This window comes from Engystomops pustulosus, chromosome 3, assembly GCF_040894005.1.
Source record: "Engystomops pustulosus chromosome 3, aEngPut4.maternal, whole genome shotgun sequence".
NCBI classification, from domain to species: Eukaryota; Metazoa; Chordata; class Amphibia; order Anura; family Leptodactylidae; genus Engystomops; species Engystomops pustulosus.
The window spans coordinates 214,295,048-214,367,136 of record NC_092413.1 but is presented as its reverse complement, the minus strand read 5'-3'; the positions used below and the strand labels follow the sequence as shown (position 1 = coordinate 214,367,136).

At 44.3% G+C, this 72,089-nt stretch overlaps 1 protein-coding gene across 1 annotated transcript; it reads left to right on the top strand.

Moving 5' to 3' along the window:
- Positions 1-13,009: 13,009 nt before the first annotated feature.
- LOC140120716 (cysteine-rich venom protein ophanin-like) lies at positions 13,010-35,204 on the top strand. Its single transcript, XM_072139669.1, has 7 exons — positions 13,010-13,086; positions 15,017-15,151; positions 18,872-18,962; positions 21,012-21,154; positions 27,530-27,627; positions 29,124-29,215; positions 34,647-35,204. The coding sequence occupies exons 2-7, from the start codon at positions 15,140-15,142 to the stop codon at positions 34,808-34,810; spliced, it is 600 nt and encodes a 199-aa protein (XP_071995770.1). The 5' UTR covers positions 13,010-13,086; positions 15,017-15,139; the 3' UTR covers positions 34,811-35,204.
- The last annotated feature ends 36,885 nt before the right edge of the window (positions 35,205-72,089 follow it).

Genomic DNA, 72,089 nt, shown 5'->3' with positions numbered 1-72,089 from the left:
TACAATGACCGCTATATAGATAATGTATAGGAAAGGCGAACAGGGAGAAACCAAAAAGCGCTCATAGAGTAGTAGTTTGTACAACAATGGACAAATTCAGATGGGGGAGGGAAGAATGAGGCTCACCAGATAGGGTTGTGCAAGTACCAGGCACAACACTAGTGGAAGGCTTGAGCTGAGTACCACTCAGGTGCTGCCTGTTGACGGGATCATCAGAGCGCAGTAGCCACACCGGTCTGGATCAAATGCATGGGATGATGGGGTGATTGTCACTATGGCGCACACTGGTAGTCAAAAGTGATTCGGAGAGTACTTCATAACAAAACTGTTTATTGGTGTCTCGGTAACACTCTATATAGATAACACTCACCCATCATTACATCACTACTGATAATAGATGATGTCACAGCTTATCTCCTCCTCCTTCCTGTACAATGACCTCTATATAGATAACACTGACCCATCATTACATCACTACTGATAATAGATGATGTCACAGCTTATCCCCTCCCCCTCCCTGTACAATGAACTCTATATAGATAACACTGACCCGTCATTACATCACTACTGACAATAGATGATGTCACAGCTTATCTCCTCCTCCCTGTACAATGACTTCTATATAGATAACAATGACCCATCATTACATCACTACTGATAATAGATGATGTTACAGCTTATCTCCTCCCTCTTCCTGTACAATGACCTCTATATAGATAACACTGACCCATCATTACATCACTACTGACAATAGATGATGTCACAGCTTATCTCCTCCCCCTCCCTGTACAATGACCTCTATATTGATAACACTGACCCATCATTACATCACTACTGATAATAGATGATGTCACAGCTTATCTCCTCCCTCTTCCTGTACAATGACCTCTATATAGATAACACTGACCCATCATTACATCACTACTGACAATAGATAATGTCACAGCTTATCTCCTCCCCCTCCCTGTACAATGACCTCTATATAGATAACACTGACCCATCATTACATCACTACTGACAATAGATGATGTCACAGCTTATCTCCTCCCCCTCCCTGTACAATGACCTCTATATAGATAACACTGACCCATCATTACATCACTACTGATAATAGATGATGTCACAGCTTATCTCCTCCCCCTCCCTGTACAATGACCTCTATATAGATAACACTGACCCATCATTACATCACTACTGACAATAGATGATGTCACAGCTTATCTCCCCCCTTCCTGTACAATGACCTCTATATAGATAACACTGACCCATCATGACATCACTACTGATAATAGATGATGTCACAGCTTATCTCCCCCTCCCTGTACAATGACCTCTATATAGATAACACTGACCCATCATTACATCACTACTGACAATAGATGATGTCACAGCTTATCTCCTCCCTCTTCCTGTACAATACCTCTATTTAGATAACACTGACCCATCATTACATCACTACTGACAATAGATGATGTCACAGCTTATCTCCTCCCCCTCCCTGTACAATGACCTCTATATTGATAACACTGACCCATCATTACATCACTACTGACAATAGATGATGTCACAGCTTATCTCCTCCCCCTCCCTGTACAATGACCTCTATATAGATAACACTGACCCATCATTACATCACTACTGATAATAGATGAAGTCACAGCTTATCTCCTCCCCCTCTCTGTACAATGACCGCTATATAGATAATGTATAGGAAAGGCGAACAGGGAGAAACCAAAAAGCGCTCATAGAGTAGTAGTTTGTACAACAATGGACAAATTCAGATGGGGGAGGGAAGAATGAGGCTCACCAGATAGGGTTGTGCAAGTACCAGGCACAACACTAGTGGAAGGCTTGAGCTGAGTACCACTCAGGTGCTGCCTGTTGACGGGATCATCAGAGCGCAGTAGCCACACCGGTCTGGATCAAATGCATGGGATGATGGGGTGATTGTCACTATGGCGCACACTGGTAGTCAAAAGTGATTCGGAGAGTACTTCATAACAAAACTGTTTATTGGTGTCTCGGTAACACTCTATATAGATAACACTCACCCATCATTACATCACTACTGATAATAGATGATGTCACAGCTTATCTCCTCCTCCTTCCTGTACAATGACCTCTATATAGATAACACTGACCCATCATTACATCACTACTGATAATAGATGATGTCACAGCTTATCCCCTCCCCCTCCCTGTACAATGAACTCTATATAGATAACACTGACCCGTCATTACATCACTACTGACAATAGATGATGTCACAGCTTATCTCCTCCTCCCTGTACAATGACTTCTATATAGATAACAATGACCCATCATTACATCACTACTGATAATAGATGATGTTACAGCTTATCTCCTCCCTCTTCCTGTACAATGACCTCTATATAGATAACACTGACCCATCATTACATCACTACTGACAATAGATGATGTCACAGCTTATCTCCTCCCCCTCCCTGTACAATGACCTCTATATAGATAACACTGACCCATCATTACATCACTACTGACAATAGATGATGTCACAGCTTATCTCCTCCCTCTTCCTGTACAATGACCTCTATATAGATAACACTGACCCCTCATTACATCACTACTGACAATAGATGATGTCACAGCTTATCTCCTCCCCCTCCCTGTACAATGACCTCTATATAGATAACTCTGACCCATCATTACATCACTACTGACAATAGATGATGTCACAGCTTATCTCCTCCCCCTCCCTGCACAATGACCTCTATATAGATAACACTGACCCATCATTACATCACTACTGACAATAGATGACATCACAGCTTATCTCCTCCCCCCTCCCTGTACAATGTCCTCTATATAGATAACACCGACCCATCATTACATCACTACTGACTACAGATGATGTCACAGCTTATCTCCTCCCCCCTCCCTGTACAATGACCTCTATATAGATAACACTGACCCATCATTACATCACTACTGACAATAGATGATGTCACAGCTTATCTCCTCCCCTCCCTGTACAATGACCTCTATATAGATAATACTGACCCATCATTACATGACTACTGACAATAGATGATGTCACAGCTTATCTCCTCCCCCTCCTTGTACAATGGCCACTATATAGATAACACTGACCCATCATTACATCACTACTGACAATAGATGATGTCACAGCTTATCTCCTCCCCCTTCCTGTACAATGACCTCTATATAGATAACACTGAGCCATCATTACATCACTACTGACAATAGATGATGTCACAGTTTATCTCCCCCTCAGTGTACACGGTCAGAGCTTTCATAATGCCTATGCTGAAATTTCTTGGTGAGAAATTTCTGCTTCCCGGCTATTACATCTATGAGTCCAAGAAAGTACCATTTGGAGAGAGAAATATCTGGACTTCACATCCACACATTATACAATGATCTATTGTCTGTAGCTTAATCCAATTTAGTTCTAGTTATGTGACAACATTTAAATGGAAAGGGCAATGGCTTATGAAGTAATTGTTTGTCTAATATATTAACATGATGTCCTCAAAGGGCGTTCAAATCATTAAAAAAAAAAGTTAGCAAAAATCTTAAATCAAGGCTTTGTTCAACTACTGCATTTGATAAATTGATTTTACCAAGTCTTTGTTTCTTAGAATAATTATACTAAGTATAAGACAATAGCTGCTGTCACCGTAGCAAACGATGGCTGGGATGGTGACTACATACATATGTACTATAGGTATGTACTATAAGTATGCACTATAGGTATGTAGCCACCATGCCAGTCATCAGCCCTGATCTTGTCCTATTTAATGACTTCTGAATGTTCTCTGCTCTTCCATTTGGTGGAGGAATTTCTTCTGCTCAGGACATCCATGAACAATACTCCAAGACCTTGTCGGATGAAGGCCTCTTTTCGAAGGTTAAATACCGGTTAACAGTTAAATACCAAGAGGGCACAAAGATAACAGCAGGATCGGCCTGGGGTACCTGGGGCCGACCAGTGAAATTGATTTTGGGGGCCCACCTACTACTACATAGAAATATACTGGGATAAGGGTATTTCTAAGCACTAGTGGGGGCAGTGAAGGAAAAGCTAATCCCTTCTCCCTCCCTCTCCTCTCGTGCTCGGCTCTTGGTTTGTGTACAGGGGCTGCAGGGGGGTCGTTGTCTCCGGGCATTGATGTTAGGAATGGTGTAAGAGTTACCTGGTGGCCATGCAGTGGTTGCGGATGTAAGTGTTCGCACTCTACACCAACCTCGATAGCATATCCCCCTCACTGTGCCCCTAAAAATACCACAGTTACTTACAGTATAATGTCACCTGGATAACACAATGGGGCAGATTTACTTACCCGGTCCTGTCGTGATCCCACGGTGCGTTGTCCGGCGAGGATTCGGGTCTGCCGCGATTCACTAAGATCGTGCGCACGAGTTCCTGCATCCGTAGCTTCCCCGTTGAGGTCCACCGGAGTTCAACTTCTTTTTCCCGGTGCTTGTAAGCGCGTGTCTTGCGACACATTTGTAAATGTTAAATCTTGCGTGTTGTCCAAATCTGTTGGGTTGTCCGACGGCCAGGCCCCCCATTTCTGTCGCGTGCAAGCCGGCACCGATGCGCCAAAATCCGATCACATGCGCCAAATCCCGGGGCAATTCGGCGCAAAACGGAAATCGTCGGGAAACCCGATGAAAATGCTCTCCGTGGACCCTTAGTAAATGAACCCCAACGTGCTGCTAAAGCATCTACATAACTATGTAGTAGATGTTGACCTTGTTTGGATCGCTCAATCTTTATCTCATGCTTTCGTAGTTAGCTGATTTGGACATCATATTGACTTTTGCACAAATTGTTGATTATAAAATGCAATATGTGCAATGCTCAATTAAATATTATTGTACCATAAAGAATCCACAGAACAAAACTAATCTGTGCCCCCAGCATATATCAAAAATTACATTTTTACCCCCAAATATATTACTATATTACAGTCCCTGCATAAGTTAGTGTTTAAAAATGCTCGGAATTACTGATGAATCCGACATGTGGCATCGGCTGGATGACGGGGGCCACTGCATGTTTTACTGTAGATTCTGGTTGCAGGGTGTGAACCACGCATGCGCAGGTATCCCGAGTACACAACACATGCACAGGAATCCAGGATACACAACACATGTGCTGAGCCCTCTCCATAGCTGGTAAGTCTTTGCTGCATATTGCAGCAAACACTTACCGGTAACACCCGCAATTGGTGCTGACCCCGCATGGGCGCCGCCATCTTGGTGAAGATCGTCGCTCCTCCTGGCGTTATCAGGGAGTAGTGTTCAGGCACCATGGCAGCCTCAGATCTTCCAAAGATCCAAGGCTGTCTCGTTTTAACCCATTCATTACAATGTACGATTTGCACATTATAATGGATGAGGAGGAAAATCTGTAGTATGGCAGCATATGGCAGGAGTGATCTGACAATCTAGGGTTATAGAACTAGGTTCTAGGGTTATAAAAAATTATATTAAAAAAAACATATAATTCAAATCACCCCCTTTCCCTAGAAGTCATATAAATAAACAGTAAAAATCATAAATGCATTAGGTGCCGCACTATGCCACTAAAATACCGTACACATTGCTCATCACAAATTAATTCTAACATATAGAGTGTCCCCCTTTAATTAAAATCTACAGTGTCTTCTATGTTATAACATAGCTGTTGTCATGAATTACTATAATAGCGATTTGCATATATACTTCAACAAAGCTTAGTACATAAATACAGCACCAATATGATATATATGTGATGATGCATCTGTGTGCGTATCATTGATCGTACGCTGTCAGGACAGGAGCTGCACTGGTAACCACGGGGAGTAAACTAAAGAATCCAAACAATGAATATTCAGGACGACAGTTTATATTCCCCCCCTACCCCCAAGTATATAGGTATACAGCACACTGTCCCAGTGTAAAGGGACACAGCACACTGCAGCCCCACACAGTTTATAGGTAACCCCAAAAAAATGAAGCCCTACACCCTCAGTATAAAGCTAGAACCAGCTCAATGCAGTCTCCTCACCCCCGCCCCCAGTATATAGGCCACCCCCACTACCCAGTATATCGGCAGCTCACCCTCTCCTGTGTATATTCAGTCCCCCACACCCCAGTATATAGGTAGTCCCCCCACCCTCCGGTATGTAGGCAGTCACCCCCAGTATATAGGCAGACCCTCCCCACACTCCCCAATTTTAAAGCAGCCCCCACCACCAATTTATAGGTAGTCCTCCGACCCACTCAGTATAGAAGCAGACCCCCTTCCCCAGTATATAGGCAGCCCGCTCGCTCCCTAGTATATAAGAGCCCCCTTGACTCTAGAGTATATAGACATCTTCCCCGGCTCCCCGGAAGATAGGCAGCATCCCTCCACTCCCCAGTATTTAAAGTATATAAGAAGCCCAAGCACAAAAGGCAGCCCCCTCACTGCCCAGTATATAGGCAGCCCCCCACCTCTGTGTATATGCAGTCCCCCAACTCCCCAGTACACAGGAAGCCCCCCACTATATAAACAGCCTCTCCAGCCCCCAGAATAAAGGCAGCCCCAACCCCAAATAAATAAGCAGCCTCCCCATGCCCCAGTAAATAGGCAGACCCCCACTCCCCAGTATACATAAGGTCCACCAGTCTCTATAGCATATAGACAGCCCCCACTCCCCAGTATAGATGAAGCCCTCACAGTCTCTACAGTATATAGACAGTCCCCCACTCCCCAGTATACAAGAAGCCTCCCCCCACTCCACAGTATATATGCAGCCTCCACCACTTCCCAATATATATAGGCACCCTCAGCGCCACTCACCAGTATATATGAAGCCCTCCAGTCTCTACAGTATATATACAGCCCCCCTCTCCAGTATATAGGAAGCTTCCCCCCACTCCACATTATATATGCCGCCCCCCACTCCCCAGTATATATGAAGCCCCCCAGTCTCTACAGTATATAGACAGTCCCCCACTCTCCAGTATATAGGAAGCCTCCCCCCACTCCACAGTATATATGCAGCCCTCCACTCCCCAGTATATATACGCACCCTCATCCCCACTCCCTAGTATAAAGGCATACCCCCCCCCCATTCCCCAGTATATAGGAAGTCTCCCCCACTCCCCAGTTCGTGACTGCACCCTTAGGAGAATATTTATTACTAAGGAAGGTAGGGATAGGTGGTCGCCTATTCTCATCATGATAACCACCAAGTGTTCTCAGTTGGTGAGGATGAGCAAGAGACTTTGCTTCATAGTAGCCAAGACCATGCAATAGATCTAGTCATGTCCACAAAAAGTCTGCAAATTGTGTGTTGCCCTTGTCACAAGAGGTTTCAGGCCAGATTGGACCAGAAACCAGAAGGTATGAGATCAGGTTCATGTTTTATTTACATGATGTCACCATTCACTGTCCGATGGTGATTAGAAGCTCTGGGAGCCATATTTTATTATTTTGTTACTTTTGGCCAATTTTCAAGAGAGTTCAGTCAAAATATTTTTGTTGTATGGAATACTTTAGAGCGGCTGTTGTTGAAGCACAATTAACAATACAATGTAAAGCTCTATGGTGATATATTCTCTATGCTGACCTCTTTACCTGTTAAATTTATGACATACCAGTAGCAGGATCTTGGGTAAGGTATTTGGAAATTCAGATAGGAAAAACCCCTGACTCATCCCAAAAAATCAGCCAAGAACTCAGGCGATGGGTCAACCTACCGCTATCTCTAATGGGAAGAGTATAACTATTAAAAATGATGTCCATCTCTAAGCTCTTATATCCCCCCTACAGATAATCCAACTGCTTCTTACACATAGGCACATATTGGCCTTGAACAAAGAGTTCACATTCTTCCTCTGACGAGGGTGCCATCCGTGTATCAGCCGGCAAAAGCGAAAGCTAACAAAGGAAAAGGAGGGTCTTAATCTGCTGGATGTAAGAGGATATAATTTAGCTTGCATTTTCCACCACATAAAGGATTGGATGAATAAGACCACTCGGATTTACTGGCTGAATCGGAGAACTGTCGTCCCCTGGGATTTGCCCATGTTCATACATGTAGCACTAGGGCAAATCCCTACCCAGATCAAGAAAAACAATGGCATATAAAGAGAGCTTAGTAGCCCAGAGGATGCTCCGAAAGGCATTTCACTTACCATGGTCCATTTCCTATTACTTACCTCTGTGGAACCGTCCTGAGTTTACACGAGGCAGACAAAGCCGACTATTCATAGAATGAAGGGAGAAGGGCATTCAGGTGGCCAAAGATCAGATGAGCCGGCAGGAGCAAAAATGGCTCACTAGGGAGGAGGTCGTGCCCAACTATAATTTAATGGGACACCAATTTTTCCAAAATGCTCAGGGGTAGGGGTCTTCCTCACTTCCCACCTTAGAGAGGTGAAGATAGAGGACAAGCAAACGGATTTTGATGTGATGTTGGACTTGCTTATCTCGAAAGGGAGTATCTTGGTGCTCTACCATCTCATGAGGAAAAAGATAGGCAAAAAGGACTCAAAATTTGGGTTGGGAACCGCAACTAGGGGACACCAGCGTAGGAGAGAAGATTCTAAAACGATGGAAAACCCTCCACAAAGCTATATCCAACGAGACGTGGAGGGACTCACAGTTTAGAATAATTTACAGGGCCAAAAAGGGATTCAACTTGCCACCATCCCCAACAGGCCCAGACTGCATACTTGAGTATCCTGAGTGTAAAACACAAGGGACAGACCTCTACCATGGATTGTGGGATTGTCCATGATCAAAAGACTGTTGGGAGGAAATACAGAAAATGGGAAATAAGATGTGGGGCTTCGCGATCCCCAGAGACCCAATTACCATTAGTGATACCAAGATTCTTTCACACCTTATGCCTGATAGCCAAACGGTGCCTGCTGCAGAGGTGGCTAGAACATCAGACCCCGGCACGATCCAGAGTCATGCAGAAATTGAAAAAACTCTTCTATCTAGAGAGACTATATGCAGAAAAACGGAAATCTAAATCTAAACTTCTTCATACAGACCAAGAGATCCTTCTGTGACCCTTCACCCTTACCCAATGTTACCTAACAGTAAACATTAGGGGGCGATTGGGTAGATTTGGTCTAGAATGAAGGAATGAAGGGAATCTGTAATACAGGACACAATAGATAAATGTGATTGAACTACAAAAAAAATTAATAAAGCTTATTTAAAAAAAAAAGAAAGAAACAAGTCTATAGTGAGCTTTGAATGGATTGCTACCTTGTGAACCACAGAGAAATGGAGTATTTTTCCCTTTTTTGCCACCTCCACGCAAAGTGAGTGTGGAGTGTTCCTTTCCTTCTCCTGCAAACTAAGCCTGAACAACTACTGGCCACAGCTCAATTCTATGCCAGCACGGTGGTGGAAACGATCTATTCTTTCAGGCAAAGCCCATCTGTTTATGATGCCAGGATGGACGCCATTACCCGCTTTTAGAAGGTCTATACTGTGGGCCACATTTTGGCGCACCCTCCTTGATTTTTTGGTGCAAGGGATAATTTCCTGGGATAGGAATCTAAGTGGCACCCGGTTTTCACCAGAGCCTGCCACAAAGCGGGTTGGACTTACTGGGGCATGGTACCACCAGTTCGTTCCACACGTATGACTTTGTGCACGGTGGCAGCCAAGGCGAGGTACACAGACATAAAGCAAGATTGTATTCGGGGACAGGCATGAGGTCAGGACAGGCAGGACAGGTTGGATAGTGAACGTTGGTGGAAGCCTTTTCCAGTCTCTCCAGAGATGCCCAATTGGGTTTAGGTCCGGGCTCTGGCTGGACTGGTCAGTAATGGTGACAGAGATGTCCTGAAGGCTCTGCTGTGTTATTAGCTGTGTGCTCAGGGTCATTATCTTGTTGGAAGGTCCGGTCCAGTCTGAGGTCCAGAGCATCTGGAAGAGGTTCTCATCCAGGATATCTCAGTACTTAGCTGCATTCATCTTTTCTTCCATTACACCCAATGGTACTGCCGGGGGCACCGCTCCCTCCCCCACACATAGCACGATGCTGACCCCACCATGTGTTAATGTTGAGATTGTTATTGGCAGATGATGAGCGGTGCTTGGTTTTCTCCACCACTTAAAATGAACACTAGAAATTTCAATCTTTGTCTCATTAGAGCAGAGAATCTTGTTTCTCATGGTCAGGGATCCTTCATGTGTTTTGCACACTGTATGCGCCTTTCATATGTCTTGCACTGAGGAGAAGCTTCCAGACTCTGCCATAAAGCCCCGACTGCTGGAGACTGCAGTGATAGGTGACTCCCATCTCCCTACTGCATCTCTGCAGCTTTGCAAAAGCAATCTTGGGGTTCTTCTTTACTTCTCTCACCAAGGCTCTTTCCCCATGATAGCTTAGGTTGGCTGGATGGCCAGGTCGAGGATGAGTTGTGGTCAGCCAAAACTTCTTTGTTTTATGGATTACGGATGCCACTGGTCTCTTAGTAACCTTGAGTGCTACAGAAATTCTATTGGTACCTTTTCCAGATCTGTGCCTTGCCATAATTCTGTCTCTGAGCTCATTGGGCAGTTCCTTAGACCTCATGATTCTCATGTGCTCTGACATGTTGTGTGAGCTGTGAGGTTTTATATGGACTGGTGTGCGCCTTTCTAAATCAAATCCAATCAGTTTAATTAAACAGCTGGACTCCAATGAAGGAGTAGAACCATCTCAAGGAGGATCAGGAGATAATGGACAGCATTCTGTACAGCATCTGTAAAGATGAGGGCACAGTGTACATTAATGAGAAAAAAAAAACAATTGGCAAAGGGACAAAGAGTGAAAAATTTAAAGGGGTCTGAATACTTTCTATACCCAGTGTATACCAAGACGAGGTAATTAGACTTCACAATTAGACAGCTACAAGATTAAATTCATGATTTTCTCATTGCACTTGTTGTGCTTAATAGAAACATCACTTGTGTTTTATATCATTGGCGTCTACTGTCAGGGCCAGGAGCCAACACTAACATTATTCAGAAGAATTTAATATAGTCAGGGGCAAAATGTTTTCATGATTACTTGGCTCTGGATGCAAAATTTGAAATGGAAAAAAAACTAAAACAATAAAAAAAAAAAAAAAAAGGAAGGAAGGAACATACATATATATAAAGTCATCACACGGAGAGCTCAGTCACCAGTCTACAGCTATCGATGTTCGGAAGGTAAGAATTTCCTGTGTGTTTGCTGTATTATGGGAATGTATCAATATTTACAACTAAATATGAAGAAATTGCACTAGAAACTCAGAAATATAAAAGCGGAATTGAAGATTAGTTACAGAAGTTGTTTTAATTAAGTTTAAATAACTGCTTTTCTCTTAGTACCAGTAACTATTTTTCCGTAAAAGTTTATTACTGCTGGGAAAGACCTTTTTGTGTTGCTGCAAAATATACAATAATAATAAGGAGAGAACTTAACTGTAGGGAAGTGATTTCCAAAGATTAGAAAGACTGCAAGAGGAGAACCTGTCATGTTTCCTATGGTTTCTGATCTGCATGCAGCATGTTATAGAGCAGGAGGAGCTGAGCAGATTGTACATAGTGTCCTATCTACAGGCAGCATGTTATAGAGCAGGAGGAGCTGAGCAGATTGTACATAGTGTCCTATCTGCAGGCAGCATGTTATAGAGCAGGAGGAGCTGAGCAGGTTGTACATAGTGTCCTATCTGCAGGCAGCATGGTATAGAGCAGGAGGAGCTGAGCAGGTTGTACATAGTGTCCTATCTGCAGGCAGCATGTTATAGAGCAGGATGAGATGAACAGATTATACATAGTGTCCTATCTGCAGGCAGCATGTTATTGTGCAGAAGGAGCTGAGCAGATTGTACATAGTGTCCTATCTGTAGGCAGCATGTTATAGAGCAGGATGAGATGAACAGATTATACATAGTGTCCTATCTGCAGGCAGCATGTTATAAAGCAGGATGAGCTGAGCAGATTGTACATAGTGTCCTATCTGCAGGCAGCATGTTATAAAGCAGGAGGAGCTGCGCATATTTCATGTAGTTACCTATCTGTAGTATCTGTGGGCTTTGTGTAGGAGCTGCGGAGATTGCGTCTAGGTTTTATCTGCAGGCAGCATGTTATAGAGCAGGAGGAGCTGAGCAGATTGTACATAGTATCCTATCTGCAGACAACATATTACATATTAGGTGGAGCAGAACGTAGTAGATTAGCTGCAGGCAGCATGTTATAAAGGAGCAGGAGGGGATGACTGGATTGTACACAACGCTGTATCTAAACACAATATGCATTGCAGGTTCAGCTAAGCAGATTATAAATAGGGTCCGATCTGCCAGCAGCATGTTATAGAGCAGAAGGGAGTCAGATGGTTATAGCATAAGAAAAGCTCCTTCCATATCCTTCTGTTAACAGGAGGAGCTGAGTGCTCTAGTACACAGATACGGCACTATATACAACCCACTAATCTCTCCCTACCCTATAACAACTTGACTATATATTACACAATGGGGCAGATTTACTTACCTGGTCCCGTTGCGATCCTGCGGTGTGTTGTCCGACGAGGATTCGGGTCTGGTGCGATTCACTAAGATCGTGCTTCTTCCCGGTGCATGTGAGTGCTGATCTTGCAACACAAATCCTTTTTTAAATTTTGCGGTTTGTCAGAATCCGTCGGGTTGTCTGACGACCACGCCCCCCGATTTCTGTCGCGTGCAAGCCGGTGCCGATGCACCAAAATCCGCTCGCGTGCAGCAATTCAGCGCAAATCGGAAATATTCGGGAAACCCGAAGAAAGTGCGGCGTTCAGACCCTTAGTAAATGAGCCCCATTATATTTAACACGATTGGTGTATTTGTAAGCCTAAATACAGAAATAGATTGGGTTAGCTGTGAGCTGGGGCTCCTGCATATAAACACATCGTTGATTCATTACAACTTTTTAATAACTACAAAATAGATTATTTGTAATAAGGCAAATACTAACCATGTCCTTCTCCTATTCTATACTAAGAGATGAAGCGCTGTCTCTATACCGTCCCGCTTGCTCTGGTTTGTGCTTTACTGGGGCAATTGTCTGTGGAAGGGGTAAGTTTCAGCGACATTATTTCCATATTAGTGGTGATGTAGTACCTACTAACTATTATTTAACTAGACCATTATTAACAAAATATTTTGGGGTGACAGTTGGTTTGGGAATGGAGGACTATGATTTGTTAGGCAAAGGCAATTTTGTCTAGAAGACATGTATAACAGGTTATCTGCTATATTATGAGCAAGTTGGAGTGTGGCTAATATCTGGCACACCCATGGTGGAAATATGGTGGTCCTCTCATCTTAAAGAACAGTATAATGTATCTCTAATGGTGACTGTCGGCATCAGATAAAAGTCGACAGGGTAGTGTTGAGCAAACCCAAATGGCACCACCCAAAGTTTTGGATGGATATGATCGGAACTTCATTAGAAGCTTGGGTCCTGCTTTGGCTGCCTCCCTCCCCCCCCTCCCGCCATTGGTACTAATTGCAGTCATTAACTCTTTAAATGCTGCTGTCAAAGCAACTATTGACATTTAAATTGCTGTGGCCTCACTAGCCTGCCGGAGACACTCGGCACCTCCGTTTTGTTGCACCCCAATAATGTCATTGGGAGTGAAGACCCATGGTGGAGTGCAGCATTGTCACAGTAACTTGAATGCCACCGGTGACTTTGCCTGCAGCATCTAAAGAGTTAACACCCATGATCTCTGGCAGCACTAATCGTGGGTGTTACTTGTGGGAGTTCAGGTCTGGTTTGGTACCCGGACAAGAAAAGATTTTTAATGGGTCTGTTCGGCAGTGGGGTCACAGTAATTTAAATGCTACTGGTGACTGAGGCATTTAAAGAGTTAATGCCCATGATTGCTGGGGGGTCTGGCTTGAGGCTCGGTAACCATACCCAATCAGCTTTTTAACAATTCATGATGAGGCCATGACCCGACACCAATGTTAAAGAAAAGAACAGCACTGGGAACAGACGTTGGCTGCACAGGTTGCACTTACCGGTGCCCCACTGCCACTTGTAGGGTGCCCAGTTTTATATCTTCACCAAGGATATTCTTAAAGTGGACATTAATAGCAAGTTTACTGAATATACCATATATGGCCTGTCAGGGCCAGCAGGGAGATGCAAGGGATCACCTTGTGACAACAGGAAGCTTAGAATGAGATCATATTTATAAACCTTTGCAGTGCCCACTGTAAACCATGGTGGGCCACCAAGCAATCACCAGCCTAGGATTCTGCAGGGAAGATAACAAATGTTGCAACATATACAAACATCACATCTTAACCCTTCAGTAGTAGCTATATTGTACTGCAGGTGTCAATGCCAACTAGGAAACTGACTGTAGATAAATTTAGTGATGACCCATCCAATGGGACATAACAGTTCTCCTATGGATAGGTCACAAATGTCCTAGATTTAAATATACTTTAATACCTTATAAGTCCGTTCCCATCTTTGCCATTTTTTTTTCTCTAGCCCCCATCATTCCTGAGCAATCAGGAAGATTATTTTCGGCATCCCGTTAATTATGCTCATTACTGTAACTCCACCCACTTGATCGTAGCATATTACACACTAATACTGAGGCCTTGCGCACATAATCATAAATGGGGGCTGCAAGATAGTTGCAAAAACAGAAGCAATTCATGAACCCCCATTGACTTCTATTGTGCACGGTCACAGTGCAGTGATGCATAATTCACACTGTATCTCATCACACTATGAGGGAGCCAAGCATCCACATCACACATTATAGTGCAGGTCCTGTTCCTGCCATGATTTTGGTTAATTTCCAATATGCATCAGAAGGATGACTGGTGCTCAACTGCTGATGTCCACCCGGCAAATATGGACACATGTGGTCGCACTGCTTATATTCTGTAATAACGTATATGGATTGTGCATTTTGTAGTCTGTTTTATCACTTTATATCATTGTGTCATTAATAACACACATTATTTCTCTGTTTGCTAGTATATTTCACCAAATGAAATTGTACCATTTGAAACTCTTCGGACTGATGATGAGTCGGTTCAGATCGAAATAACTAAAATTCACAATTCCGTGAGAAGATGAGTGAATCCTCCGGCTGCTAATATGCAAAAAATGGTAAGAAATAGTCAGAAATAAAAGAAGCCAAATAACCCATGACTAAGGTTCTGCGCCGAGGATGATGTGTTTCCTCTAGGGGGGTGAGCAGACCATGACCTGAACCATATCTTCTGACTTATGTTTGGGTATGGGGACCAGAACCCGCAAAGTTTGACATAGACCTGAACTTTTGGGTTGAGGTCCGGTCAACACAACAACCCATCAGAACCTGACAAATGTAAAATAAAGGACAATAGGATTTTGTTGGCAGGAACCGATTACATGATTTATATTGGAAATTTCCAATGTAGACTCCCATGGAGACTTTTTATTTAGTGGGATTTCTTCTGGGGGACAATAACATACTTGCGCTCTGGTAGCACCACTCCCGATTCATGTCATACTCCGCTTCCAATCTGACTCTTGCCACCTCATGAGAAAAAAGGAAAAAACATACAGAGAATGACGCCTCGGGTGATAACCTCCAGCAGTTTGTTGAGTTTGGGTGCTCATCTGATCTACACGTGAGTTTTATGGAGAATACACCAGGGGGTGACGCACAGGACCAATCTTTCCAAGCTGTGCAACTTAAGTTGCTGGTTAATCTCTGGAGGAGCTGCCTATAGCCAAAAATTGCAGACTTACCCAAAGTGGGTTTCAGTAAAAACTGTAGAAAATGAAAAAAAGGTGATTTTGGAATGAGAGATCAATAAGCCAAATATTGCTTGGCTAGGGTCAATCGGTGATTGGCTCAGCAGCCGGTTTTGGTGTTTCTTGTGGTGTTGAAGGACACGACACAAAATATGGTCTAAAAGCTCCCCTGAGAAGCTCCCATCCTCCGCTTCTCTCCGTCCATCACACAAGTGTTATCCTTGATAACAGAAGGAAATTTCATCATTCAAATGGAGGAACTTCTTCCTCGCATAGTAGGGAGCCTATTGTTAAAAATTTCACTCCCACCCCTGCTTATATATCAACATCAACATTGGGATGGTCCTGTCAGAGTAATTTAAGGAGGTAAGTTCTAGACTGGACCAGGGGGAGGCTGTGGATGTTGTATACCTGAACTTTTCTGTGGAATTTGATAAAGCATGCTAGAAGTTGGTTCATAACTTGAGGCTGCTGGGACTGGCGTAAAAGTTGGGTTAGTAATTAGTGATCAACACAAAGGGTGGTCATTAATTGAAGAGCCTCGGATTGGATGTAAGTTACCAGTCAGATACCGCAGGGGTCAGTAATGGGACCCTTACTTTTTAATATATTATTGTATATCAATGACCTCATTGAGGGTTTACACAGTAGAGTTTCAATATTTGTAGATGATACTAAGCTCTGTAAAGTAACTTATAAAGCGGAAGATAGCATAAAATTACTACAGGGATATTTGTTGAAGGTGGGCTGCGAAATGGCTAATAAAGTTTAATATAAATAAATGCATTTTGGTGAAGGGGAAAAAGGTATAACTACTATATGTTCTTAAGGGGAGTTAACTTGGAAAAGCTTCAGTAGACAAAGATTTGGGGCGATTGGCATATGGTAAACCTAATTTTAGTGACCAGTGCCAGGCAAATACTACTGAGTCAAATTAAATTATTGGATGTATCAAAGGAGGTAAAGATGCCCATGATTAGGGGATAGTTTTGCCTTCATATACCCTACAATGGACATGAACTGGAACAAGTGCAAGAGAGCAACCAAGCTTATTGGGCGGACTGTAATACAATTGTAGATTTATGGATTTATAGGTTGTACGTGATAGATGTGAATTTTTTCCAACCTTATCTATTACCTTTTATAGGGCCTTATCATGACTTGCACCCAGAATTGTAGTGCAAAACATGCAAAATTCTCACTTTCTGAAGAACAAAATGAAAATAATAGCTTTTTGATCTTTTGTGCCCTCCTTGCAACTTTTTTTTAAATTAATGCAAGTTATTCCTTGGCCCAACAGGTTATAACATGGTTAATAGCTGAAATCTATGCTAGATCAAGTTGGGCCTAAATTTCCATCTAGCACAAAAGATGTGACTCAAAGATTTAAAGCACCAGGATCCAGCTCAATACAGAAATAAAACACCAGAACATGGCTACATACAGAAATATAGCACAAGAACAATGCTGGAACCATAAATACAGGACCAGAGCCTGGTCCTGCCTTCCTACAAAAAAATACAGCACCAAATACAGGAATACAGCACCATAAAGTCTCCCTACAGAAATACAGCACCAGAACCAAGCTAATCTAGCTAAGGCCCTTGTTTATCAGCCTTGTAATTGTTTTTTTTCTGCATCACTTCTCTGATCTTTTATGTATAAAATATTTTACTTCAAAAAGCCAGTTATATCATGCCTGATGAAGGGAATTTAGCAAAATCTTGCGCGTACTATCTTCTTTTTCTATTAGCCCCTAAAAGGTATCACAGTCTCAAGAAGGTTAATTTAACTGAAAAGCAACAGGAAACTCTCTATAATGAAACAACATGAACAAAATGTTATTGCTATGATGAAATTACATATATACATTACTCCCTTTAAAATGTTAAAGCAACTTACCTCTCTCGTGCTCTCACCGTATCTTCCTCTAGCGGCTGCTGATACTCCAACACCTCTAGAGGACTCCAGCAGCAGAATGATGTCATCCCCCTGCCTGTGTCACAGTGAGGATAGTGCACAGGAGCTCAGAGAAGGAGCTGCGTGGGGCTCTCATTATCAATAGAATTTGCATCTTAAAGACGCAGATGCTATTGAATCTCTTACACTTTAGAGCAGAGGGAGGGTCATAGTGCATCCACCTGTCCAAATGACTAGAGCCCGGGCAGTTACTAGAAATGGCCCTGTCACTGGAGCCTAATAAAAGTGCCAAAAAATTAAGACTGTGCACAGTTAGACAGTCTTATGATGTACCACACTTATCACACTATCTGCTGCTGGCTTTGACTTCTGTTGTACAGAAAATAAAGTTTAAATATAAACCACGCTGCCTGATAAATACGACGAGCAAAAGGCTTGTGAGTCAGCGAGTCATCCTCACCCTCCCTCTAGCAGCTCCCTCATATCCCCTCCCTTCTACTAACATCCTCAGCAAACTTTGTTAAAATTTGGCACCGGGCAAGTGCACTGAGGAGTTCAGGCTACACTTACACTGCAGACTGCACATGTCCGGAGACTTGATTTGAACAGAGTTTGCTGAGGTCAGTGGAAGGGAGGGGGGAAAGGAGGGAGCTGCTAGAGGGAGGAGTTGCTGATTCACATGCCTTTTGCTTTGCACTCTTTAACAGGTAGCAAAACATACTTTTACACCTTATTTCCTGTACAACTGGCAGAAAGCATACATGTTCTGAAAAAAAACATGTATTCGTTCTGCATGTTGTATGTTGAGTTGATGACTGATTCCCTTTAAAAAAAATCTTACTTTCCGTTCTTTCTCTACACCTTCTATTTGTTGGCTTAGTTTTCTACTGAAAGATTCACAAACCTTGGGATTTGGGTGCATTTGTGGCAGTAAAACCAACCACAGACCACGCCCATTTTGAGAGGCCACGCCTTTATCATCAATACTAGTTAAAAAAAAGTTACATAAAACAGTTGTAAATCTGCAAGGCAGTTTTTTTTAGTGAAAATCGGGATGTATTTTTATCATTAACAGAGAAATCTACCTCTATGTTTCGTCTATAGTGTTTTTTATCCTTTATTTTGTAATGCTCCTTTTATTTATTTTATCTTTTTTTTTTTCTCTAGCATTGGGATCCTAAACTGGGACATATGGCACAGGGCTTGACAAACAAGTGTAATATAAACCACAGTGCAGAATTTCAGCGATTATATGAAGGTAAGTTCTTAATGTAAAGATTACAGGCTGTCTGATTGGTAGATCCAGGGCTATCCAAGACAACCATAAAGCCCAACGGCCATTGTTTCCAGGTATCCAATCTGCTTATTAGACTCTTTATTGTCAAGTGGGCGGTCCTGGTTGCATCATGCAAGGATCCGCCTATCTGACAAATGACATCTTAAAATAATGGCATTGACTGTTCGGAAAGAGGAGATACTGGGACAATTCCAATTATTCTTTTAGTGGGGCCATCAAAATTCTAAATGGCGCCTTGACCACCGTGTGAAGTCATCAGGAGACGATTCTACTTCCCATTTGAATTTGAATAAAAAACTATCAAAAGTTTGTGCGAAAATTGTATAAATAAAAACATGTCTTCAGTGCTTTTAAAATTCTGAAAGATTTCAAAATCCCACTATGTGCTACATTTGCTTCAATCGCTGTCAACCCTCTACCCATGGCCATAAAACCAAAATTGCACAAAAAAGACGCAATGCTAAATAGATGAGACCACGTGAAAAACACATGTAAAAAAAAACATGTAAAAACTGTGCATACTGTATGCAGAGTTTCATAGGGATTTTCTGCATGACAATCCACACCATGTGCAGCCTTAGGGTGTATCCATACTTTCAGTTTTTCAGATGCAGTATTTGATCTCCAAACCAGGAGTGAAATCAAACAAGAGCAGGAGCAGCACCTCTTGATTATACATTCTGGTCCATTATGTTCCACACCGACTTTTGGCTTCAAAAGCTGCATCCGAAAAACCTCAATGGGGCACATTTACTTACCCGGTCCAGTCGCGATCCAGCGGCGGGTTCTCCGACGCTGATTCGGGTTCTGCCGGAATTCACTAAGGTCTGTGCGCCGATATTCACCAGGTGTCGCTGCTGCGCCGAGGTCCGCCGGAGTTCACCTGCTTTTTTCTGGTGTATGTGAGTGCTTGATCTTGCGACACAAATGGCTTTTTAAATTCCGCGGTTTTTCCGAATCCTTCGGGTTGTCCGGTGGCCACGCCCCCCAATTTCTGTCGCATGAAAGTCGGCGCGATTGCGCCAAAAATCGATTGCGTGCGCCACAATCCCGTGAAATACAGCGCAAAGCGGAAAAATATTTGGGAAAAACCCGACAGATTCGCGGCTGCGGACCCTTAGTAAATGTGCCCCAATGTGTGGACTTACCCTTAAAAGGAACCTGTCAGCAGAAATTGACCTAATAAACCACTACAAGTATTTTGCAAGCAGCTAAACACCTTACAGATCATTTTTCTTTCATGACCCAGTGCGGTGGAATCATCCAGAAATTTAATTTTGAAGTGAGATGGAAGTTGGTTGTATAAAGTCAAGGAGGTGGAGATTTTAACACTGAAGTCAAGCTCTCTCTTCCTCAGAAAGCCCCTTTCACTGTAATTGATGGTCCTTCATCTAGAGACATCACTGACCAGATCTCCTGTAGTGATGCATGATGTCAGTTACAGAGGAGGAAACGTTCAGAGATCCCCACCTTGACTTCAGGGCAAAACTCTCCTCCTCCTTGACTTTACATAAAAAATTGACAGCTCAATTCAAAGTTGATTTTCTGGATGATGCCACCACACTGGTACATGAAAGAAACAAAAATTAGAAGCTGTTATGCTGCTTGACAATATTCTGGTAGTGGCTTATGCTGATGGCAAGTTCCTTTTAAGGTGCGTTCCCACGATAGATTTTTCTGATGCAGTTTTGAAGCCAAAAACAGGTGAGGAATATTATTGACAAATTGTATAACTGGGAGAAACTCCTCCTCCTCTTTTTTTCACTCCACTTCTGGTTTGGACATCAAAAACTGCATCAGAAAACCTGAACGTGTGAATGCACTCTGAGTGCGGCTCCATTTTTACAGGTAGCAATGCTAATGCTTCTATAATTAATCTGCACCTCCAGATCACAGATACATTTGAGTTGCACCTGCTGGGTCTCACCGTGTGTGCACTTATAGACTGTGACGCTCCGCAGGTTATGATTTAGTCTCATATAATCATCAATTTGAATTTTTTTTTTAAAGGAAGTCCTTGCGGAGAAAATATTCTGACGTCGCCTGTGCCAATTTCATGGAAAGCTGCTGTGAAGAGATGGGAAAAGGAAAAGAATTTCCTTGATTTTGGTGTAGGTGCTATAGATGGTGAGGTCGTTGCACATTATACTCAGGTAAGTATTGCTGGAACACTTCTTGTGTGCACATCTCTCGGCTAGGGGTTATTATTTTTTCAAACAACTAAATATTTGTATCAGTGGTCAGGGGTCAGCATGGGCGCTTTGACTAAGCTGTGACTACACCCCCATACACAGCGAGCTGCCATGTCCTGTGTGTCCTGACACCTTTCTATCATAGCCAGCAGTGGTCAGGGGTCAGCATGGGTGCTCTGACCCCTCTGTGACTACACCCCCCAATACACAGCGAGCTGTCATGTACTGTGTGTCCTGACACCTTTCTATCATAGCCAGCAGTGGTCAGGGGTCAGCATGGGCGCTCTGACCCCTCTGTGACTACACCCCCCATACACAGCGAGCTGTCATGTCCTGTGTCCTGACACCCTTCTATCATAGCCAGCAGTGGTCAGGGGTCAGCATGGGCGCTCTGACCCCTCTGTGACTACACCCCCCATACACAGCGAGCTGCCATGTCCTGTGTCCTGACACCTTCCTATCATAGCGAGCAGTGGTCAGGGGTCAGCATGGGCGCTCTGACCCCTCTGTGACTACACCCCCCATACACAGCGAACTGCCATGTCCTGTGTGTCCTGACACCTTTCTATCATAGCCAGCAGTGGTCAGGGGTCAGCATGGGCGCTCTGACCCCTCTGTGGCTACACCCCCCATACACAGCGAACTGCCATGTCCTGTGTGTCCTGACACCTTTCTATTATAGCCAGCAGTGGTCAGGGGTCAGCATGGGCGCTCTGACCCCTCTGTGACTACACCCCCCATACACAGCGAGCTGCCATGTCCTGTGTGTCCTGACACCTTTCTATCATAGCCAGCAGTGGTCAGGGGTCAGCATGGGCGCTCTGACCTCTGTGGCTACACCCCCCATACACAGCGAACTGCCATGTCCTGTGTGTCCTGACACCTTTCTATTATAGCCAGCAGTGGTCAGGGGTCAGCATGGGCGCTCTGACCCCTCTGTGACTACACCCCCCATACACAGCGAGCTGCCATGTCCTGTGTGTCCTGACACCTTTCTATCATAGCCAGCAGTGGTCAGGGGTCAGCATGGGCGCTCTGACCTCTGTGACTACACCCCCCATACTCAGCGAGCTGCCATGTCCTGTGTGTCCTGACACCTTTCTATCATAGCCAGCAGTGGTCAGGGGACAGCATGGGCGCTCTGACCCCTCTGTGACTACACCCCCCATACACAGCGAGCTGCCATGTCCTGTGTTTCCTGACACCTTTCTATCATAGCCAGCAGTGGTCAGGGATCAGCATGGGCGCTCTGACCCATCTGTGACTACACCCCCCATACACAGCGAGCTGCCATGTCCTGTGTGTCCTGACACCTTTCTATCATAGCCAGAAATGGTCAGGGGTCAGCATGGGCACTCTGACCCCTCTGTGACTACACCCCCCATACACAGTGAGCTGCCATGTCCTCTGTGTCCTGACACCTTTCTATCATAGCCAGCAGAGGTCAGGGGTCAGCATGGGCACTCTGACCCCTCTGTGACTACACCCCCCATACACAGCCAGCTGCCATGTCCTGTGTGTCCTGACACCTTTCTATCATAGCCAGCAGTGGTCAGGGGTCAGCATGGGTGCTCTGACCTCTCTGTGACTACACCCTCCATACACAGCGAGCTGCCATGTCTTGTGTGTCCTCACACCTTTCTATCATAGCCAGCAGTGGTCAGGGGTCAGCATGGGTGCTCTGACCTCTCTGTGACTACACCCCCCATACACAGCGAGCTGCCATGTCCTGTGTGTCCTGACACCTTTCTATCATAGCCAGCAGTGGTCAGGGGTCAGCATGGGTGCTCTGACCACTCTATGACTACACCCCCCCCCCATACACAGCGAGCTGCCATGTCCTGTGTGTCCTGACACCTTTCTATCATAGCCAGCAGTGGTCAGGGGTCAGCATGGGCGCTCTGACCTCTCTGTGACTACACCCCCCATACACAGCCAGCTGCCATGTCCTGTGTGTCCTGACACCTTTCTATCATAGCCAGCAGTGGTCAGGGGTCAGCATGGGGGCGCTCTGACCCCTCTGTGACTACACCCCCCATACACAGCGAGCTGCCATGTCCTGTGTGTCCTGACACCTTTCTATCATAGCCAGCAGTGGTCAGGGGTCAGCATGGGCGCTCTGTCCTCTCTGTGACTACACCCCCCATACACAGCGAGCTGCCACGTCCTCTGTGTCCTGACACCTTTCTATCATAGCCAGCAGAGGTCAGGGGTCAGCATGGGCACTCTGACCCCTCTGTGACTACACCCCCCATACACAGCCAGCTGCCATGTCCTGTGTGTCCTGACACCTTTCTATCATAACCAGCAGTGGTCAGGGGTCAGCATGGGTGCTCTGACCTCTCTGTGACTACACCCCCCATACACAGCGAGCTGCCATGTCCTGTGTGTCCTGACACCTTTCTATCATAGCCAGCAGTGGTCAGGGGTCAGCATGGGCGCTCTGACCTCTCTGTGACTACACCCCCCATACACAGCCAGCTGCCATGTCCTGTGTGTCCTGACACCTTTCTATCATAGCCAGCAATGGTCAGGGGTCAGCATGGGGGCGCTCTGACCCCTCTGTGACTACACCCCCCATACACAGCGAGCTGCCATGTCCTGTGTGTCCTGACACCTTTCTATCATAGCCAGCAGTGGTCAGGGGTCAGCATGGGCGCTCTGTCCTCTCTGTGACTACACCCCCCATACACAGCGAGCTGCCACGTCCTCTGTGTCCTGACACCTTTCTATCATAGCCAGCAGAGGTCAGGGGTCAGCATGGGCACTCTGACCCCTCTGTGACTACACCCCCCATACACAGCCAGCTGCCATGTCCTGTGTGTCCTGACACCTTTCTATCATAGCCAGCAGTGGTCAGGGGTCAGCATGGGTGCTCTGACCTCTCTGTGACTACACCCCCCATACACAGCGAGCTGCCATGTCCTGTGTGCCATGACACCTTTCTATCATAGCCAGCAGTGGTCAGGGGTCAGCATGGGCGCTCTGACCTCTCTGTGACTACACCCCCCATACACAGCGAGCTGCCATGTCCTGTGTGTCCTGACACCTTTCTATCATAGCCAGCAGTGGTCAGGGCTCAGCATGGGGGCTCTGACCTCTCTGTGACTACACCCCCCATACACAGCGAGCTGCCACGTCCTCTGTGTCCTGACACCTTTCTATCATAGCCAGCAGAGGTCAGGGGTCAGCATGGGCACTCTGACCCCTCTGTGACTACACCCCCCATACACAGCCAGCTGCCATGTCCTGTGTGTCCTGACACCTTTCTATCATAGCCAGCAGTGGTCAGGGGTCAGCATGGGCGCTCTGACCTCTCTGTGACTACACCCCCCATACACAGCGAGCTGCCATGTCCTGTGTGTCCTGACACCTTTCTATCATAGCCAGCAGTGGTCAGGGCTCAGCATGGGGGCTCTGACCTCTCTGTGACTACACCCCCCATACACAGCGAGCTGCCACGTCCTCTGTGTCCTGACACCTTTCTATCATAGCCAGCAGAGGTCAGGGGTCAGCATGGGCACTCTGACCCCTCTGTGACTACACCCCCCATACACAGCGAGCTGCCATGTCCTGTGTGTCCTGACACCTTTCTATCACAGCCAGCAGTGGTCAGGGCTCAGCATGGGGGCTCTGACCTCTCTGTGACTACACCCCCCATACACAGCGAGCTGCCATGTCCTGTGTGTCCTGACACCTTTCTATCATAGCCAGCAGTGGTCAGGGGTCAGCATGGGGGCGCTCTGACCCCTCTGTGACTACACCCCCCATACACAGCGAGCTGCCATGTCCTGTGTGTCCTGACACCTTTCTATCATAGCCAGCAGTGGTCAGGGGTCAGCATGGGCGCTCTGTCCTCTCTGTGACTACACTCCCCATACACAGCGAGCTGCCATGTTCTGTGTGTCCTGACACCTTTCTATTATTGGAGAATGGAAGAAACTCAAGATGATTGCAAATCTCTCTGGGTCCGGGGCTCAGGACAAGATCCTGGCTCATGGGGAAAGGGTGATTTGGAGACTGGCCATGAATCAGCGTAAACCTGACCAATGACCTGAGGCAAACTGGGACCATAGTCTGAAAGAGAACTATTTGTAACAGCACAGCAAGTCATCATGGATCAAAATCATGCACAGCTTGTAAGGTCCCCCTCATGTCCAGGCCTTTTTGAAGTTTCCCACTGGCCATCTGGGTGATACAGAGGAAGCATGTGAGAGGTTCATATGGTCATATGAGAATAAAATAAAATTTTTTGGTATAAACTCTTTTCGCTGTGTTTTGAGACAAAGGATGAGCACAACCTCAAGAACACCATGCCAACCATGAAGCATGGAGGTGGAAACAACATACTTTGGAGGTCTTTCTGATAAGGGGACAAGACAACTGCTCTATTGAAGGGAGGATGGATGGGGCCATGTTTCGCAAGCGTTTTGCCAAAACAATCCTTCCCTAGGTAGAAGCACGGAGCAGCTCCCTGAGAACCATTTCAGGGTCTAGTCACGGCCTTGCCAGCCTCCTGACCTGAACATAATTGAAAATCTTTGGATTCTGAAAATGAATATTCCTCAGTGACAGCCCTGAAGTCTAAAAGATCTGGAGAAGATGTGTATGGAGGAGCAAAAATCCCTGCTGCAGTGCATACCACAAGAACTACAGGAAACCTCTGAATTGACTCTAATTTGCTTTTGTACCAAATATTACCAAATATACTGGAGTATACAAAAAATTTGCTGAAAACCCCTAACTTGGCTTATACTTGAGTCAAGAGACCCGGACGGTCCTCTTCTATCCATTGATGCTCCGGCATCGGCTCTGTGTCCCCACGCGGTCCATTGCAGGCATCATGACGTCATCATGACATTCTACTATGTGCGCCGGCACACACATGATGTCAGTGAGACCGCGTAGGGACAAGAAGACGATTCTGGAGTATCGATGTATAGAAGAGGACTTGGGGGGGCGTCATAAGCTGAGTACACTTTTTGGCTATATACTCTGGTGGGACAGGGGCTGCAGACTGGGGGCAGAGGTTATTGGCTATATACTGGGGGGCAGGGGCGGAAGGCTACATACTGGGGATGCACATGCTGCAGCCGATATAGTGGGGGGGCAGGGGCTGTAGGGTATATACTGTGGGGGCAGGGGCTGCAGCCTATATACTGGGGGGGCAGGGTCTGCACGGTATATACTACAGGAGGCTTGCAGGCTATATACTGAGGGGGCTTCAACAATGCATTTCTCACCCTCAGCTTATACTCGTGTCAATAGGTTTTCACGGTTTTTTGTGTTAAAATTAGTTTCACCTTATACTGGGATCAGCATTTTATGCAATAAAATGCTGAATAATTATTTTAAAATCTGATAATGTGATTTCTGTGGTCTCTGGTCTTTCACAGTTTCAAGTGACCTCTGATAGAAATTACAAACTTTTCTATTCATTTTAGATGGCAAACTTGCAAAATTCTTACTTTATTTTTCCCTTTTTACTTAAAGAGTACCTGTCACCAGATTTTGACCACCCTGACTAACAATGCCAGCTGATAAAGGGTTACAAGTCCTTCCCATATCACCTAAAATTGGCTGCCAGTGGGGCACTGTACCTTAATAATAGACGTTTTTCTGATATGCAAGTTAGCTTTCCTGACTCATGTCTGGTATCTGTGGCTCTTCTCTCTCTCAGGTTGGCTGTGAGCCACGCCCTATTATTCTGACTGACAGCTCTGTGTCTCTTTAAATCCCTGTCCCGCCTCCTTGTACTTAGGGACTGTCTGCTAATATTCAACTACAGACATATAAAGCTCTATGAACAGATGAAAAATATTGTGTCACTTGTTTTACATGGTGCCTTGTGTTACATTCATGACATGCAGTGTGACATCATTGCCGGTCCTTTAGCCTTCTAATAACAGCAAACTGTACCCTATGTAAGTGATTACTTGAAATCACAGCAGCCTCCATGGAGGATGGAGAGGAGTAGAAGTCCATGGAGGCTGCTGTGACTTCATGTGGTCAGATACATGCATGGGGTACAGTTTGTTAAAGGACCTGAGATGATGTCACTCTGGTAACATGACATGAACTGTGACTAGTAGGGAGGCACAAGGCATGGAGAGTATTAGATGGGAGGGGCCGGACGAGCAGGACACGCCCCCTCTGATGCCAGGTGATAAAAGGTGATTTATCCGGATGTAAGCAAAACAATTTTTAGCTGAAAGAAGGGGGTCAGTCAGTTATTAGAGCTCTGTAGGAACCTGTCACTGGCTGTATATGTGCAAATGTGGTGACAGGTTCCCTTTAAATCTGTATTTTCATCTTTTGAACCTTTCCGCTCCACAGCTCGCTGCAGGGAACACGTATACGGTTGGGTGTAGTGTTTCGTTATGCCCAGTGGACAATACTGAAGTTGTCTTCTACGTCTGCCTTTATTATACCATGTAGGTATAAGCCATTTTCTATCCGATTCAGGTTCAGTATTTTGTACTAGGTTAAGTGACTTCATTTTTGTGTTAATTTTTTAAACCTTAAAGGGGTGTTCCCATCTTTATTATTTATGATGTATCCTTATCCTTTTTAATTATTTTTTTAGTATTTTCTTAGAATACGTCATAAATAGATAATAGATGTGGCTCCCGCTTCTAGGACCCGCTCCAATCCTTGGAAAGCAGCCAAGCTGGATAGAGGGAGCCAAACACGTGCTATCACTCTCTATTCAACTCTATGCATTGTGGGAGTGAATATGACCGATCCTGCCAGGGACACACAGGGGCACACCGCACATGCATGGGAATTCGCATCTGAGAGGGGGTGGTATGGGGTTGAGCGGCCATAAAGAAGTCAGATGGAGCTCAACTGCATTTCATCTGTGTTATAAGAGAAGGAATATGATTTTTATCTATGAAATACAGAGATATCAGTCAGGAATAAGGTACTGTATATACTTGAGTATAAGCCGACCCGAGTATAAGCCGAAACCCCTAATTTTACCACCAAAAACTGGGAAATCCTATTGACTCGAGTATAAGCTGAGGGTGGGAAATGCATTGCTCACAGCCCCCCCCCCCCCCCCAGTATATAGCCAGCAAGCCCCCAGTATTATACAGACAGCCTGCCTCCTGTAGTATACAGCCAGCCTGCCTCCTGTAGTATACACCCAGCCTGCCCCCTGTTGTATACAGCCAGCCCAGCCTGTCCCCTGTAGTATACAGCCAGCCCAGCCTGCCCCCTGTAGTATACAGCCACCCCAGCCTGCCCCCTGTCATATACAGCTAGCCCTTTCTGCCCCCTGTAGTATACAGCCAACCCAGCCTTCCCCCTGTAGTATACAGCCAGCCCATTCTGCCCCCTGTAGTATACAGCCAGCCCATTCTGCCCCCTGTAGTATACAGCCAGCCCAGCACTTAAAAAACAAAAAAAAGCTTACATACACACCCTCCGGCGGCACCGATGCGCAGCGCTGCTTCCCCGATGTCATCGCGGCTCCTCTTCTTTCTTCTGTAACAGGTGGCAGGGCGCGGCCATGTTTTCTCCCGGCAGGCGCTTCCTATGATGTGGCCGCTGCCGACGTCATACTATGTGCCGTCTGAGAGATAACATGGCCACGCCCTGCCGCCTGTTACAGAAGAAAGAAGAGGAGCCGGGAAGCCAGAAGAGGAGCCGCGATGACATCGGGGGAGCAGCGCTGCGCATCGGGGCTGCCGGAGGGTGTGTATATAAGCTTTTTTTTAAGTGTTTTTCTCTTAAGTATTGACTTGTGTATAAGCCAAGTTGAGGTTTTTAAGCACGAACACGAGTATATACGGTACTGATTGCAGTTTAAGGGGCGGGTCAGAGGTGAGCGATTCGCTTTTATGTCCCAAATTACTACTACATATCATACATATTGAATCATAATTTTATAAATATATATAATTTTCATTTAAACCTCTTTCAGTGGAAATAAAGCCAGTGCATTGTACACTCCATACATTCCCGGAGAGCCATGCAGCTCATGTGAAACAGCATGTGACGGCTATAATCTCTGCAGTAAGTATAATATCCGCCTCCTACATTTTAATGAATTTAACAAATTAGAGGGGTTGTCCCACAATTGAATTTTATCTACCACCAGGATGAAAAATAGAAAACCAATCACACTGACATACTGGTGCGTGTCCCCTGTGGCAGGATCTGCTCTTCTTTTAGCTTCTTGTGCTTTTAGTTTTACAAAAAAAAGCTTTAAAATTACGCAAATTAACTTGGGGGGGGGGCTCCAGACTCAATTAACAGCTATGGAGCCCAGAGCCACTGAGCCACTTTTTGTAAAAACAAAGGCATTAAAAAGAAAACACTGGGGGTCATTTACTAAGGGCCCGATTCGTGTTTTCCCGATGTGTTACCCGAATATTTCCGATTTGCGACGTTTTTCCCTGAATTGCCCCAGGATTTTGGCGCACGCGATCGGATTGTGGCGCATCGGCGCTGGCCTACACGCGACGGAAATCGGGGGGCGTGGCCGAACGAAAAATCAACGGATTCGGAAAAACCGCCGCATTTAAAACAAAAAATGTGTCGCGAAAATTACACTTACCTTCACCAGGTATAGGCCGGTGAATTTCAGGGCATTCCAGCGCGCCTCCGGGGAACTTCAGCGCAGCAGCGCCACCTGGTGGACGGCGGAGGAACTGCCTTAGTGAATCCCGGCCGGACCCGAATCCACCACAGAGAACGCGCCGCTGGATCGCGAACGGACCGGGTAAGTAAATCTGCCCCAATGAGCGGATCCTGCCAGATGGGGCAGTTAACATATTGATTGGTCCATATTGATCCAACCAGAGAAAGATCCACCAATCACAAACATGAGAGTTTCACACTGACCTCCACCTATCAGATCGTTATCCCTTAGGATTCTGACCAATAAACATCCAACTTGTGACAACCACTTTAATAAACTACCAAAGCTGATCAATAAATTCTAACTGAAAAGTGTTGTTACCTCCACCAGTTTGGTTTCCAAATGAGGTACATATTTGATTTTGAGATAATTGCAGATAATGGGGCAGATTTACTTACCCGGTCCATTCGCGATCCAGCGGCGCGTTCTCTGCGCTGGATTCGGGTCCGGCCGGGATTTATTAAGGTAGTTCCTCCGAGGTGGTGCTGCTGCGCTGAAGTTCCCTGGAATGCACTGGAATACACCGAGCCGGGCTCCGCGACACATTTTTTTTTTTAAATGCAGCGTTTTTTTCGGCCACGCCCCCCGATTTCCGTCCCGTGCATGCCAGCACCGATGCGCCACAATCCGATTGCATGCGCCAAAATCCCGGGGCAATTCAGGGGAAATCGGTGCAAATCGAAAATATTTGGGTAACACGTCGGGAAAACGCGAATCGGGCCCTTAGTAAATGACCCCCAATATTTTTGTCCCTGGGACCATTTACTGTCCCAAGCGTCATAAATGTTTCGGAGAATTTGGTGAGTAGGTAAGACCAATTTTATTTTTGTCTATTGTCTGCTACATTCCGGCGCCATAAAAATGAAAAGACTCATATTAATTGTGTCAGAGTTTCCACACCACAAAAAAAAACACAGCTGCTTTTGGAGCCGAAGGAGGTGAAAAATCAAATTTTTTCTGGTGCCATAACTAATGACTGGGTCAGAAAGGAGACCAGGCGGTAGGAGCCCCATAAAAATGTTGGTAATCCCATAGTTAATGTCCCCCAATGTGTTAAAAATAATATTAAACTAAGTATCATTGTAAACCATCATTTTAGTATGTTGGGGGAGTTTTGTTTGAGAAATGTTAACATTTACTAAAACTCCAAACCTGTATCTATGAGCACTGCAATAGTGGATTATAATATAGGCAGTTTGGGGCGGGAACTCAGGCCCAGCGCTTTTAGAGGGCCCATGGACACCCAAACCACTCACCAAATTTTATACTGAGAATGACCTTCAGCCATGAAATTCTTGTACATCTGTTCCTTCTCTCAATACACATGTACACAGGAGCCATTTCAGGACAGTTGAAGGTCCTCCATAGGTCCTAAAAGTACAGCAGAAGGGACACATCCTCCATTCCCCAAGAAGCTGATTCTAGTACCAGATGTAGGAAGTGATTGCAGAGTTGTAGGGGCTATAATATTCCTACACCCCGGGGCCTTTGGCAGTCCTAATCCACCCCTGGAGACAGCACAGTACTGCCTCTCTGTTCTAATATGTTGTGTACACTAATTATTAATTTACATACGGAAACTTCCTAGTTTGTATCTATTCCCTTGATTAAATATACAGCGCCACTAATTTATTTAAAAGCCTTAAAATACAGCCCCCCATATACAATACCCCAAATATCTCCATGGTTTCATTTGTATCTGACCCCCTGTAGTTTAAGTATAAAAAGCCCCCATTCAAGTATATCCAGCCCCCCAAAGATTCGTTTTATACACCCCCTAGTTTTATTATATACAACCAACTAGATTAAGTAGACAAAGCCCTCCCATAGTTTTCTTCTATAAAGCCCCCCATAATTTAAGTAGATACAACCTCCCTAGTTTTCTTATATACAACACTTCCGGGATTTTATTATAGACGAGTTTAAGTAGATATAGCCTCTCATAGTTTTATAATATGCAGTCCCCCCATTGTTTTAGTAGATACAACCCCCCAAAGCATAATTATACTCAATTCCCATGATAGATGTATATATGACACGTGGCCAGTAGAAAAAATAATAAAAGTTATAAAGTAATACTCACCTCCGGTCTCTCACATTGCAACCATCTTCTCTTCTCTTGGATCTTCTGCCGGTAGCCACGAAGCTTCTCCAGTGTGGTGACACAGCCCGTTGTGATGATGTCCTGCCGGACTGCATCATATAAAGTGTCAGATTGGTGGAGATGTCTTTGTACTTCTTTGCTTGGTACATCAGTTGCATCTCTATCTTAAAGACGCAGATACAATTGATTTTTCCGATAGTACAGACTAGCCAGGAATCTGCCTTACAATACAATAAAGCTTTATTAATCCCTGAGGAAATTGTGGTGCACACGGCTCCGGCAATTAGAGTACACAAAAGAGAAATCATAGACAGTCAGGAACACAGATGTTCGTTGGACGGGCAAGTGGGGATTGTTAAGTTGGTTTGGCTGCTCCTTGAGTCCATTTATTGTAGAAATGGATGACTCTCTGTATAAAGGAGTTCTGGAACCTTGTTGTTCGGCAGCTGATCTGCTTGTATCGGTCGCTTCTCGTGCTCCGTTGTTGGACTTGTACTTGGTGCAATGGGTGTATTGCGTTTCCTGCAATGGAAATAAACTTTCCGTAACTCCTAACCTGCCAAATGCTGTCGATTGGGCTCAAGCTATTGCCTACAAAGCTTTGTGACCTTCTGGTGATTCTGGCCAGCCTATTTGATCTGGGGTTTTTTATTGACCCTCTCCAGAAGACAGTGGCGTAGCATATAATGCTTGTGATTCGTAAAACATCTTTGGGATTTTGTTACAGATGTTGAATGACTTAAGTTTTCCACGGAAGTACATTCTGGAGGAAGCTTTTTTGAGTGCCCTGTTCAACATCCATTCTAGTTTATCATCAATTGCCACAGCAAGATACTTACAGGTATGGACCTGGTCGATGGCTCTACCTTTGATTAAGATAGGATTACGTAGGTCAATGACCATTTCTTTAGTTTTTTTCTACGTTTAGTAGGAGGTTATTACCTTCGCTCAATTCCACAAATTTGTTTATGACTTTCCTGTAGGTTTTTTCATCACCCTCCCGGATGCAGCCAACAGTAACTGAATCATCTGAAAATTTCGGAAGGTGACAGGTGTCAGAGGGATAGTCAGAAGTGTATAAAGTAAACTGGAATGGAAGGAGTAGGTTGCCCTGTGGAGCTCTGACCAAAGTTTTTGATTGTTCTTTGCCCATTAGGACACATTGGGGGTCATTTACTAAGGGCCCGATTCGCGTTTTCCCGACGTGTTACCCGAATATTTCCGATTTGCGCCGATTGTACCTGAATTGCCCTGGGATTGTGGCGCATGCGATCGGATTGTGGCGCATCGGCGCCGGCATGCACGCGACGGAAATCGGGGGGCGTGGCCGAACGAAAACCCGACGTATTCGGAAAAACCGCCGCATTTAAAAACCGAAAAAGTGTCGCTTGGGGAGCGCTTACCTTCACCTGGTCCGAGGTGGTGCATTCCGGCGCGATGAGATGACTTTCAGCGCAGCAGCGCCACCTGGTGGACGGCGGAAGAACTACATTCATAAATCCCGGCCGGACCCGAATCCAGAGCAGAGAACGCACCGCTGGATCGCGACTGGACCGGGTAAGTAAATGTGCCCCATTGAGGTCTTTCAGTTAGATAGTGATATATCCAGTTAGTGATAGACTGCTCAGTGTTCAGATCGGACAGTTTATCCCTCATTAGAATCTGGTCGATGGTATTGAACGTGCTTGAGAAGTCGAAACTGGTGATCCGCACGGTAGTACCACTATTCTCTAGATATGAGTATGTTTTGTGTAGAAGGAAAAGAATGGCATCAACCGCACTCATCTTGTTGCTTAAGCAAACTGTTACAGTCTCCTCCAGGTAAGGTGGAAGAATACACCTTCCACTTCATCAGCAGACACTTTCAACAGACTTCATTATGTGTCATGTTAAGGCGATGGGTCTGAAATCACCATAGTTGTTTGCTCTTTTGGTTTTCACTAGAGGGCGTATACATGAGAATTTCCAGATGTTTTGTACCGTGAAGTTAAACAGATACTACTCTTATCCTAAGGTCTCTTTCACACTAACACAAAAGGCTAACCCACTAACACATATAGCCACGCTCCACAACACGGCACAGTGCCCGGCAGTGCTGGACTGGGTTTCTTTAGGCCCACCAGAGAAAATCAATCTGGGGGCCCTCTCTTCATTATCCCCCAGGAAATATACTCTAGCAGCCTTCAAATTGTGTTGTTTTCTGATGGACCTCTGGTGTTCAGTATTGGGTAGAGCCAAGGCCCACCGGAGGATCCTCTGGTACTCTGGTGGGCCAGTCCGACACTGGTGCCCAGTCATACATAGAGGAGAGCATGCTCTTTCTCCCGTGGGCTGTATGGTACGCTGACACTTGTAGGGTGTCACCGTAGGTTCTATGGAAAGAGGCCTTAGAGTGAGGGCCCTACAAGATACCTCTTCTCTTTTCGTCTCCTTTGTGTATGTGTATATATATATATACACTTCACAGCACTTGAACTTTTATCCTGCATGTATTCTGAATATACTGTTTCCCAGAATTGTTAGAATTTTCCTGGATTGCGCTTTCATTCCGAGCCGTTCTCCGCATTAGCGCCCCTTAGTCATAACTTCATAGCTTTGTTTGCGGACACAGAAATGGCAATTGGTCATTTTTAGGAAGTTGTATCCTGTTTGTTCATTTCTGAGATGTGCTAACCATATTTCATTTTTTTCCCACACAGCAAATTATTGTGAACACTACGATTTTTTTGAAAATTGTAAAGAAGCTGAAGTTTATGATTTATGCTACATTAAGGAGATAACATATTTCTGTCCTGAAACCTGTCTGTGTAAGGTTCACGCTCCATACATCGATCCTGGGGACTTCGATCCTTCATATGCTTGAATGTGAAAGCCAATGGAATTTTAACGCAGCCAATCATGCAACAACGACAACGAAATGTAGTCATGGACTTTTTCTTTTATTTACCTGTCTGGACAGCAGAGCAAATTCTATCTGAGCCTAAATTTGACTCCTAGGGGGACATGTATCTTTATTTGCATCTTTATTTGTGGCTCGTTAAATTGTGACATTTTATTTTTGCAACTTTTGTTGTTTTTGTGACTTTTCACTGAGACGTTTGCTGTTGTTTTCTGAGTGCACCTTTGTCTGTACCTTGTGCATTATGTATCTCTATTTTCCAGATGTTCCGTGTGACTTTTCACTTATGTATCACTTTGTTTGCTTGTTTTTGCAACTTTTTACGCGCAAATCTGCACCTGGTCCTGGGCAGGTGCAAAGGAAGGATTTTCTTTTTCATGGACCCTGTTTTAATATGTAAATTGGAATTATTTCACATGCTTTAAATGTTTCAAATTCATAAATTTATGCATTTACATTTTTTATAATAATTTATTGGTTACTTCTAAGGATAAGCTCACACATTGCGTTTTGAGTGTGTTTTGAAACACATTACAAAAACTGAGCAGAGGTGATCTGCCTAATTATATTCCATTTAACATTTGCGTTTACAAAACGCAATGTAACCGTGACGTTAACGCCAATATCACCTAGGGGTCTCGACCCCTGCACCAATAAACTGATTGGAGCCTTGTAAATATTGAAAGCCATTGGCTCCTTTTTCCTATTTCATGTGGCTTCCGGTGCTTCCATTCGCTGTCTATGGAAGCCACAGCTGCAGTTGTGGATAGGACATCAATACTGACTTTCAGTATGCGCCTTCAACTTCTGCTTTAATAAAAATAGAGGCAAACACCACAGAATCCTTTACATATGCCCACGTCACAGAGCACGCCCACTACACTTCCCCCATGAAAAAAAAACTTTTTTTTTAGTTTGGTATAATTTTCAGTTACAAAAAAAAACCCTGTAGGGTTTCTTCAATTTTCACTGTTATGAAATTTCAAAAAAATTGATGAAAAACCCATAAAAGCAGAAAGAAAATTGGGAGATTGAATTTTCTTAAACAATTCCATTTTTTTAAGATATTGAGGTTTTGTTGCAAATCAAAATGTATGTTGGGATGAAACCATTATCAGCCACAATCCTGGAAGTAGTTTTTTCCTGTTGATGTTTTTAGATAAGCCCTAAAAATTGACTTATTATTATTATGATTATTTATTATTATTATTATTAATTAATTAATTAAAAATAAGTGAGTTTTGAGATTAAAATTGTTTTTGAAAGAAAACAATTTAAGTCATTTGGAAAGTAAATGATCTGTCAAATGCCAACATCACCATTTATGTTATATAACATCGACTACCAGGAGCCATATTTTTCGGGATCATTGAATATACAGTATAGAGACTGGGGAGCATTTATAGAGGAGTTATAGGAATTTAAGTAGGAATTTAACAACTTTGGAGTGTTCCCAGCTGGGGGGATGTCTATGCACCTTCATACATCATCCAAAAAATGTTGACAGTGTAAGTGATTGAGTTTTTAGTATGAATAAGAAAGGAAAGATGTAACACAGAGTTATAAGACAAGAAAATATAGAATTGTGGGATGTTGAGTTAATTTATCAGAAATATTGTAAGGAAGTTGGGACTTAGAGATGACATGACATTGAGCCCTGAATTAAGCCCCCAAACTGTCACCTAACTTCTCATTGGGCTCCACCCAAGGGGTGGGGCCAGTAACTGGTCAACAGTCCTGCTCTACGCCAAACACAAAACAATACTCACAAACAAATTAAACAAAAGCAAGGTCAGGGGTCTGGGTCACAACGAAAATAGCATATATGGTACAACTCAGGGTTTCGGAAGGTAAAGTCAAAGGTACAAGAGCTAAGATCAGAAAAACAGAATAATAAAAAGTATACAGAGAGCACAGGGACAGTAAAATAAGTTACAGTATAACCTGTGTCAACTACAATAGGTGGTGAAAGAGCCTCCGCCCCATGGAACTGGAGCAGGGGTCTGTCCACTACAGCTAGTAAAACCTTGCAGAGCTGTGGTGCAATAAGTGTAAATACAGCAGGAAGCTAAGCAACTGTTCACGCACATAAAAACACAGTTGAGAATTAATGGGTTCTAAGCTGCATTCTGCTGGAACGGATCTTACAGATGTATTCAGATATATCCATTTTTTGAATTTTATTAAGAACAAATTCAATATTTTCACAAATGTTCTCCAACCAATATAACTGAGCTAGTCTTATGCTGCAAAAATGAATTGGGGCACCTCCAGCCTCCGGATGTGCAATACTGCTAGAGACATCCCGTCACAGACTTGTCGCTGCACCCAAAGGTGGTCCTGAAGAGCTTTCAGTTCTTTCTTCCCCACTGCTCTGTGTGACTGCTGAAAGTATCCAACCAAAATCCTGCTACAGCTCCTACTCCTAGCAGAGGGGAGGGGCAGTGGTGAAGCAGTGCAGAGAGCAGAAAGCTCTTCAGGCAGAATGACCCACCCAGAGCCCTTCATGAGCTGCAGAGCTGGATTATAACTTTACTTTTCACATTCCTGTCACTGGTCAACACTTAATGATTTGGTTCTAGAGATCCCATGGCTTTTACCTAACTCTGTCTACAGCTTTTTATGGTGGCAGTCAACTGGTTCAGTGGTGTTGAGCCAAGGCTTGTGTTAAGCTGCAGCAGGAGCATTTGGCAACTGTATGTACCAGCTGTAGAGATGTAGAAACCCTAACTTTAAGTTCTGCATCCTCAGTTCCACAGCTCCTTCTAACCTGGACATGTTACTTGCGAGGCTGTGGAGCAGCCAATCAGGCAGTGTTATGCCTCTAGCAACAAAGCATGGCTCTGATTGGCCAGGTGTGTCTACCTGGTGTCCATGCCTTGATTCTAGGGACATAAAGCTGCCATGAAGCTCATTTCCGGGGTAGGCGAAGTTGCCCAATGGAGAACGCTGAACCTAAAGTTTGGGTTTGCTTGTCCCTAACCACCAGTAATGATAGGTGCTTTGGTTGACCTGTATGGAGGAGAAAGGTAAGTATGAGCTCAGGTGTTGTATAACGAGCCGACCCTGCCGTTACTGGATTTAATAAAATTGATTATGGACTTCCCATTAAATTTATCTAATGATGTTGTCCATGTGTATGGCTGTGCCATCTACACAACGTATAGAGATACCCATCACGTTACACTAAATTGCACAATGTTCAGGTTAAGATATTTCCATTGTCAAAATTGAATGTTTCAATCTGATTCCCAATCACTTCCCCTTCAAAAAAAATATAAAAATCCTGCTATAAAAAGTGAATAAAACACATTGTAAAAAGGCATTTAACAGGGAAGACTCTATGGTCAAATGACCGAGACGATTTGTCTGGCTGTTAGGTCATAAGCCATTAAATGTAGAAGCAAATGACAGTATATTTTTAAGGATTCAGCTAATCCTTGCTCCAGTGTGATGACAAACATTGCGGAGCCCGGGGCAAAAAGAGACAAGAAAAAAAATCATTCAAGCTCAGGTTTATGTTCCGCGGAAAGGAGAAGAGAATCCAAAAATGTAAGTTTATGCGGTTCGTAGTCGTTGTCTGGTTCTTATATTTAATGAAAATCAAAGGATAATGAGTCATTTACTAGAAAGAAAATTAAAATATGGATCGACAGAAATAAATCACAAGTTTTATGCAGAGGAATAGCACAAAGGGCTATGGTCTAACAACATGTTTCACCTAACTAGATAGAAGACCCCCATGGAGCACCAAACAGAGGGTCCCATTTCCCGACCCTGCTTCGGAACAGTGGGAAAAGTTGTCAGTGCTCCGGCTTCCTTCCTACAAGCCATAATGGGGCAGATTTACTTACCCGGTCCTGTCATGATCCCGTGGTGCGTTGTCCGACGAGGATTCAGGTCTGCTGCGATTCACTAAGATTGTGCCCCCGAGTTCCTGCATCCGTCGCTTCTGCGCCGAGGTCTGCCGGAGTTCTTCTGCTTCTTCCCGGTGCTTGCAAGTGTGTGTCTTGCGACACAATTCTAAATGTTAAATCCTGCGCGTTGTCCGAATCCGTCGGGTTGTCCAATGGCCCACCCCCCCCCTATTTCTGTTGTGTGAAAGCCGGCGCCAATGCGCCAAAATCCGATCGCGTGCACCAAAATGCCGGGGCAATTCGGCGCAAAACAAAACCCGTCGGGAAACCCGACGAAAATGCGTCTGGCGGACCCTTAGTAAATGAGCCCCAATGAGAGCAAGGATCCTGTGGAGTGGGGTCTCGCTACAGTTTATGGTTCCACATAAGGCTGTACATGAGGAATCCATGGGGTTAGGTGTGGGACCATGGGGGCTTATATAAAATAACCATTAGGGGGCTGTTTGGGATGATAAACTAGGGAATATTTTAGGGACCAGAAATGTGAGTTAATTACAATGGGGCCCACTGAGGCTCTGTCACCCAGGGGCTGGAGCCGACCATGCCATGTCATACCCCTATGCTGCTATTCTATAATGAGAACAACATAGAACACTATGGACAGAGTCATGAACCATTGACGCAATGTAGTGTCTTGGGGGCTACTACTCTTATGTCAGGATCCCAAGCTCCTATACTCCTTCTGAGCTCCCGATACGTCTATACGGAGTATCTTTCAAGCATGCTTGAAAAAGGTGGATACACCGAAACGTGGCATCTGAAATAAAGATCACCCTGATTTAATCTACTAACTGGAGTGCTGCTGCCTTCCTTGAATATACCATTGGATCCTTGCCACGGATATCCAGATTTTTGCACCCAGGCCATTTGGTTGTGCTGCCTTGGACTTCTTTTTTTCCTATCTATCCATCTATCTATCTATCCATCTATCTTATATCTATCTATCTATCTATCTATCTATCTATCTATCTATCCATCTATCTATCTATCTTATATCTATCTATCTATTTATCTATCTTATATCTATCTATCTATCTATCTATCTATCTATCTATCTATCTATCATCTATCTATCTATCTATCTATCTATCTATCTATCTATCTATCATCTATCTATCTATCTATCTATCTATCTATCTATCTATCTATCTATAATTCCAAAAACAGGCAGCACTCCAGAGTAGTGATAAAAAACGATGGGGTATCTTTATTCCATGTGCGACGTTTCAGCTCATGCAGAGCCTTTATCAAGCATAGTGAGTATGGCCAGTAAACAAACATATAAGGGCCAACCTTACATTTCATTGGTCTACCAACAGACCGTGGTAATTACATTACAAAGTTAACAAAATATAAGACATTCCATTTTGTAAGTGAACAAGTGATATGCTAAACTCAATTAATAGTTTAGTTCAGTGAAATGACAACGTTAAATCAGTGAAAAATGCATGTGTAGACATAAGTAAATAAATAAATACCCTCCCAACAGCAATCGGACCGCCCCCTGTCTCGGCTTTCCATTCATAAACATCAGTGGCAGATCGTGAACAGCTGGTATTGAGCGCCAGGCGTGTAGTATCTCTGTCGCGTCACCGGAAGTTGTAGTTGTCACATGATCGGAACTCAATCGTGTGATATTGGCGCATGCGCACTCATGAAGTGTGCGGCGGCCGCCATGTTTTTTGAGGGAAAAACCACACAAGCACGGTCAGGACCCCTATCAGGATTTGGCTGATATAGTGACACTCCAAAACCAGGTACTAATAGGTGAAGACAGGCAGTATGAACACTACCGTCATCCCTCAGTGCGGAGTAATGGGATTTCATACAGCATCCAGAGACTGGACTACCGTTATTCTATCCCTTCGTCCTGCCCGGTATTAGCTGGAGCCAGGGTCACAAAGTGAGGTAAAAACCTCCAACCCTCTCCTTTGGGGTCCCACCAATGGTTAGCTGTATGGAACACATTATCAAAATAGACCAAAATAAACGATTATGGTGACAGGCGACATATGCATTATAGATGTGTAGTAATTCACACCAAATTATCAGACAAGGGCATGAAGCAAGAATTGAATTGTTGAAAGACACGAGACTTTGTGGGGGTTTAAGATCCGTGCGGTGAGGGTCAGAAGTTTCCAATAGATCTGGAAAAAATAAAATATACTTTTACTATAGTGTAAAACTGTATACAGTATTATTATAGTATATATATTTAGATTAGCAAAATCCAATTCATATATTTACTGGTGGAGAATTCTTCTCCCAATTATACTTGACCTACATAAGAGTTAGAAGGAGGGCTATGTCATGTGTCACAAGGCGGCACTTCCCGCATGTGCACCTTCTATCTATCTATCTATCTATCTATCCATCTATCTATCTCATATCTATCCATCTATCTATCTATCTATCTATCTATCTATCTATCTATCTATCTATTATCTATCTATCTATCCATCTCATATCTATCTATCTATCTCCTATCTATCTATCTATCTATCTATCTCCTATCTATCTATCTATCTCATATCTATCTATCTATCTATCTATCTATCTATCTATCTATCTATCTATCTATCTATCTCCTATCTATCTATCTATCTATCTCATATCTATCCATCTATCTACCTCCCATCTATCTATCGCTATTCCGCGCTGACATATACATTCCTCGCATGCCTTGAATTATTCAGGATTTCGATACCTTTGGGCGAAAAAGTGGTGGGAAAACTAAAACCATAATTATCCATGTAGCGAAAGGTCAAAAGGACAAAAATGCCATAAATTTCTAATGTCCTTTATATTAAGGCTTGTTTACAGGCTGCCACTTATAGATGACATTACCCCGGAAACCTGGTGGCGTTATAAATACCCCGGCAGCCTGAAAAACGGAAAGAGACGAAGTGTTAATTTTTAAGTAACTTTGACAAAGATTGAGTCTCCTATGACAAATCCCATCAGCGAGAGACAGCGATTCTGCTGCTGCGGAAAGTTTAAACATTAACAATGGCTGTCAGTGTGTTGACACAATCGTGGCAGACACGTCCCCAGACACGGAGATGACTGCTGGCATTTGTCAACAATCCTGTCACAGTAGCGGCAATAAGGCCATGTCTCGGAGAGTGACAGGTCGGGCTTTGTGCTCCCCAGAGCAATAGCCCAGGTTGTTCTGAAGAACTGTGGGAAAAAAAACCCAAAATTTTCTGCATTGTCATTCGTCCATAGAAAAACACAGGGCGCAGAGAATGAGCTGTCAGCGTAATTCCCATGATGCCTCGATGCTTAGCATAACTCTACTGCGAAGGCCGAGGGTCCACTGGTCCTTACGGTCTCTGACAGATAATTAAGAAAAGCAGCAACAAATTTTTTTTTTTTTTTTTTTTTTTTTTAGGTGTCTATTGTTCCGAATTTGCATTTTAGCCAGAGGCGACCAGTAATAGAAAAAAAAAAATACAGGATGGGAAGATGGTAAGAAGCCAATTAGTCAGGTAGATGGATGGGCTGACTGACAGCTCTCTGGTCGCACCACTTTTACATTTCATCATACACAGCTTTGCAGGGGTTTTTTTTCGACAAGAACTAACTTTTGTAGGTTGCTATATATATATAGGAGGGAGGACAATTTTTTTTTTTCTCCCGGAATTTTAGATAAACATATATTTTGCCACTTACAATCCGTCTCGGAAACATCTTTGCGAAAAAAGAAGAAATGTGCTCCGGTAGGTTCTCCGAGATGCCGAGTGTTGTGTATAGCGAGTAATATTGTAATGTGTATTCACCACAAACACAGAGAGGATTTTTTTTTTTCGCAGATAGAGATTTCTATGTCGGGAGAAAATTCCAAAATTTAATTTATTCAAGTGCGTTGTAGGGTTTTACATTTTTTAGAATGATGAGTTTATTTTTTGTGTTTTAGTGGAAATTATTGGAGAGGAAATCCTGTGAAGGTGAAGAGTTATATATTATAGATAGATGTGAAAGATAGAAATACAAGAATGCATGGATAGATAGATAGATAAATACAATAGATGTAGAAGAAGTAAAATCCAAGTCAGCACAATCTTATGGACTCCTAATAAGGAGGGGTGCAGCGCCCCCAAAGGTTCTGGCTTGAACCTCTTGTAGATAAATAAAGTAAAAAGCGGGCAGCACTCCATGGTTCAAAATTTCAAAATAAAAGGTGAACTTTATTGAACAAGTGGCGACGTTTCGGTGTGTAACACCTTCATCAAGCTTCAGGTGTTAAGTCGCCACTTGTTCAATAAAGTTCACCTTTTATTTTGAAATTTTGAACCATGGAGTGCTGCCCGCTTTTTACTTTATTTAGATAAATACAATAGATACATAGATGATAGATGGATATGAGATAGATAGATAGGAGATAGATAGATAGATAGATAGATAGATAGATAGATAGATAGATAGATAGATAGATATGAGATAGATAGATAGATAGATATGAGATAGATAGGAGATAGATAGATAGATAGATAGATAGATAGATAGATAGATATGAGATAGATAGATAGATAGATAGATAGATAGATAGATAGATAGATAGATATGAGATAGATAGATAGATGATAGATAGATAGATATGAGGTAGATAGATACGAGATAGATAGATAGATATTAGATAGATAGATATGAGATAGATAAGTCTCAAAAACAAACCATGACTTCAGGCGCAAAACACTCCAGCCCAAAGGTGGCGTAAACTGAGAAGTAAGCACTGAGCCCCTTAGCAGAGCAGCTCATCCCCAGTAGCAGAGCTCAGCAGACACTGCAGACACTAGTAAAGATAAAACAGACACTGCAGACACTAGTACAGACATTACATACACTGCAGACACTAGTACAGACATTACATACACTGCAGACACTAGTACAGATAATACAGACACTGCAGACACTAGTACAGACATTACATACACTGCAGACACTAGTACACATAATACAGACACTGCAGACACTAGTACAGATATAGCAGACAATACAGACACAAGTACATACATTACAGACACTGTAGACACTAGTACAGATAATACAGACACTAGTACAGGCATGACATACACTGCAGGCACTAGTACATACCTAACATACACTGCTGGCACTAGTACAGACATTACATACACTGCAGACACTAGTACAGACATTACAGATACTGCAGACACTAGTTCAGACATTAGATACACTACAGACTTTAGTAAAGACATTACATACACTGCATACATTAGTACGGACAAAACAGACAATGCAGACACTAGTACAGACACTTAAGACACTGCAGACACTAGTACATATACTACAGACACTGCAGACACTAGTACAGACACTGCAGACACAATTACACACATAACATACACTGCAGACACTAGTACAGACACTTAAGACACTGCAGACTCTAGCACACACATTACATTCACTGCAGACACTAATACATACATTAAATACACTGCAGACACTAGTATATACATTACAGACGCTAGTACAGAAATTACAGACACTGCAGACACTAGTACAGATAATACAGACACTACAGACACTAGTACAGGCATGACATACACTGCAGACACTAGTACATACATTACATACACTGCAGGCACTAGCACAGACATTAACATACACTGCAGACACTGGTACAGACATTACAGACACTGAAGACACTAGTACAGACATTACATACACTACAGAATCTAGTACAGACATTACATACACTGCATACACTAGTACAGACACTGCAGACACTAGTACAGACACTAAAGACACTGCAGATACTAGTACACACATAACATACACTGCAGACACTAGTACAGTCATTACATACACTGCAGACACTAGTACAGAAATTACATACACTGCAGGCACGAATACAGGCATTACATACACTGCAGACACTAGTACAGACATTACAGACACTGAAGACACTAGTACAGACATTACATACACTACAGAATCTAGTACAGACATTACATACACTGCATACACTAGTACAGACACTGCAGACACAAGTACAGACACTAAAGACACTGCAGATACTAGTACACACATAACATACACTGCAGACACTAGTACAGTCATTACATACACTGCAGACACTAGTTCAGAAATTACATACACTGCAGGCACGAATACAGGCATTACATACACTGCAGACACTAGTACAGACATTACATACACTGCAGACACTAGTACAGACATTACATACACTGCAGACACTAGTACAGACATTACAGACACTGCAGACACTAGTACAGACATTACAGACACTGCAGACACTAGTACAGACATTACATACACTGCAGACACTAGTACATACACTATAGACACTGCAGACACTAGTACATACACTACAGACACTGCAGACACTAGTACAGACATTACAGACACTGCAGACACTAGTACATACATTACATACACTACAGAATCTAGTACAGACATTACATACACTGCAGACACTAGTACATACACTACAGACACTGCAGACAATAGTACAGACATTACAGACACTGCAGACACTAGTACAGACATTACATACCCTACAGCAGTGATGGCGAACCTATGGCACTGGTGCCAGAGGTGGCACACAGAGCCCTTTCTGTGGGCACTCAGGTCATCAGCCCAGGACAGAGTTCACCAAACAGGACCAAAGCCATTAAATTTTCCCACAGTCACAGGCAACTTATAAGATGTTGCTCTCAGCACTATTTTACAGCGACACTTCATTGACTGTTTGGAACTGCTTGAAAAGTGAGAAGGTGTTGACAGAACTGCATTATCTTTGGAGCTCATCCTGCTGGACCTAACATTCTTCCTGTACAGAGAGACCCGGGAGGGAAGCTACAATGATAGTCTGAATTTGCCCTCCTTCTTTCAACTGTATTGGTGGCCTCAGGCGGCCGATACAATTAAAGAAGTGGAAGAACAAGTAGCAATAAGTTACTGCTTAAAATGGCACATTGGCACTTCACGGTAAATAACTGGACTTTGGTTGTAGTTTGGACACTCGGTCTCTAAAAGGTTCCCCATCACTGCCCTACAGAATCTAGTACAGACATTACATACACAGCAGACACTAGTACATACACTACAGACACTGCAGACACTAGTACAGACACTATAGACACTGCAGACACTAGTACATATACTATAGACACTGCAGACACTAGTACAGACACTAGAGACACTGCAGACACTAGTACAGACACTATAGACACTGCAAATACTAGCACAAACATAACATACACTGCAGACACTAGTACAGACATTACATACACTGCAGAAAGTAGTACAGACATTACAGACACTGCAGACTCTAGCACACACATTACCTAAACTGCAGACACTAGTACAGACATGACATACACTGCAGATACTAGTACACACATAACATACACTGCAGACACTAGTACAGACATTACATACACTGCAGACACTATTACAGACACTACATACACTGCAGACTCTAGCACACACATTACATATACTGCAGACATTAGTATAGGCATTACATACACAGCAGACTCTAGCACACATTACATAAACTGCAGACACTAGTACAGAAATTACATACACTGCAGACACTAGTACATACATTACAGACACTGCAGACACTAGTACAGACATTACATACACTGCAGACACTAGTACAGACATTACAGACACTGCAGGCACTAGTACAGACATTTCGGACACTGCAGACACTAGTACAGACATTACAGACACTGCAGGCACTAGTACAGACATTACAGACACTGCATACACTAGTACAGACATTATATACACTACAGAATCTAGTACAGACATTACATACACTGCATACACTAGTACAGACACTACAGACACTGCAGACACTAGTACAGACACTGCAGACACTGCAGACACTAGTACATATACTACAGACACTGCAAACACTAGTGCAGACACTAAAGACACTAAAGACACTAGTACATATACTACAGACACTGCAGACATTAGTACAGACACTACAGACATTGCAGATACTAGCACACACAAAACATACACTGCAGACACTAGTACAGACATTACATACACTGCAGAAAGTACTACAGACATTACATACACTGCAGACTCTAGCACACACATTACATATACTGCAGACACTAGTATAGACATTACATACACAGCAGACTCTAGCACACACATTACATATACTGCAGACACTAGTACAGACATTACATACACTGCAGAAAGTATTACAGACATTACATACACTGCAGACTCTAGCACACACATTACCTATACTGCAGACACTAGTACAGACATTACATACACTGCAGACTCTAGCACACACATTACATACACTGCAGACACAAGTAAAGACATTACGTACACTGCAGATACTAGTACAGATATTACATACACTGCAGACACTAGTACAGAAATTACATACACTGCAGACACTAGTACAGACATTACATACACTGCAGACACAAGTAAAGACATTACGTACACTGCAGATACTAGTACAGATATTACATACACTGCAGACACTAGTACAGACATTACATACACTGCAGGCACTAGTACAGATAATACAGACACTGCAGACACTAGTACAGACATTACATACACTGCAGACACTAGTACAGATAATACAGACATTACATACACTGAAGACACTAGTACAGATAATACAGATACTGCAGACACTACAGACAGGAGCTGAAGACTCTATTTACAGTTCATGACCTTCTATTTACAAAACATTCTGCAAAATCCTCAGCTCACAGCAGGACAGGAGAGAAGTTTGCAGAATTTTGCAGATAGTACAGAGAAGTGTCCCCCGTGTAGCAGGATGACCACACTAGTGTCTGAAGAGGATACTGTGCAGAATTACAGGAGATTAGCACTGGGGGATCCCCTCCAGGAGAAGCCCCTGCTGAGGAGGTCACTGGGTGCAGGGTGTCACACACCTGGGTGCTGCTGTGAGTGTTATCTTCATGCTGGGATGTGGGGGAAGCAGAGAGGAGCTTGTAGCAGGATCACATGTAAGTGCCTGAATCTAACATTGCGCCTAAACTGCCCCAAAATTGAGCCTAAACTGTGTTAAAGTAAAGTGATTAATGAGAGGCAGGAAATTACCTTATCACAGATGGTTGTAGCTTGTGATAATTCTGGCAAAGCAGAATTCAGTTGCAATGGGGGTCATTTACTAAGGGCCCGTTTCGCGTTTTCCCACCGTGTTACCCAAAAATTTCCGATTTGCGCCGATTGTACTGAATTGTCCCGGGATTTTGGTGCACGCGATCGGATTGTGGCGCATCGGCGCTGGCATGCACGCGACGGAAATCAGGGGGCATGGCCGAACGAAAACCCGACGTATTCGAAAAAAACGCTGCATTTAAAAAACGAAAATGTGTCGCTTGGGAAGCGCTTACCTTCACCTGGTCCAGCTCGGTGTATTCCGGCGTGTTCAGATGATTTTCAGCGCAGCAGCGCCACCTGGTGGACGGCGGAGGAACTACCTTCATAAATCCCGTCCGGACCCGAATCCTGTTCAGAGAATGCGCCGCTGGATCGCGAATGGGCCGGGTAAGTAAATCTGCCCCAATGAGTGTGAAGAGTAGACTGACTGTAGGAGGTGGGGTTACACGACTGCAGGAGGTGGGGTTACATGACAGCAGGAGGTGGGGTTACATGACTTCAGTGGGCGGGGTTGCCTGAATGCCTTCCGACAAAAGAATTAAAGATAATTTTTCAATCATGCTGCAACCTAGAAATATGCCTAGAAAACACCTCCAGGGGACATACAAATTACAGAAGGAGGAACTGTTAGTGGGCTTTGGGGAGGGGGTTAGTGTCATGACCAGCTCTCTTTAAAGCTGTAAATGCTGCTTAAAAATGTAATTTTTTTGTTAATTCAAAAATGTTCAGCCGAAGAAATACAATATAGATTATACACGAACCTCCAGTATAAGAATCAAATCAGCAATTAGGGGGTAGTACTATGGAGGGTTAAATTATTAAAATATAGCTTTTATTAATCAGTCATAAAAAACCACCTTTAGGCGGATACAAATAGATATGTCAACAGGGGTAACACTGGGCACTCATCACCCGATACCCATGCGGAAGTGTATATATGTGATAACACAAAAAGCTGAAACACAAATCAATGTGGAATACCTTAACTCAATAGATGATGGTCTCCTACCATGATTCCAGTGTCTCCAAGCTCGACGGGTAGGTAGTGGGGGCAACTTTGAACTATCCTGTCCCTGAGGCCACCCCTTTAACTCCTGCCCTGACAAGGACAGTCCACATCTGTCCTTATCACTAAAGGTGTATGCCCACTGTCAGCGTCACTTATCCCTGACGCGTTTCGTCATTAGACTCCTCAGAGGGATAGGAACTAATATCGCCTTCCACACATTGCGGTTAGGCGTGCATGGAGCATATCAAGTTCGATGAAAGCATGTTATCCAACAATGCTTAAGGAGATAACTGCACCTCTCCTGTCCTGGTGGTGGACCCGGAGAGTGTGTGTGCAGGCTGGCAGTGGTGAGCGCCACAATACAGGCACTTCCGCCTCATAAAGACCAGAAGCCCCGCCTCCGCAACCTGTGATTGGGCGCACCTCCATCCCTCCTTAACTGCTATAGGTCAAACCTTTGTCCGTCGTATGCGCGTGGCGGACCGCGTTGAGAGCATCTTCTCAGACAGACCTGAGTGAGAACTATTGCTTCATAACAGAACGGAAAGGCGGAGGAGAGTGCGCATGCGCAGAATTAGATGGGGGAGGTCTATGGGTCACGTCTCCTAGAGACGCTGATGCGTCCAGCCCCCGTGCTGGACGTGAATGTACTCTTAGTGGTATGGCAGAATCTTACGGAGGATGCCAGATCAACAACGATGTGGATATCGGACTAAACTTACTGCATCCAAACTGAACACTATTATGTACAATACACAATCGCAGACATTAGTGAACGTTTGATGACAACATAGTAAGTAGGTAAGTGGTACTGTGAACCCAATGCCCCAACGGATCAACATTTTAAATGGAGCAAATTTAAAGTGATACACAGCATATTTATGCTAAGGATAGGGACAATATAGGTGGAATACAATATTTATGCTAAAGATAGGGACATTCTGGATGGAGTGCAAAACTTAGCAACTGCTATTGCTATGGCTGGCGATGCCATTGCCATGCAGGGACAGGGACATTCAACATTTATCATTAAGAGTAGTTATTGTATCATACTATGGAAGTCCTGAGGTCCCTCTAGAAATGATATAAGGTCCTGAGGTCCTCACAGGAATGATACAAAGGACAGTTGATCGTTGAGCCCTTTAGCCTGGATGGTATCTAGCCTATAGATCCACTTTGCCTCCTTTTGGAGGATCATTTTGTCCCAGTTACCACCCCGTTCAGGGTATGGGACTTTCTCGATCCCCATAAAGCGTAGAGCTGTCGCGTCACCTTTATGGTGTAACCATATATGGTTAGATATGGGTTTATCCCTTTTGTGGGTTATATCCCCTAGATGTTCTCCCACTCTTCTGCGCAGTTCTCTAAAGGTCTTGCCTACGTACTCAAGGCCACACTTGCAGGTGACCTTATAGATTACACCCATACTTTTACAGTTTATGTAATCTCTGATGTTAAATTGGGCCCCGGTCGTATTACTCCTGAATGTTTTGCCAGTCTGTATGTATGGGCATGCGATACACCCACTGCAACGAAAACTGCCCGTTATTTGTCTATCCAGCCAGGTGCCCAGTGGTTTCGGCGGTGTATAGTGGCTGTTGACTAACCGATCTCGAATTGATCGAGTTTTTCGAAAGGTTATTGATGGCATTGGGCCCACTAGGCATTTTACATGCTCATCCATGAGTAAAATAGGCCAGTGTTTTTCTATGATTTTCCGGGCCTGGTTGGCCCCATTGTCAAACGTGGCTATTACCCTAAGATTTTTGTCTTGTGTTTTTGCCTCGGATGAGCTCCTCAGTAGATCATTCCGATTCCTACTGAGGCTGTGTTGATATGCCTCTCTGAGAGTCCTGTCCGGATAGCCACGTTCCAGAAATCTGTGTCTCAGTTCTGCGGCCTGTAATCGGAACTCTCTCTCCGTGCTACAGTTGCGACGTACCCGCAAGTACTGGCCCTTGGGGATGCCTCTCCGAAGTGCCAAGGGGTGATGACTGTCCCACTTTAGCAGTGAGTTAGTCGCCGTCGGTTTGCGGTATATGGATGACTCCAAGGAACCATCCTCCGATTTCCTGATAAGCACATCAAGAAAGGGGAGCTCTCGGCTGTGCATCTCGGACGTGAACCGAAGTCCTATATGGTTGTCATTTAGCGACTCCACAAATTTTTGGAAGCCTTCAGGCTCCCCCTTCCACAGTACAAAAACATCATCGATGTATCGCAAGAATAATTCTACGATTTCGATACCCTGTGGTGGGATTTCACCAAAGACCGTGGTGGCCTTCCCCTAGCCCAGGAGCAAATTGGCGTAGGAGGGAGCACAAGGGCTCCCCATTGCCGTGCCCCTGAGCTGGTGGTAGACCCGGCCATCAAAAAGAAATGCGTTTCTTGTGAGCGTAAAATGCAAGAGGTCCTGAACAAAATTATTATGCAATCGATATTGTGTGCCCCGTGTTGATAAAAAATATTCTACTGCCTCCAGACCTTTGTCATGGGGAATGGAGGAGTACAGGGCCTCCACATCGATACTCCCCAGTATCGTTCCCTCTTCCACCGTAAGACCCTCCAGATGGCTCAGAAGGTCGGACGTATCCCTCAGGTATGACGGTAGTGATAGAACAAAGGGGCGTAAAATCTTATCGATGTAGATCCCTATATTCTGATTAAGTGAATTCACCCCCGACACGATGGGTCTCCCTTTTAGGGGTGTAACCCCTTTGTGTATCTTCGGGAGACAATAAAACGTTGCCATCGTTGGGGTGACTGGATGAGGAAAGAAAGTTCGTCATCACTAATTACCCCTTGGGACCTCGCTGTGGTGAGGATTATTTTGAGATCAGCTAGATACTTAGCTGTTGGGTTGGAACTCAGGATTTCATAACCCGTCCTATCTCCTAGCAAGTCCTTGCATATTGTCGCGTACTGAGATGTGTCCATCACAACAATATTACCGCCTTTATCCGAAGGCTTTATTGTCACATTGCGTTCTCTTTCTAGCTCCCGCAATGCTAGCATCTCTTCCTTTGTACAGTTATGTGCTACTTTAACCGGTTGGCCCGAAAACTCAACTGGCAAAGACTTTTTAAGAGACAACAGGACAAAACTGCTAGGGAATTGGGAGTCCCCTCGGATATGGTAGAAGATATTAGACTGCTGGAAAGTCTAGCGCAGTCTGATCCCATACAGACGGGACTGGGCCCATTTACCACACTCAAGAACAAAAGCACAAAGATGCCACCACAGGGGGATGTATCCTGTGTTGACGTTTTTGTTGAATTAGTGTGTGAGGAACTTAAACAACTCCAACCGGTTAAAGTAGCACATAACTGTACAAAGGAAGAGATGCTAGCATTGCGGGAGCTAGAAAGAGAACGCAATGTGACAATAAAGCCTTCGGATAAAGGCGGTAATATTGTTGTGATGGACACATCTCAGTACGCGACAATATGCAAGGACTTGCTAGGAGACAGGACGGGTTATGAAATCCTGAGTTCCAACCCAACAGCTAAGTATCTAGCTGATCTCAAAATAATCCTCACCACAGCGAGGTCCTTTGTTCTATCACTACCGTCATACCTGAGGAATACGTCCGACCTTCTGAGCCATCTGGAAGAGGGAACGATACTGGGGAGTATCGATGTGGAGGCCCTGTACTCCTCCATTCCCCATGACAAAGGTCTGGAGGCAGTAGAATATTTTTTATCAACACGGGGCACACAATATCGATTGCATAATAATTTTGTTCAGGACCTCTTGCATTTTACGCTCACAAGAAACGCATTTCTTTTTGATGGCCGGGTCTACCACCAGCTCAGGGGCACGGCAATGGGGAGCCCTTGTGCTCCCTCCTACGCCAATTTGCTCCTGGGCTGGTGGGAGGCCACCACGGTCTTTGGTGAAAACCCACCACAGGGTATCGAAAACGTAGAATTATTCTTGCGATACATCGATGATGTTTTTGTACTATGGAAGGGGGAGCCTGAAGGCTTCCAAAAATTTGTGGAGTCACTAAATGACAACCATATAGGACTTCGGTTCACGTCCGAGATGCACAGCCGAGAGCTCCCCTTTCTTGATGTGCTTATCAGGAAATCGGAGGATGGTTCCTTGGAGTCATCCATATACCGCAAACCGACGGCGACTAACTCACTGCTAAAGTGGGACAGTCATCACCCCTTGGCACTTCGGAGAGGCATCCCCAAGGGCCAGTACTTGCGGGTACGTCGCAACTGTAGCACGGAGAGAGAGTTCCGATTACAGGCCGCAGAACTGAGACACAGATTTCTGGAACGTGGCTATCCGGACAGGACTCTCAGAGAGGCATATCAACACAGCCTCAGTAGGAATCGGAATGACCTACTGAGGAGCTCATCCGAGGCAAAAACACAAGACAAAAATCTTAGGGTAATAGCCACGTTTGACAATGGGGCCAACCAGGCCCGGAAAATCATAGAAAAACACTGGCCTATTTTACTCATGGATGAGCATGTAAAATGCCTAGTGGGCCCAATGCCATCAATAACCTTTCGAAAAACTCGATCAATTCGAGATCGGTTAGTCAACAGCCACTATACACCGCCGAAACCACCGGGCACCTGGCTGGATAGACAAATAACGGGCAGTTTTCGTTGCAGTGGGTGTATCGCATGCCCATACATACAGACTGGCAAAACATTCAGGAGTAATACGACCGGGGCCCAATTTAACATCAGAGATTACATAAACTGTAAAAGTATGGGTGTAATCTATAAGGTCACCTGCAAGTGTGGCCTTGAGTACGTAGGCAAGACCTTTAGAGAACTGCGCAGAAGAGTGGGAGAACATCTAGGGGATATAACCCACAAAAGGGATAAACCCATATCTAACCATATATGGTTACACCATAAAGGTGACGCGACAGCTCTACGCTTTATGGGGATCGGGAAAGTCCCATACCCTGAACGGGGTGGTAACTGGGACAAAATGATCCTCCAAAAGGAGGCGAAGTGGATCTATAGGCTAGATACCATCCAGCCTAAAGGGCTCAACGATCAACTGTCCTTTGTATCATTCCTGTGAGGTCCTCAGGACCTTATATCATTTCTAGAGGGACCTCAGGACTTCCATAGTATGATACAATAACTACTCTTAATGATAAATGTTGAATGTCCCTGTCCCTGCATGGCAATGGCATCGCCAGCCATAGCAATAGCAGTTGCTAAGTTTTGCACTCCATCCAGATTGTCCCTATCTTTAGCATAAATATTGTATTCCACCTATATTGTCCCTATCCTTAGCATAAATATGCTGTGTATCACTTTAAATTTGCTCCATTTAAAATGTTGATCCATTGGGGCATTGGGTTCACAGTACCACTTACCTACTTACTATGTTGTCATCAAACGTTCACTAATGTCTGCGATTGTGTATTGTACATAATAGTGTTCAGTTTGGATGCAGTAAGTTTAGTCCGATATCCACATCGTTGTTGATCTGGCATCCTCCGTAAGATTCTGCCATACCACTAAGAGTACATTCACGTCCAGCACGGGGGCTGGACGCATCAGCGTCTCTAGGAGACGTGACCCATAGACCTCCCCCATCTGATTCTGCGCATGCGCACTCTCCTCCGCCTTTCCGTTCTGTTATGAAGCAATAGTTCTCACTCAGGTCCGTCTGAGAAGATGCTCTCAACGCGGTCCGCCGCGCGCATACGACGGACAAAGGTTTGACCTATAGCAGTTAAGGAGGGATGGAGGTGCGCCCAATCACAGGTTGCGGAGGCGGGGCTTCTGGTCTTTATGAGGCGGAAGTGCCTGTATTGTGGCGCTCACCACCGCCAGCCTGCACACACACTCTCCGGGTCCACCACCAGGACAGGAGAGGTGCAGTTATCTCCTTAAGCATTGTTGGATAACATGCTTTCATCGAACTTGATATGCTCCATGCACGCCTAACCGCAATGTGTGGAAGGCGATATTAGTTCCTATCCCTCTGAGGAGTCTAATGACGAAACGCGTCAGGGATAAGTGACGCTGACAGTGGGCATACACCTTTAGTGATAAGGACAGATGTGGACTGTCCTTGTCAGGGCAGGAGTTAAAGGGGTGGCCTCAGGGACAGGATAGTTCAAAGTTGCCCCCACTACCTACCCGTCGAGCTTGGAGACACTGGAATCATGGTAGGAGACCATCATCTATTGAGTTAAGGTATTCCACATTGATTTGTGTTTCAGCTTTTTGTGTTATCACATATATACACTTCCGCATGGGTATCGGGTGATGAGTGCCCAGTGTTACCCCTGTTGACATATCTATTTGTATCCGCCTAAAGGTGGTTTTTTATGACTGATTAATAAAAGCTATATTTTAATAATTTAACCCTCCATAGTACTACCCCCTAATTGCTGATTTGATTTTTTGTTAATTCATTCACTTTTGGAACTTTTTCCAGCTTCCAAGTAGATTACACAGAATATAAAGCGGTGACATTAGTAAGTATAATTTGTCCTGCAGATTGTAAGCCCTCATGCATCAGCGAATGGAAAAATAGTTATAAAAAAGTTTTGGCTTTTGGAATTTGGGAAGCGAAATGTGAAAGCTCAGAAAAACAGAAATTCTTTTCCATGTATTTTCTTGGCAGATTTCTGAAAGCCATAAATGTATTATATTTTTCATTTTGGGACACCTGTTACATGCTGACTTAAATTTATGGGAAGGTAGAAGTAAAAGTAAAATACGATAACATAGTTTTTTATAATATCAATTTTGCATTGTTCACTATAGTTTTATTAAGTAAGTATTCAGACCATTTGCTGTGACACTTGTATTTAACTCACATTAACTGTCATTGTCACTGCTGATCCTCCTTGAGATGTTCTGCTGGATCCAGCTGTTTTTAATTAAAATGATGGACTTGTTTAGGAAAGGCACACATCTGTCTATATAAGACCTCACAGCTCACAGTGCATGTCAGAGCACATAAGAATCATGAGGTCTAAGCAACTGCCCAAGGATATAAAATTGTTCCAGGCACAGATCTGGCCAAGGTTACAAAAGAATTTACGCAGCACTCATGGTTCCTAAGAGCACAGTGGCCTCCATTATCCGTTAAAGGAAGTAGCTTGGAATAAACTCCACTCTTCCTCGACCTGACCGTCACGCCAAACTAAGCGAAGAAGAGCCTTGGTGAGAAAGGTTAATAAGAACCCCAAGATCACTGTGGCTGAGCTCCAGAGATGCAGTAGGGAGATGGGAGTCACCTATCACTGCAGCCTCCAGCAGTTGGGGCTTTATGGCAGAGTCTGGAAGCTTCTCCTCAGTGCAAGACACATGAAAGCTGCATACAGTGTGCAAAACAGATGAAGGACACAGACAATGAGAAATAAGATTCTCTGATGTGATAAGATGAAGATTTTACTTTTTGGTGTTCATTCTAAGTGTTGGAGAAAACAAGGAGCCGCTCATCAACTGACAAATACAATCCCAGCAGTGACACATGGTGGTGGCAGCATCAGGCTATGGGGGGAGGACAGGATCACTGGTTTGTATAAAGAGAAAAATGGAGAGGGCCGGGAAAGTGCGCTAGTAACCGAACAGAAATCTCCAAGTGTAGTGATTAACACAATTTTTATTGGTAGCAGTGAAATCCAAAGGCAACGCGTTTCGGGGAGACCCCTTCGTCAGACCAAACTAGCAAAACAAATACATACATAAAATTGATAAAGAACATAGTGGACCATATGGAAAATAAATACATGTAGATCAATTTATACTTAGTGCTAAAACATATACATAATTTTAGAAAAATGATCGTGTAAGAGATACACGGTAGTACAAAAAGTGTGGTACTAGAAGAACAAGGACAGTAGAAGTAGAAGGGATAATGGTGACATGATAATTAAAATATGGATAAAATGATGGACAATAAAAGTAGCAACTGAGAGTTGATATATGAAATAGATATGAATTAATTACATTGTATGTTAAAAACATAAGTAAATACTTTTAAATAAGTTAATTAAATAAATAAATATTTTTAAATGAATTAGATTGTATAATGAATGGGGTAAATGAACCAAAATGAAGAAAAGAGGGATGGCTGGAAAGTATAGAAAAGCACAGAGAATAGTATGCTGAAATGCTGGTTATAGAGAAAAGTGGGGATGAGAGAGTAAAAATTGCTCAAATAACTTACATGGAAGTGCTGAGTGGGAACTCAGACTGTATGGGAAGAACAAAAAGAGAATGAGTGAAGAGAGAGATCATTTAAATAATAGCCTTAGCTATTAGCCACTAAAACACTTGTAGAGGAGGGAAGAAAGAACCAGTAGTACTTACAGAGGAGCGCTGAGAGGGAGCTCAGGCGGTCTGCTACTGGAGCAGGCGCACGGGAAGCGTGTCTCTTATGAGAGTAAGAACGCCGGCGCCTGCGTACAGAGCGGCAAGCAGCGGGAGCCGGCGCATGCGCGCTGAGAACGGGACATCGGCGTGTGTAGAAAAAGAGGTACAAGTGTTGCCACTGTGTGTAAAAACGACTTAGTGGTAAATACCAGATGGGGAAGGGGGGAAATTGAGGAACACTACGAATACTATGAGAGGGGGAAAAGGACAATAGTGGATATGGAGACCAAGGAGAGATAAAAACTTTGCATGTTGGTAACAAATACTGATCACATAAACATAACCATATAAATATAATTATAAATATAGGTAACAATAAATGGATAAAGAATATATATAATAAAGAAGTAATCAGGACCCTTCAATAAGTAGGTAATCAATAGGGTACAAACAACCATATAAATATAGGTAACAATAAATGGATAATACATATATATATATATATATATACACACATACATACATACATATACATATATATACATAATGAAAAATTAATAAATAATCATTAATCAGGACACTTCAATAACTAGGTAATCAATAGGATACATATAAAAAATGAAAGTATACATAAATACATAATAGATAGGGTACAAAAGGAAGATTAAATACACATAGTCATGATTGCTAGCTGATGAATGAGTAAAGGACCGTTTAGTCCACTAACATGAGATAAAAGAAATGGATTAAAAAAAAAAAAAAAAAAAAAAAAAATATTAAAAAATATGGATAATATTGACATAAAAGGGTAGTGGTGTTGGATAAAATGATATCTCAAAAAACAGGCTAAAGAGAAAAAAAAAAAAAAAAAAAAAAAAAAAAAAAAAAACAATGAGTATAACAATGGAGTGGGAACGGATAAAGGAGTGTGTGGTGATAGTAGGTAAGTTGAGGCTGTATATTGCAGTATGTGGGGAGTGTAATTGAAAGGATAACTGATAAAGGGGAGAATACAGAGGGGTGTGGTAAATAAGTTTATTGTTTATTGTTTAGAAGATATTTTCAAGGGATTCGTTGAGGCCAGCTGGCATAAGACTCTGAAGTTTATAGATCCAGTACATTTCGCGTTTCTTTAGATGATCGAAACGCTGGGAGGTGGAGGGACTCACATGTTCAATTGGTGTTATGTTGAATTCCCTATAATTCTGTTTGTGATGCAAGGCTGCATGTTTTGATATACTGTGGAGGAGAAAACCGTTGGTGATGTTACTCCGATGTTAATTCATACGGTCTCTCAATGGTTGAATGGTGCGGCCAACATATTGTAATTTACACGTACATTCGATCAGATAGATTACAAATAGAGATGAGCGAACATGCTCGTCCGAGCTTGATGCTCGGTCGAGCATTAGGGTACTCGAAACTGCTCGTTACTCGGACGAATACTTCGCCCGCTCGAGAAAATGGCAGCTCCCGCCGTTTTGCTTTTTGGCGGCCAGAAACAGAGCCAATCACAAGCCAGGAGACTCTGCACTCCACCCAGCATGACGTGGTACCCTTACACGTCGATAGCAGTGGTTGGCTGGCCAGATCAGGTGACCCTGGGATAGACTAGCCCCTGCCCGTGCTGCTCGGATCATTCTGTGTCTGGATGCCGCTAGGGAGAGAGCTGCTGCTGCTCAGGGAAAGCGTTAGGGTGTTCTATTAGCTTACTGTTAGGCAGGAGTGATTCTCAAAGAACCCAACAGCCCTTCTTAGGGCTACAATAACGTTCTACTTTTTTTATTTTAATTTGCATCTTTTACCATTTTGTGAGGAATTAGCAGGGGGACTTGCTACCGTTGTGTTTAGCTCTTAGTGGCACACATATCCATAGCAAAGACCGAAGTGGGAAAATTCAGTAGGGGTTGGATTTCTATTAGGCAATAACTCAGTGTCATCTCATCCGGCATAGTACTGTGCTTCCTTTGATACTTGGCTAGAAAATAGCCATAGGAGAATACAAACAGCTTCTTGAAGCCTACAGTAGCGTTCTATATATTTGATTTCTGGTTGATCTGCTGGTGGCTGTAGTTTCTGCAGTGCATGTACTTGCCAATTCTGAGCAATTTGTAGTGAGACTTGCGACCGCTGTGTTCTGCGCTTAGTGGCGCACATATCCATAGCAAAGGCTGAAGTGGCAAAATTCAGTAGGGGTTGGATTTCTATTAGGCAATAACTCAGTGTCATCTCATCTGGCATAGTAGTGTGCTTCCTTTGATACTTGGCTAGAAAATAGCCATAGGAGAATACAAACAGCTTCTTGAAGCCTACAGTAGCGTTCTATATATTTGATTTCTGGTTGATCTGCTGGTGGCTGTAGTTTCTGCAGTGCATGTACTTGCCAATTCTGAGCAATTTGTAGTGAGACTTGCGACCGCTGTGTTCTGCGCTTAGTGGCGCACATATCCATAGCAAAGGCTGAAGTGGCAAAATTAAGTAGGGGTTGGATTTCTATTAGGCAATAACTCAGTGTCATCTCATCTGGCATAGTACTGTGCTTCCTTTGATACTTGGCTAGAAAATAGCCATAGGAGAATACAAACAGCTTCTTGAAGCCTACAGTAGCGTTCTATATATTTGATTTCTGGTTGATCTGCTGGTGGCTGTAGTTTCTGCAGTGCATGTACTTGCCAATTCTGAGCAATTTGTAGTGGGACTTGCGACCGCTGTGTTCTGCGCTTAGTGGCGCACATATCCATAGCAAAGGCCGAAGTGGCAAAATTCAGTAGGGGTTGGATTTCTATTAGGCAATAACTCAGTGTCATCTCATCCGGCATAGTACTGTGCTTCCTTTGATACTTGGCTAGAAAATAGCCATAGGAGAATACAAACAGCTTCTTGATCTTGAAGCCTACAGTAGCGTTCTATATATTTGATTTCTGGTTGATCTGCTGGTGGCTGTAGTTTCTGCAGTGCATGTACTTGCCAATTCTGAGCAATTTGTAGTGAGACTTGCGACCGCTGTGTTCTGCGCTTAGTGGCGCACATATCCATAGCAAAGGCCGAAGTGGCAAAATTCAGTAGGGGTTGGATTTCTATTAGGCAATAACTCAGTGTCATCTCATCCGGCATAGTACTGTGCTTCCTTTGATACTTGGCTAGAAAATAGCCATAGGAGAATACAAACAGCTTCTTGATCTTGAAGCCTACAGTAGCGTTCTATATATTTGATTTCTGGTTGATCTGCTGGTGGCTGTAGTTTCTGCAGTGCATGTACTTGCCAATTCTGAGCAATTTGTAGTGGGACTTGCGACCGCTGTGTTCTGCGCTTAGTGGCGCACATATCCATAGCAAAGGCCGAAGTGGCAAAATTCAGTAGGGGTTGGATTTCTATTAGGCAATAACTCAGTGTCATCTCATCCGGCATAGTACTGTGCTTCCTTTGATACTTGGCTAGAAAATAGCCATAGGAGAATACAAACAGCTTCTTGATCTTGAAGCCTACAGTAGCGTTCTATATATTTGATTTCTGGTTGATCTGCTGGTGGCTGTAGTTTCTGCAGTGCATGTACTTGCCAATTCTGAGCAATTTGTAGTGGGACTTGCGACCGCTGTGTTCTGCGCTTAGTGGCGCACATATCCATAGCAAAGGCCGAAGTGGCAAAATTCAGTAGGGGTTGGATTTCTATTAGGCAATAACTCAGTGTCATCTCATCTGGCATAGTACTGTGCTTCCTTTGATACTTGGCTAGAAAATAGCCATAGCAATAGGATAGCATTGTTTGGTTTTAAAAACTCAAAAAAAAACAAAAAACACAAAAAAAAAAAAAAAAAAAAAAAAAAAAGTAAAAAAAAAAATAAAGTTATAACTCTCATTTTAAAAATGTTTAACCCGAGGGCTAGGGGTAGAGGACGAGGGCGGGGACGTGGGCGTCCAACTACTGCAGGGGTCAGAGGCCGTGGTCCTGGGCGGGGTGAGACACCACCTGCTGATGAGGGAGCAGGGGAACGCCGCAGAGCTACACTCCCTAGGTTCATGTCTGAAGTTACTGGGACTCGTGGTAGAGCACTGTTGAGGCCAGAACAGTGCGAACAGGTGATGTCGTGGATTGCTGACAATGCTTCGAGCAATTTGTCCACCACCAGTCAGTCTTCCACGCAGTCCACCCATGTCACCGAAATCGCCACTCCTCCAGCTCCTGCACCTCAGCCTCCTCCCCCCCAGTCTGCCCCCTCCCAGGAAAATTTGGCATTTGAACCGGCATACTCTGAGGAACTGTTTTCTGGACCCTTCCCACAGTCACAAACCACTTGTCCGGTTGCTGCTGAGCAATTTTCCGATGCCCAGGTTTTCCACCAGTCACAGTCTGTGGGTGATGATGACCTTCTTGACGTAGTGGAAGTGTGTAAAGAGGTGTCCGACGATGAGGAGACACGGTTGTCAGACAGTGGGGAAGTTGTTGTCAGGGCAGGAAGTCCGAGGGGGGAGCAGACTGAGGGATCGGAGGATGATGAGGTGACAGACCCAAGCTGGGTTGAGAGGCCGGGTGAACACAGTGCTTCTGAGACGGAGGAGAGTCCTCGACCTGAACAGGTTGGAAGAGGCAGTGGTGGGGCCAGACGGAGAGGCAGGGCCAGAGCTGGTGCATCAGCGCCACTGTCAACTAGTGAAGCTCCCGTGGTGAGGGCTCTTGCGGCGAGGGCTAGATCTTCAGAAGTGTGGAGGTTCTTTAAGGAAACACCGGATGACCGACGGACTGTGGTGTGCAACATTTGCCAAACCAGGCTCAGCAGGGGTTCCACCACTACTAGCTTAACTACCACCAGTATGCGCAGGCATATGAATGCTAAGCACCCCACTCAGTGGCAACAAGCCCGTTCACCTCCGGCCGTGCACACCACTGCTCCTTCCCCTGTGTCAGCTGCTAGTCAGCCCCCTGCCCAGGACCCTGCCACAAAAACCCCATCGTCGCCTCCACGATCCTCCACAGCATCCACCAGCGTTCAGCTCTCCATACCCCAGACGCTGGAGCGGAAACGCAAATATAGTGCAACCCACCCGCACGCCCAAGCCCTTAATGTGCACATCTCCAGATTGCTTAGCCTGGAGATGCTGCCCTATAGGCTAGTAGAGACCGAGGCCTTTCGCAACCTCATGGCGGCGGCCGCCCCTCGGTATTCGGTCCCCAGCCGCCACTACTTTTCCCGATGTGCCGTCCCAGCCCTGCACCAGCACGTGTCAGACAACATCATCCGTGCCCTGACCAACGCCGTTTCTGACAAGGTCCACCTGACCACGGACACGTGGACGAGTGCTGCCGGGCAGGGCCACTATATATCGCTGACGGCACATTGGGTTAACTTGGTGGAGGCTGGGACCGAGTCTGACCCTGGGGCTGCTCATATACTGCCGACGCCGAGGATTGCGGGGCCTACCTCGGTCCAGGTGTTTCAGGCCTACTATGCCTCCTCCTCCTCCCACCCCTCCTCCACCTCCTCCTCCGAACTACCATCCGTGGGCACGGCGCCATCAGTCGGTAGCTCTAGGCACAGCAGCAGTGCCGTCGCTAAGCGACAGCAGGCGGTGCTCAAACTGCTGAGCCTAGGCGACAAAAGGCACACCGCCCAAGAGCTATTACAGGGCATCACGGCGCAGACTGATCTGTGGCTGGCACCGCTGAACCTCAAGCCGGGAATGGTTGTGTGTGACAACGGCCGTAACCTGGTGGCGGCTCTGCAACTCGGCAGACTGACACATGTGCCATGCCTGGCCCATGTGTTAAATCTGATAGTGCAGCGTTTCCTCAAGACATACCCCAATCTGTCTGATTTGCTCACGAAGGTGCGCCGCATCTGTGCGCATTTCAGGAAGTCCAGCCCAGATGCTGCCACTCTCAGGGCAGCGCAGCGCCGCCTCCAACTGCCCGCTCACCGACTGTTGTGCGACGTGCCCACGAGGTGGAATTCAACACTGACCATGTTATCCAGAGTTTACCAGCAGCGCAGAGCGATTGTAGACTGCCAGATGTCAACTTCCACCAGAACTGGTAGTCAGGTCAGTCAGCTTCCTCAAGTCTACAATGAGGAGTGGACGTGGATGTCTGATATCTGTCAGGTGCTGAGTAACTTTGAGGAGTCAACACAGATGGTCAGTGGCGATGCCGCCATCATCAGCCTCACCATCCCGCTGCTTGGCCTGTTGAAAAACTCTCTGGTCAGCATGAAGTCGGAAGCTTTGCGCTCGTCACAAGAGACGGGGGAAGAATATTCCCTTGTTGATAGCCAAAGCACCCTGAGGTCTGTTTCTCAGCGCATATCGGAGGAGGTGGAGGTGGAGGAGGATGAGGAGGAAGAGGAGGAGAATGTTGGCGAGACACAAGAGGGGACCATTGTTGAGTCCTTCACTGTTCAGCGTGTATGGGCAGAAGAAGAGGAGTTGGAGGAGTTGGAGGAGGAGGAAATGGACAGTCAGGCCAGTGAGGGGAGTGAATTCTTACGCGTTGGTACTCTGGCGCATATGGCAGATTTCATGCTAGGCTGCCTATCCCGTGACCCTCGCGTTCAAAGAATTTATTCCAGCACCGATTACTGGGTGTTCACTCTCCTGGACCCACGGTACAAGCAAAATCTTCCCACTCTCATCCCTGGAGAGGAAAGGAGTGTGAGAATGCATGAATACCAGCAGGCCCTGGTGCACAAGCTGAAACAGTATTTCCCTTCTGACAGCGCTAGCGGCAGAGTGCGTAGTTCTGCGGGACAAGTAGCGAGGGAGAGTAGGCGAGCAGGCAGCTTGTCCAGCACTGGCAAGGGTACGCTTTACAAGGCTTTTGCCAGCTTTATGTCACCCCAGCAAGACACTGTCACCTGTCCCCAGTCTCGGCAGAGTAGGGCTGATCTTTACAGAAAGATGGTGAGGGAGTACGTAGCTGACCATACCATCGTCCTAAATGATCACACAGCTCCCTACAACTACTGGGTTTCAAAGCTGGACATGTGGCACGAACTGGCGCTCTACGCCTTGGCTTGCCCTGCCGCTAGCGTCTTGTCCGAGCGGGTTTTCAGTGCAGCTGGTGGCATCATCACCGATAAGCGTACACGCCTGTCGACTGACAGCGCTGACAGGCTGACGCTTATCAAGATGAATAAAGCATGGATTTCTCCTAATTTCCAATCTCCAGCAGGTGAAGGAAGCTCAACCTGAATAATTTATCCACTCCTCCTCCTCCTCCTCATTTTCCTCCTTCTCCTGCTCTTTGTACAGTAAAGCAGAGGAAACTGGCTATTTTTTGACAGGGCCCACTGGCTCTACCTATAGTACTTTATGCATTTAATTTTTCTGGAGGGCCACCTACCCGGTCCTCTGTTTGAAACAATTTTTGTGAGTGCCACATACAGGCACTCAATCTATTCCATTTTTCTGGAGGGCCACCTACCCGGTCCTCTGTTTTAAAAAATTTTTGGGACTGCCACATACAGGCACTCAATCTATTCCATTTTACTGCAGGGCCACCTACCTGCTCCTCTGGTTTGAACAATTTTTGGGACTGCCACATACAGGCACTCAATCTATTCCATTTTACTGGAGGGCCACCTACCTGCTCCTCTGGTTTGAAACATTTTTGGGACTGCCACATACAGGCACTCAATCTATTCCATTTTACTGCAGGGCCACCTACCTGCTCCTCTGGTTTGAACAATTTTTGGGACTGCCACATACAGGCACTCAATCTATTCCATTTTACTGCAGGGCCACCTACCTGCTCCTCTGGTTTGAACAATTTTTGGGACTGCCACATACAGGCACTCAATCTATTCCATTTTACTGCAGGGCCACCTACCTGCTCCTCTGGTTTGAACAATTTTTGGGACTGCCACATACAGGCACTCAATCTATTCCATTTTACTGGAGGGCCACCTACCTGCTCCTCTGGTTTGAACAATTTTTGGGACTGCCACATACAGGCACTCAATCTATTCCATTTTACTGCAGGGCCACCTACCTGCTCCTCTGGTTTGAACAATTTTTGGGACTGCCACATACAGGCACTCAATCTATTCCATTTTACTGCAGGGCCACCTACCTGCTCCTCTGGTTTGAACAATTTTTGGGACTGCCACATACAGGCACTCAATCTATTCCATTTTACTGCAGGGCCACCTACCTGCTCCTCTGATTTGAAACATTTTTGGGACTGCCACATACAGGCACTCAATCTATCCCATTTTACTGGAGGGCCACCTACCTGCTCCTCTGGTTTGAAAAATGTTTGGGACTGCCACATACAGGCACTATCCAAATTAAATTGTCTCCATAGCAGCCTCCACACGTTGTCTCCATTGCTACCTCCAAAAGTCGTCCATATAGCTGCCTCCATACATCGTCCCTTTATCAAACGAGGTGTGTCAGGCAGAAATTTGGGTTGTTTTCATGGATTCCACATCAAAGTTGTTAACTTTGTCGCCACCCTGCTGTGTAATCCCCAAAATATACTGGCAAACTTTTACCATTTAGGGATATTATTTCAGCGCTTCTTGCGCATCTGTTTACATTCCCCTCACCCGGCATATCCTAAACTTATAAGAACGCTACTACACTTGATCTTATACAAAAGGTTCTTAGAAGTGCTGTTTGGGGAGTAGCCTAGAGACAGGGGCTTGGATTGGCGAAAGCTCGCCTGGCAGCGGAACGCCAGCTCCATGCGCATCATGCGCTTCTTGCGCATCTGTTTACATTCCCCTCACCCGCCATATCCCAAACTTATAAGAACGCTACTACACTTAACTTGGTGCAGGCTGGGACCGAGTCTGACCCTGGGGCTGGTCATATACTGCCGACGCAGAGAATTGCGGGGCCTACCTCGGTCCAGGTCTCAAAGGCCTACTATACCTCCTCCCACCCCTCCTCCACCTCCTCCTCCTCCGAATTACCATCCGTGGGCATGGCGCCATCAGTCGGTAGCTCTAGGCACAGCAGCAGTGCCGTCGCTAAGCGACAGCAGGCGGTGCTGAAACTGCTGAGCCTAGGCGATAAAAGGCACACCGCCCAAGAGCTATTACAGGGCATTCCACATCAAAGTTGTTAACTTTGTCGCCACCCTGCTGTGTAATCCCCAAAATATACTTGCAAACTTTTACCATTTAGGGATATTATTTCAGCGCTTCTTGCGCATCTGTTTACATTCCCCTCACCCGGCATATCCTAAACTTATAAGAACGCTACTACACTTGATCTTATACAAAAGGTTCTTAGAAGTGCTGTTTGGGGAGTAGCCTAGAGACAGGGGCTTGGATTGGCGAAAGCTCGCCTGGCAGCGGAGCGCCAGCTCCATGCCAAGATCCAACTAACATAGTTTTAACTGCAGCACCTTTAATCTACTACTAGTTCACTGCCTCCATACATCGTCCCCTTATCAAACGAGCTGTGTCAGGCAGAATTTTGGGTTGTTTTCATGGCTTCCATGTTAACTTTGTCGCCACCCTGCTGTGTAATCCACAAAATATACTGGCAAACTTTTATCATGTACCGATATTATTTGAGCGCTTCTTGCTCACCTCCTTTGGTTCCTCTCTGCCACCCATTGGTTTGAAGCCTGAGTCCATTTAGGGTATGTCGCCATGACACTCTCTAGCCTGCTGCCGCTGCCTCTGCATGCCGTCCCCTATAGTGTCAGGGTCAATTATTGGATGTTTTAGATGCTATCTAGCTTCATTCTGTCACTCTGTCATGGCCATGCTGTTGCCCATAATTTTGGCATAATGGTGCGATTAAGCAGCCTCAGAGGCATCCATGCATGCTGCCCCTGCTGTTTCCTGTCCATTTCCGTGGTGTTTCCATCCTTTTCTGAGGTTCCCAGGTGTTTGGCCAAGCTTCCCTGTGCAGAGCCTTGGTCCCCTTGAAAAATGCTCGAGTCTCCCATTGACTTCAATGGGGTTCGTTATTCGAGACGAGCACTCGAGCATCGGGAAAAGTTCGTCTCGAATAACGAGTACCCGAGCATTTTAGTGTTCGCTCATCTCTAATTACAAAGTTAGAGCTACAGTTAAGGAAGCTTTTAATTTCGAACAACTCTCCGGTAGTATTGGATTGGAATGTGGATCTTCTGTGGCAGATGGTTTCACAGCACTTGCAGAGGTTGTGACCACATTTGAAACTGCCTAGGACCTTCGGAAAAAAAGATAGGTTGGGTTTAGTTGTTTTAGAGGTGCGTAGACGGCTGGGTGCCGTATGAATAAACATCGGAGTAACATCACCAACGGTTTTCTCCTCCACAGTATATCAAAACATGCAGCCTTGCATCACAAACAGAATTATAGGGAATTCAACATAACACCAATTGAACATGTGAGTCCCTCCACCTCCCAGCGTTTCGATCATCTAAAGAAACGCGAAATGTACTGGATCTATAAACTTCAGAGTCTTATGCCAGCTGGCCTCAACGAATCCCTTGAAAATATCTTCTAAACAATAAACAATAAACTTATTTACCACACCCCTCTGTATTCTCCCCTTTATCAGTTATCCTTTCAATTACACTCCCCACATACTGCAATATACAGCCTCAACTTACCTACTATCACCACACACTCCTTTATCCGTTCCCACTCCATTGTTATACTCATTGTTTTTTTTTTTTTTTTTTTTTCTCTTTAGCCTGTTTTTTGAGATATCATTTTATCCAACACCACTACCCTTTTATGTCAATATTATCCATATTTTTTATTTTTTTTTTTTTTTTTTTTTTTTTTATCCATTTCTTTTATCTCATGTTAGTGGACTAAACGGTCCTTTACTCATTCATCAGCTAGCAATCATGACTATGTGTATTTAATCTTCCTTTTGTACCCTATCTATTATGTATTTATGTATACTTTCATTTTTTATATGTATCCTATTGATTACCTAGTTATTGAAGTGTCCTGATTAATGATTATTTATTAATTTTTTATTATGTATATATATGTATATGTATGTATGTATGTGTGTATATATATATATATATATATGTATTATCCATTTATTGTTACCTATATTTATATGGTTGTTTGTACCCTATTGATTACCTACTTATTGAAGGGTCCTGATTACTTCTTTATTAAATATATTCTTTATCCATTTATTGTTACCTATATTTATAATTATATTTATATGGTTATGTTTATGTGATCAGTATTTGTTACCAACATGCAAAGTTTTTATCTCTCCTTGGTCTCCATATCCACTATTGTCCTTTTCCCCCTCTCATAGTATTCGTAGTGTTCCTCAATTTCCCCCCTTCCCCATCTGGTATTTACCACTAAGTCGTTTTTACACACAGTGGCAACACTTGTACCTCTTTTTCTACACACGCCGATGTCCCGTTCTCAGCGCGCATGCGCCGGCTCCCGCTGCTTGCCGCTCTGTACGCAGGCGCCGGCGTTCTTACTCTCATAGGAGACACGCTTCCCGTGCGCCTGCTCCAGTAGCAGACCGCCTGAGCTCCCTCTCAGCGCTCCTCTGTAAGTACTACTGGTTCTTTCTTCCCTCCTCTACAAGTGTTTTAGTGGCTAATAGCTAAGGCTATTATTTAAATGATCTCTCTCTTCACTCATTCTCTTTTTGTTCTTCCCATACAGTCTGAGTTCCCACTCAGCACTTCCATGTAAGTTATTTGAGCAATTTTTACTCTCTCATCCCCACTTTTCTCTATAACCAGCATTTCAGCATACTATTCTCTGTGCTTTTCTATACTTTCCAGCCATCCCTCTTTTCTTCATTTTGGTTCATTTACCCCATTCATTATACAATCTAATTCATTTAAAAATATTTATTTATTTAATTAACTTATTTAAAAGTATTTACTTATGTTTTTAACATACAATGTAATTAATTCATATCTATTTCATATATCAACTCTCAGTTGCTACTTTTATTGTCCATCATTTTATCCATATTTTAATTATCATGTCACCATTATCCCTTCTACTTCTACTGTCCTTGTTCTTCTAGTACCACACTTTTTGTACTACCGTGTATCTCTTACACGATCATTTTTCTAAAATTATGTATATGTTTTAGCACTAAGTATAAATTGATCTACATGTATTTATTTTCCATATGGTCCACTATGTTCTTTATCAATTTTATGTATGTATTTGTTTTGCTAGTTTGGTCTGACGAAGGGGTCTCCCCGAAACGCGTTGCCTTTGGATTTCACTGCTACCAATAAAAATTGTGTTAATCACTACACTTGGAGATTTCTGTTCGGTTACTAGCGCACTTTCCCGGCCCTCTCCATTTTTCTCTTTATACAATCCATTTTACGGTACCTTGGCTACCGGTTTCGGAGAGCCCAATAGTTGCTGCAGTAACCTATGATTCAAACCTCCGTACCTTCAAGGATCCTCCCCCCCCACTGGATACTATATACCACTTGTACCCAAGTGGTTACCAGGTGAGCAACCATTTATCTCACCACAATCGGTACACTTGTCTCTACGTTATCACGCGAGGCGCCGTCCTCCTCCGCTGTTGTTTTTGTTTTTTTCTTTCTCTAGGATCACTGGTTGTAATGGAAGGAAAGATGAATGCGGCCAAGTACAGAGATATCCTGGATGAGACCTCTTCCAGAGTGCTCTGAACCTCACACTGGGCCTTCCCACATGACAATGACTCTGAGCACACAGCTAAAATAAGACAACAGAGGCATCAGCACATCTCTGTGACCATTCCTGACTGCCCCAGCCAGAACTTGGACCTAAACCCAATGAAGTGTCTCTGGAGAGACATGAAAATGGCTTCCACCAATGTTCATCATTCAACCTGAGGGACCTGGAGAGGATCTGCAAGGAAGAGGCAGAGGATCTCCAAATCCAGGGGTGAAAAACTTGTAGCATCTTCCCAAGAAGACTCCTGACTGTACTAGGTCCAAAGCTGCTTCAACTTATCACTGAGCAAAGGGGCTGAATACTTATCACCGGGGGCTGAATACTTATCACCAGGGGCTGAATACTTATCACCGTGGGCTGAATACTTATCACCGGGGGCTGAATACTTATCACCGGGGGCTGAATACTCATCACCTGGGGCGGAATACTTATCATCAGGGGCTGAATACTTATCACCAGGGGCTAAATACTTATCACCGGGGGCTGAATACTTATCACCAGGGACTGAATACTCATCACCGGGGCTGAATACTTATCCCTGGGGGTTGAATACATATCACCGGGGGCTGAATACTTATCCCTGGGGGCTGAATACATATCACCGGGGCTGAATACTTATCACTGGGGACTGAATACTTATCACCGGGGGCTGAATACTTATCACCGGGGGCCAAATACTTATCACTGGGGGCTGAATACTTATCACCAGGGGCTGAATACTTATCATCAGGAGCTGAATACTTATCACCGGGGGCCGAATACTTATCACCAGGGGCTGAATACTTATCACCAGGGGCTGAATACTTATCACCGTGGGCTGAATACTTATCACCGGGGGCTGAATACTTATCACCAGGGGCTGAATACTTATCACCAGGGGGCTGAATACTTATCACCGGGGGCTGAATACTTATCACCGGGGGCTGAATACTTATCACCAGGGACTGAATACTTATCACCGGGGGCTGAATACTTATCACCAGGGGCTGAATACTTATCACCGGGGGCTGAATACTTATCACCGGGGACTGAATACTTATCACCAGGGGCTGAATACTTATCACCAGGGGCTGAATACTTATCACCATGTGTTCAGCTGTTGTTGTTTAATAAATTAGCAATAATATCTTAATTTCTGATTTTTTTCAACATTCATGAGCAAAAAATAAGAACTTTTTTGATCTAACCAATTGGCTGCAATGAAATGAAGATTAAAACATGTTTATGGGTCTGGATACTTGCCGGACCCCCTGTTTGTTTCCATGTTTCTGTGTTTTTCTTTAATGGAATTGCTTTTCTATGTTTAGCAGTAGGGATGAGGGCACCCAATGAACCTCAAAATACTGTTCTGGTTCATGTACTAGACCCAAACCCATGATCATCACTAGAGATGGGCGAAATGATTCTAACGATTCTAACTTTGTTAGAATTTCAGGAAAAAAATTGATTCGTCACGAAGCCGAAGTTTACGGTGATTCGTGGGAACAAAGTTCTTTTTTTCCTCCTTTATTACCAAAGTGGGCGCGAGTACAATGTGTTACATGGGGCAGAGAACTCTGGGAAGAAAGGAACACCCTCGATCACATGTGCAGACCTGTAAGCCAATCAGCGACCAGCATGTTTATGTGATGTCACACAGACTATAAAAGAAGCAGCCACTGCATGTCCTGCCTGTAGCGTCCAGCTGCTTCTACTGTACTGAGCTGTAGTGATTTTTGCTCCAAGGGTGTCCGTTTTGGGGGATCTGTATACCCCAAATAGCAGTTCTTTTTTGTTTCTGTAGTGAAGAGAAAGAAATCAGTGTGAATTCCACATACTTTCTGTACTGATTTCTGTACCAATCCCCGGGTGTCCGTTGTGTAGTATCTGTATAACGCAAATTCCAATACTTTTTTGTTGCTAAATTTGAGAGCAACAAATAAGTGTCAAATCCACGTAGTTGAACAACCACTATGCCAGACAGAAAGGTGGCAGGTGGAGCAGGCAGAGGTTGCAGTACAGTAAGGGGACGTCGCAGCAGGGGTGAGGCCAGAACTGCCGTTGTCATCTAGCTGCAGTGTGTTGATTGACTAGGTCACCAAATTCCTCAAATATAACAACTGACAACCCCAGCCAAGAGTCTGTGGGTTCATCAGATACAACAATTACTTGGCATGGCCCAGGAGCAGGTCAGCGGCCCTCACCTGTCCTCAACCAGC

Bases quoted from the DNA above. Each gene is read 5' to 3' on its own strand.
- LOC140120716 (XM_072139669.1), top strand. The intron at 18,963-21,011 runs GTAAGTTCTTAA...TTTTTTTTAAAG, and splicing joins ATTTCAGCGATTATATGAAG to GAAGTCCTTGCGGAGAAAAT. The intron at 21,155-27,529 runs GTAAGTATTGCT...TCCGCTCCACAG, and splicing joins TCGTTGCACATTATACTCAG to CTCGCTGCAGGGAACACGTA.